Below are 72,089 nucleotides of genomic sequence, written 5' to 3'. Positions count from 1 at the left end.
CCCCCCAGGACCTTCCCATGTAAATGACTGTCCCTGACTCCTCCCCTCTGTGAGTATTATACCCGCCCCCCAGGACCTTCCCATGTAAATGACTGTCCCTGACTCCTCCCCTTTGTGAGTATTATACCCGCCCCCAAGACATTCCCATGTAAATGACTGTCCCTGACTCCTCCCCTTTGTGAGTATTATACCCGCCCCCCAGGACCTTCCCATGTAAATGACTCCTCCCCTTTGGGCGTGACCTTACCTTTAGCCCCCTTGCTACTGTCCCCTTATTCCCCATAGCTGGAGGGTGATATTTATTTATTTTAAAGTCTTTATTTTGCTTTAATACAGAATAAATTCATTATCAGCCCCCCGATACTGTACATAATAATAATAAGGGGCGGAAAGCAGAGAACGTTAAGGGTAAATTGTTCTATTTACCCCAATGTGCAACATGACTTGGTACTGACCCCCCCCCCCCCAATTACAGCCCTGGGCCCAACCAATCCCAGCTAAGCCTTATTATGCATGTGTGTGTGTATATATATATATAACTGCTAATAGATAGATACTGTATATAGAGCAACACAGACCTGCTGCTGCCTGCACTGGTTTCCCGGCCGTGGGGCAGCGGTTCAGTGTAGCCCCTCCCCGTGTGGGCGGGGCCACGCACATATTTAAACAGAGGGCAGGGTTTCCCTCCCACACAGGCACACACACAAACATACGGGTCGGAGCTGCTCGGGTTTATTATTCTGTGGGGTTACTAAGGGAGTGGCTCATAGCAACCGGACCGGCTCATGTAGAGGCTCTGTGCCCATGTACCTACCCTGTGCGCCCCATTGCCCCATACCCCGACACCCCTTATGCGCTTCCACCCCGGTGCCCCATAGCGGGCCCTTATTGCCCCTCACTGCCCCGCCGTACCGCCCAACAGGCCCGCTGTTCCCGGGACAGTCCCGATCGCTGTTTGAAAGTCCCGCAGTGCCGTTATCTTCTCGCTCCGCGCCTCCTTCCGCACCGCGACTGCGTCACTCCTCTCATCTCCCGAGAGCGGGGCGTCACACGCACAGCAACGTCACGGCGTAGCACGTACCAACGGCACCTCGGCTTCTCCCGTGCTACTGACGTCAGCTACCGTACTGCCAGTAAGCAAAATGGCGCTGGGCGGTACTATGGCTTTAATGTCCCGCTCCCTCACCAATCGGGCTGATTGGGCCTCCTGTCAAATTAAGCACTGAGCAGGGGGGCTGGGAACTATCTGTGAGGGAGCAGGGGGGCTGGGAACTATCTGTGAGGGAGCAGGAGGGCTGGGAACTATCTGTGAGGGAGCAGGGGGGCTGGGAACTATCTGTGAGGGAGCAGGGGGGCTGGGAACTATCTGTGAGGGAGCAGGAGGGCTGGGAACTATCTGTGAGGGAGCAGGGGGGCTGGGAACTATCTGTGAGGGAGCAGGAGGGCTGGGACTATCTGTGAGGGAGCAGGGGGGCTGGGAACTATCTGTGAGGGAGCAGGAGGGCTGGGAACTATCTGTGAGGGAGCAGGAGGGCTGGGAACTATCTGTGAGGGAGCAGGAGGGCTGGGAACTATCTGTGAGGGAGCAGGAGGGCTGGGAACTATCTGTGAGGGAGCAGGAGGGCTGGGAACTATCTGTGAGGGAGCAGGGGGGCCGGGAACTATCTGTGAGGGAGCAGGAGGGCTGGGAACTATCTGTGAGGGAGCAGGGGGGCCGGGAACTAGCAGGGGGACTGGGAACTATCTGTGAGGGAGCAGGAGGGCTGGGAACTATCTGTGAGGGAGCAGGAGGGCTGGGAACTATCTGTGAGGGAGCAGGAGGGCCGGGAACTATCTGTGAGGGAGCAGGAGGGCCGGGAACTATCTGTGAGGGAGCAGGGGGGCCGGGAACTATCTGTGAGGGAGCAGGAGGGCCGGGAACTATCTGTGAGGGAGCAGGGGGGCTGGGAACTATCTGTGAGGGAGCAGGGGGACTGGGAACTATCTGTGAGGGAGCAGGGGGGCTGGGAACTATCTGTGAGGGAGCAGGGGGGCTGGGAACTATCTGTGAGGGAGCAGGGGGGCTGGGAACTATCTGTGAGGGAGCAGGGGGGCTGGGAACTATCTGTGAGGGAGCAGGAGGGCTGGGAACTATCTGTGAGGGAGCAGGAGGGCTGGGAACTATCTGTGAGGGAGCAGGAGGGCTGGGAACTATCTGTGAGGGAGCAGGAGGGCTGGGAACGATCTGTGAGGGAGCAGGAGGGCTGGGAACTATCTGTGAGGGAGCAGGGGGACTGGGAACTATCTGTGAGGGAGCAGGAGAGCTGGGAACTATCTGTGAGGGAGCAGGAGGGCTGGGAACTATCTGTGAGGGAGCAGGAGGGCTGGGAACTATCTGTGAGGGAGCAGGAGGGCTGGGAACTATCTGTGAGGGAGCAGGAGGGCTGGGAACTATCTGTGAGGGAGCAGGGGGGCCGGGAACTATCTGTGAGGGAGCAGGGGGGCCGGGAACTATCTGTGAGGGAGCAGGGGGGCTGGGAACTATCTGTGAGGGAGCAGGGGGGCTGGGAACTATCTGTGAGGGAGCAGGAGGGCTGGGAACTATCTGTGAGGGAGCAGGAGGGCTGGGAACTATCTGTGAGGGAGCAGGGGGGCCGGGAACTATCTGTGAGGGAGCAGGAGGGCTGGGAACTATCTGTGAGGGAGCAGGGGGGGCTGGGAACTATCTGTGAGGGAGCAGGGGGACTGGGAACTATCTGTGAGGGAGCAGGGGGACTGGGAACTATCTGTGAGGGAGCAGGAGGGCCGGGAACTATCTGTGAGGGAGCAGGAGGGCCGGGAACTATCTGTGAGGGAGCAGGAGGGCCGGGAACTATCTGTGAGGGAGCAGGGGGGCCGGGAACTATCTGTGAGGGAGCAGGAGGGCCGGGAACTATCTGTGAGGGAGCAGGGGGGCTGGGAACTATCTGTGAGGGAGCAGGGGGACTGGGAACTATCTGTGAGGGAGCAGGGGGGCTGGGAACTATCTGTGAGGGAGCAGGGGGCTGGGAACTATCTGTGAGGGAGCAGGAGGGCTGGGAACTATCTGTGAGGGAGCAGGAGGGCTGGGAACTATCTGTGAGGGAGCAGGAGGGCTGGGAACTATCTGTGAGGGAGCAGGAGGGCTGGGAACTATCTGTGAGGGAGCAGGAGGGCTGGGAACGATCTGTGAGGGAGCAGGAGGGCTGGGAACTATCTGTGAGGGAGCAGGGGGACTGGGAACTATCTGTGAGGGAGCAGGAGAGCTGGGAACTATCTGTGAGGGAGCAGGAGGGCTGGGAACTATCTGTGAGGGAGCAGGGGGGCTGGGAACTATCTGTGAGGGAGCAGGAGGGCTGGGAACTATCTGTGAGGGAGCAGGAGGGCTGGGAACTATCTGTGAGGGAGCAGGAGGGCTGGGAACTATCTGTGAGGGAGCAGGGGGGCCGGGAACTATCTGTGAGGGAGCAGGGGGGCTGGGAACTATCTGTGAGGGAGCAGGAGGGCCGGGAACTATCTGTGAGGGAGCAGGGGGGCCGGGAACTATCTGTGAGGGAGCAGGGGGGCCGGGAACTATCTGTGAGGGAGCAGGGGGGCTGGGAACTATCTGTGAGGGAGCAGGGGGACTGGGAACTATCTGTGAGGGAGCAGGGGGGCTGGGAACTATCTGTGAGGGAGCAGGGGGGCTGGGAACTATCTGTGAGGGAGCAGGGGGGCTGGGAAGGGACGGAGAGAAAGGATCAGAATCAGACCTGTGAGCCTCCTGCCTGTGAGTTATAACATCTATTCTCTGAAACTCCCCAGGTTGGTGATCCCTGCAGTAAGGCCGAGAGCATTGCCCACCCTTCCAAAGTACTGTATGCATTACTGAAGTACCGATCTGTGTAGCTGGAATCTCTGGACTGCGGAGGGAAGAACCTGCAGTTTAAAGTTACACAGGCAGCAAAAGGATTCCCTAAAGCTGATGTTTTAGAAAACTGGATCCCTGCACTCCCACTGTCTAGATCAGGTACCTTGATGGCAGGCGCAGAGAGATTCTGCAGCATTTGATCCTATTACATTGTTTTAGGTTAAAAGGCCAATCATCTGGGAAACTTTTATTCAGGACAGTAGCAACCAACAATGAAAAGGGGTGTGTTTGTGGGTGTGGTCACAAAGTGGGCACGCCCACTGTTTTGTCCCTCTTTCTAAAATGTTGGGAGGTATGTTACAGCCCCCCTGGCATTGGCCATAACCCACAGATTGCCAGGCCAGTTCTGGGCCCAATATAGAAAAGCAGTTGGACCACAAGTGTAGAAAGTAAATATGAGATTTCCCAGTTATATTGACACATTATTGGGAGGGGCTGGGCATGACCCGGCTGTCTTGGTACATATCGGTACTAACGACAAAATGAACGGTAGGTGGGGGACTTTAAAGAGTGAGTTCAGGGATCTAGGCTCTAAGTTTAGGCAAAGGTCCTCCAATGTCATTTTTTCGGAAATTTTGCCAGTGCCACGTGCAAGTTTAGGGAGACAGCGGGAGCTTAGGGAGCTAAATGCGTGGCTAAAGTCTTGGTGTAGGAAGGAAGGGTTTGGGTTCCTAGAGCACTGGGCTGACTTTTCCTTGGGGTACAATCTATACAGCCCTGACGGATTGCACCTCAATGGAAGGGGGTCTACTGTGCTAGGGGAGAGAATGGTTAAGAGGTTGGAGGAGTGTTTAAACTAGACAAGGGGGGGGTGGGTGAGCTAGAGTTCTATGGGAATATTAGTATAGACGGGGTAGGGGGACTAGCAAAGGGTTGTGGGGGAGGAGTGAGGGGGGCATATAGTTTATCAGATAAGGAGCTTCCGTTACAAGGGAAACAGTCTCATATTTGCCTTAGCTCTAATTCTCCCTTAGCTAATGTAACATCAGAGGGAGAAGTAATAATCTCCGCTGCATGCTGGCTAATGCGCGTAGCTTGTCGGGTAAATTAGGGGAGCTGCAGGCTATTGCATGTATTGAAAATTATGATTTAATAGGTATCACTGAGACCTGGTGGGATGATAAATGCGACTGGGCTGTGAATTTAAATGGTTATACACTTTTTAGGAGGGACAGAGAGATTAAAAAGGGTGGAGGGGTTTGTCTTTACGTAAAGTCAGACTTAAAGCCATGTAATAAAGACATTACCAATGAAAACGTCGAATCTCTTTGGGTAGAAATTTCTGTAGGGCTGAAGGTCACAAAGAAAATGATCATTGGTGTATGTTATAAACCACCCCGTATAGATGAGGGGGATGAGGCCCAGCTATTGTTGCAAATGGTGGAGGCTTCACAACCGGGTCAAGTTGTTATTATGGGGGACATTAATTATCCGGCACTGACTGGAGTAATGGGGGGGCTAAGTCAGAAACAGCTAGTAGGTTTGTAAATATGCTAAATGGCAACTTTTTATTTCAGGTGGTTTAAGAACCTACTAGGAATGACTCTATTTTGGACCTGGTGATTTCTAATAATACTGAACTTATCTCTAACATTTGTGTGTGGGGGGGGGCATTTGGGGAACAGTGATCCCAACATGGTCTCCTTTGAGATAATGCTGCAGAGACAGCTCTATAAGGGAGTAACTAAAACGTGCAGACTTTGCCAGTATAAGGGCATCTCTGCAATGTGTCAGCTGGGAAAGGCTTTTCATGGGGTTAGACACAGAAGGAAAATGGAACATCTTTATTACATTGCTTTGTAGGTATACACAACAGTATATTCCCCTTGTAAGCAAGGAGAGGCATCGCAAAGCAAAACCTTTATGGCTGAATAAAAGAGTTAGGGTCGAGGTTGGTAAGAAAAAACGTGCTTTTAAAGCATTCAAGTTAGCTGGGGCAGCTGGGGCTTTCATCAGGTACAGGGGGGCAAATAAAGCAGCAAAAAAGCTATCAAGCAGCTAAAATAGAGATGGAAAGGGATATTGCAGCTAGGAGTAAAAAGAATCCAAAATTATTTTTTAATTATGTGAATAGTAAAAAAATGAAGCAAGAAGGGGTGGGAACTTTATTATCACGGGGGGGTACGTTGGTTGATGAGAACGGGGAAAAAGCAGAAATTTTGAACTCTTATTTTTCATCTGTCTATACATCTGAGGAGCCGGCTAATGAAGGCTTCCCTTGTAATATGCCCAGTTCTAGTAATTTAGCTACTGACGCGTGGGTCACTCGGGGGGGAATTCAATAGCGACTGGAACATGTAAAGGGAAACAAAGGTCCAGGGCCGGATGGGATTCATCCCAGGGTATTAAATGAGCTGAGCGCTGTGATTGCCAAGCCTCTTCACTTAATTTTTCAGGATTCGTTGAGGTTTGGCATGGTGCCGAGAGACTGGCGGATTGCTAATGTGGTGCCATTATTTAAAAAGGGATCCCGTTCTCAGCCTGAAAACTATAGGCCTGTTAGTCTGACATCAGTAGTAGGAAAGCTTCTGAAAGGGGTAATAAGGGATAGGGTACTTGAATACATTGCAGTTCACAATACTATTAGTTTGTGCCACATGGGTTTATGCGTAACAGATCTTGCCAGACTAATTTAGTCGCCTTTTATGAGGAGGTGAGTAGGAACCTTGATGCTGGAATGGCAGTGGATGGGATCTACTTGGACTTTGCAAAAGCGTTTGATACAGTACCTCACAGAAGGTTAAAGGAGAATGCAAGTCAAAATGTAAAAAGCATATTGACCAATAGCCCTAATATTGTTTAGTAAAAACGCCACACTTTTGGCTCACCTAATCAAATATTTACTCAGTCACACTTACTTCACATTATCTAGAACAGGCAGCCATCTCTAAAAAGGTATTCTCCCTTCCTTTCCCTCCTTGCTTCATACTGCACATGTGTTTCATTCCCTCCCCCCTCCCCTCTGCCAGATCCGCTTCTGATTGGCTGGTGGGCATGTGTAGCTCAGAACAGGAGACAGGATCAAGTTACACACATGCTCAGAGAATAGGAAGGCTGCCGCTGGCAGCCTACAGGAAGGACAGAGAGATTTCAGTGATGTCACTGTAGTCTTCACACTGCTGTAGGCTGCCAGCACCATATCTCAGAGAAGCAAGCAGGGATCTGGGAATTTAGATATGCAGTAAGTACTTAAAAAGGATGCCTTTAGACTTACTTTTAATTTATATTAACCTTTCATTGTCCTTTAATGATCAAATTAAGGAATATTGGCCTAGAACATAATATTTGTAATTGGATAGAGAACTGGCTGAAGGATAGAGTACAAAGAGTGGTTTTAAATGGAACATTTTCTAATTGGGCCAGTGTGGTTAGTGGGTACCGCAGGGGTCAGTCCTTGGGCCTTTGCTTTTTAACTTGTTTATTAATGCCCTGGAGGGGGGCATAGACAGTACTGTTTCTATTTTTGCTGATGACACTAAATTGGGCAAAACTATAAGTTCCATGCAGGATGCTGCCGCTTTGCAGAGCGATTTGACAAAATTAGATAACTGGGCAGCAAACTGGGAAATGAGGTTCAATGTTGATAAGTGCAAAGTTATGCACTTTGGTAGGAATAATATAAACGCAAACTATCTACTGAATGGGAGTGTGTTGGGGGATCCTTAATGGAGAAGGATCTAGGGGTTTTTGTTGATAACAAGTTGTCTAATTCCAGGCAGTGTCATTCTGTGGCTACTAAAGCAAATAAAGTGCTGTCTTGTATAGACAGGGCATTGACTCAAGGGATGAGAACATAATTTTGCCCCTTTATAGGTCCCTGGTAAGGCCTCACCTTGAGTATGGGGGGCAGTAACAGTGAGTATGGGGGGGTTAGTAACAGTGAGTATGGGGGGCAGTTTTGGGCTCCAGTCCTTAAGAAGGATATTAATGAGCTGGAGAGAGTGCAGAGACTGCAACTAAACTGGTTAAGGGGATGGAAGGGTTAAACTATGAGGTGAGACTGTCAGGGTTGGGGTTGTTTTCTCTGGAAAAGAGGCGCTTGCGAGGGGACATGATTACTCTGTACAAGTACATTAGAGGGGATTATAGGCAGTTGGGGGATGTTCTTTTTTCCCATAAAAACAATCAGCGCACCAGAGGTCCCCCCTATAGATTAGAGGAAAGGAGCTTCCATTTGAAGCAGCGTAGGGGGTTCCTCACGGTGAGGGCAGTGAGGTTATGGAATGCCCTTCCTAGTGATGGGGTAATGGCAGATTCTGTTAATGCCTTTAAGAGGGGCCTGGATGAGTTCTTGATCAATCAGAATATCCAAGGCTATTGTGATACTAATATCTACAGTTAGTACTAGTGGTTGTATATATAGTGTATGTATGTGAGTGTATAGATTAGTAGGTGTGGGTTAAGTGTGCTGGGTTTACTTGGATGGGTTGAACTTGATGGACACAGGTCTTTTTTCAACCCTATGTAACTATATAAATGATTCCCTTTTCTCTGTAATAATAAAACAGTACCTGTACTTGATCCCAACTAAGATATAATGACCCCTTATTGGGGCAGAACAGCCCTATTGGGTTTATTTAATGGTTAAATGATTCCCTTTTCTCTGTAATAATAAAACAGTTCCTGTACTTGATCCCAACTAAGATATAATTACCCCTTATTGGGGCAGAACAGCCCTATTGGGTTTATTTCATGGTTAAATGATTCCCTTTTCTCTGTAATAATAAAACAGTACCTGTACTTGATCCCAACTAAGATATAATGACCCCTTATTGGGGCAGAACAGCCCTATTGGGTTTATTTCATGGTTAAATGAATCCCTTTTCTCTGTTATAATAAAACAGTACCTGTACTTGATCCCAACTAAGATATAATGACCCCTTATTGGGGCAGAACAGCCCTATTGGGTTTATTTCATGGTTAAATGAATCCCTTTTCTCTGTTATAATAAAACAGTTCCTGTACTTGATCCCAACTAAGATATAATTACCCCTTATTGGGGCAGAACAGCCCTATTGGGTTTATTTCATGGTTAAATGATTCCCTTTTCTCTGTAATAATAAAACTGTACCTGTACTTGATCCCAACTAAGATATAATTACCCCTTATTGGGGCAGAACAGCCCTATTGGGTTTATTTCATGGTTAAATGAATCCCTTTTCCCTGTTATAATAAAACAGTACCTGTACTTGATCCCAACTAAGATATAATTACCCCTTATTGGGGCAGAACAGCCCTATTGGGTTTATTTAATGGTTAAATGATTCCCTTTTCTCTGTAATAATAAAACAGTACCTGTACTTGATCCCAACTAAGATATAATTACCCCTTATTGGGGGAAGAACAGCCCTATTGGGTTTATTTCATGGTTAAATGATTCCCTTTTCTCTGTAATAATAAAACTGTACCTGTACTTGATCCCAACTAAGATATAATTACCCCTTATTGGGGCAGAACAGCCCTATTGGGTTTATTTCATGGTTAAATGACTCCCTTTTCTCTGTAATAATAAAACAGTACCTGTACTTGATCCCAACTAAGATATAATTACCCCTTATTGGGGCAGAACAGCCCTATTGGGTTTATTTAATGGTTAAATGATTCCCTTTTCTCTGTAATAATAAAACAGTACCTGTACTTGATCCCAACTAAGATATAATTACCCCTTATTGGGGGCAGAACAGCCCTATTGGGTTTATTTAATAATTATTTATGAAAGCTTAGGTTGTCGAAAAAAAAACAATGTATAGTTTTCCTGGGTAAACTAAAAGTCCCCCCCCAAGGAAAGGCCCCTAAATGGAAAGAGCGCAAAATGTTCACAAACTGTCTGGCAATACACGTTCCGCTTTGACCAAAATGGCTGGCAGTAACAGGGTTAAACAGCCCCCCTAGTTATATAGGGCTTGGGGCAAGCAGCAGGCTGTACCCCTGAGTGTTTCAGTCAGTCGGTTAGGATACACCAACCGCCAATATGCAGAAGACAAGATTACGAAAAAACATACTACAAGTGGGAGGAGGAAGGATAGCGAATCGGTAAGGTGCCTGCCTCACACCGATGGGCCCCACCGATGGGCCCTGAGTTCGATTCCCGCCTGGGAGCCTTGCTTCCATCAAATTGCACCAATGAGTCTCAGTGCTGATACCTACCCACTGGGCCCCCTTACCTTGTGACCCTGGACAGAGTCACTTAACCTCATAATGTCCCGGCAATGATGGCGTCTAGAAATGGCAAAACATTGCTGTCCTTTTAATTACTGGCTACATTCACATTTCCCCACAAATCCTCTTTTTTTTTGCATTTCAAGGGCGGCTCATGATTTATGATGCCGGCTATTAAATTGTCCCTGTCACAGTGTCTATGGCAGCTGGAAGCAACTGTCCCAGGGAAAATCCCTTTCTTATCACTGGCAATAAGAAGCCAATTGATAGGGGAGCTGAGCTACAGCGCAGGGGCAATGGGGCTTCCGAGCCAATCAGCAAGGGCATTTTAGTGTCATTTCTGGAAATCTGATAAGGATACATGGAAATAATCATAGAACAGAAGAATCTACACTGGGGAGCTGATAGGAGAGTAATGGAGATATAATTACCCCTTATTGGGGGCAGAACAGCCCTATTGGGTTTATTTAATGGTTAAATAATTCCCTTTTCTCTGTAATAATAAAACAGTACCCGTACTTGATCCCAACTAAGATATAATTACCCCTTATTGGGGCAGAACAGCCCTATTGGTTTATTTAATAGTTAAATGATTCCCTTTTCTCTGTAATAATAAAACAATACCTGTACTTGATCCCAACTAAGATATAATTACCCCTTATTGGGGGAAGAACAGCCCTATTGGGTTTATTTCATGGTTAAATGATTCCCTTTTCTCTGTAATAATAAAACTGTACCTGTACTTGATCCCAACTAAGATATAATTACCCCTTATTGGGGCAGAACAGCCCTATTGGGTTTATTTCATGGTTAAATGACTCCCTTTTCTCTGTAATAATAAAACAGTACCTGTACTTGATCCCAACTAAGATATAATTACCCCTTATTGGGGCAGAACAGCCCTATTGGGTTTATTTAATGGTTAAATGATTCCCTTTTCTCTGTTATAATAAAACAGTACCTGTACTTGATCCCAACTAAGATATAATTACCCCTTATTGGGGGCAGAACAGCCCTATTGGGTTTATTTAATAGTTAAATGATTCCCTTTTCTCTGTAATAATAAAACAGTACCTGTACTTGATCCCAACTAAGATATAATGACCCCTTATTGGGGCAGAACAGCCCAATTGGGTTTATTTAATAGTTAAATGATTCCCTTTTCTCTGTAATAATAAACAGTTCCTGTACTTGATCCCAACTAAGATATAATTACCCCTTATTGGGGGAAGAACAGCCCTATTGGGTTTATTTCATGGTTAAATGATTCCCTTTTCTCTGTAATAATAAAACTGTACCTGTACTTGATCCCAACTAAGATATAATTACCCCTTATTGGGGGCAGAACAGCCCTATTGGGTTTATTTCATGGTTAAATGATTCCCTTTTCTCTGTAATAATAAAACTGTACCTGTACTTGATCCCAACTAAGATATAATTACCCCTTATTGGGGCAGAACAGCCCTATTGGGTTTATTTCATGGTTAAATGAATCCCTTTTCCCTGTTATAATAAAACAGTACCTGTACTTGATCCCAACTAAGATATAATGACCCCTTATTGGGGCAGAACAGCCCTATTGGGTTTATTTAATAGTTAAATGATTCCCTTTTCTCTGTAATAATAAAACAATACCTGTACTTGATCCCAACTAAGATATAATTACCCCTTATTGGGGCAGAACAGCCCTATTGGGTTTATTTCATGGTTAAATGAATCCCTTTTCTCTGTTATAATAAAACAGTACCTGTACTTGATCCCAACTAAGATATAATGACCCCTTATTGGGGCAGAACAGCCCTATTGGGTTTATTTCATGGTTAAATGAATCCCTTTTCTCTGTTATAATAAAACAGTTCCTGTACTTGATCCCAACTAAGATATAATTACCCCTTATTGGGGCAGAACAGCCCTATTGGGTTTATTTCATGGTTAAATGATTCCCTTTTCTCTGTAATAATAAAACTGTACCTGTACTTGATCCCAACTAAGATATAATTACCCCTTATTGGGGGCAGAACAGCCCTATTGGGTTTATTTCATGGTTAAATGAATCCCTTTTCCCTGTTATAATAAAACAGTACCTGTACTTGATCCCAACTAAGATATAATGACCCCTTATTGGGGCAGAACAGCCCTATTGGGTTTATTTAATAGTTAAATGATTCCCTTTTCTCTGTAATAATAAAACAGTACCTGTACTTGATCCCAACTAAGATATAATGACCCCTTATTGGGGCAGAACAGCCCTATTGGGTTTATTTAATGGTTAAATGATTCCCTTTTCTCTGTAATAATAAAACAGTACCTGTACTTGATCCCAACTAAGATATAATTACCCCTTATTTGGGGGAAGAACAGCCCTATTGGGTTTATTTCATGGTTAAATGATTCCCTTTTCTCTGTAATAATAAAACTGTACCTGTACTTGATCCCAACTAAGATATAATTACCCCTTATTGGGGCAGAACAGCCCTATTGGGTTTATTTAATGGTTAAATGATTCCCTTTTCTCTGTAATAATAAAACAGTACCTGTACTTGATCCCAACTAAGATATAATTACCCCTTATTTGGGGGAAGAACAGCCCTATTGGGTTTATTTCATGGTTAAATTATTCCCTTTTCTCTGTAATAATAAAACTGTACCTGTACTTGATCCCAACTAAGATATAATTACCCCTTATTGGGGCAGAACAGCCCTATTGGGTTTATTTCATGGTTAAATGACTCCCTTTTCTCTGTAATAATAAAACAGTACCTGTACTTGATCCCAACTAAGATATAATTACACCTTATTGGGGGCAGAACAGCCCTATTGGGTTTATTTAATGGTTAAATGATTCCCTTTTCTCTGTAATAATAAAACAGTACCTGTAATTGATCCCAACTAAGATATAATGACCCCTTATTGGGGGCAGAACAGCCTTATTGGGTTTATTTAATAATTATTTATGAAAGCTTAGGTTGTCGAAAAAAAAACAATGTATAGTTTTCCTGGGTAAACTAAAAGTCCCCCCCCCAAGGAAAGGCCCCTAAATGGAAAGAGCGCAAAATGTTCACAAACTGTCTGGCAATACACGTTCCGCTTTGACCAAAATGGCTGGCAGTAACAGGGTTAAACAGCCCCCCTAGTTATATAGGGCTTGGGGCAAGCAGCAGGCTGTACCCCTGAGTGTTTCAGTCAGTCGGTTAGGATACACCAACCGCCAATATGCAGAAGACAAGATTACGAAAAAACATACTACAAGTGGGAGGAGGAAGGATAGCGCATCGGTAAGGTGCCTGCCTCACACCGATGGGCCCCACCGATGGGCCCTGAGTTCGATTCCCGCCTGGGAGCCTTGCTTCCATCAAATTGCACCAATGAGTCTCAGTGCTGATACCTACCCACTGGGCCCCCTTACCTTGTGACCCTGGACAGAGTCACTTAACCTCATAATGTCCCGGCAATGATGGCGTCTAGAAATGGCAAAACATTGCTGTCCTTTTACTTACTGGCTACATTCACATTTCCCCACAAATCCTCTTTTTTTTGCATTTCAAGGGCGGCTCATGATTTATGATGCCGGCTATTAAATTGTCCCTGTCACAGTGTCTATGGCAGCTGGAAGCAACTGTCACAGGGAAAATCCCTTTCTTATCACTGGCAATAAGAAGCCAATTGATAGGGGAGCTGAGCTACAGCGCAGGGGCAATGGGGCTTCCGAGCCAATCAGCAAGGGCATTTTAGTGTCATTTCTGGAAATCTGATAAGGATACATGGAAATAATCATAGAACAGAAGAATCTACACTGGGGAGCTGATAGGAGAGTAATGGAGATATAATTACCCCTTATTGGGGGCAGAACAGCCCTATTGGGCTTATTTAATGGTTAAATAATTCCCTTTTCTCTGTAATAATAAAACAGTACCCGTACTTGATCCCAACTAAGATATAATTACCCCTTATTGGGGCAGAACAGCCCTATTGGTTTATTTAATAGTTAAATGATTCCCTTTTCTCTGTAATAATAAAACAATACCTGTACTTGATCCCAACTAAGATATAATTACCCCTTATTGGGGCAGAACAGCCCTATTGGGTTTATTTCATGGTTAAATGAATCCCTTTTCTCTGTTATAATAAAACAGTACCTGTACTTGATCCCAACTAAGATATAATTACCCCTTATTGGGGGCAGAACAGCCCTATTGGGTTTATTTAATAGTTAAATGATTCCCTTTTCTCTGTAATAATAAAACAGTACCTGTACTTGATCCCAACTAAGATATAATTACCCCTTATTGGGGGCAGAACAGCCCTATTGGGTTTATTTAATAGTTAAATGATTCCCTTTTCTCTGTAATAATAAAACAGTACCTGTACTTGATCCCAACTAAGATATAATGACCCCTTATTGGGGCAGAACAGCCCAATTGGGTTTATTTAATAGTTAAATGATTCCCTTTTCTCTGTAATAATAAAACAGTTCCTGTACTTGATCCCAACTAAGATATAATTACCCCTTATTGGGGGAAGAACAGCCCTATTGGGTTTATTTAATGGTTAAATGATTCCCTTTTCTCTGTAATAATAAAACAATACCTGTACTTGATCCCAACTAAGATATAATTACCCCTTATTGGGGCAGAACAGCCCTATTGGGTTTATTTCATGGTTAAATGAATCCCTTTTCCCTGTTATAATAAAACAGTACCTGTACTTGATCCCAACTAAGATATAATGACCCCTTATTGGGGCAGAACAGCCCTATTGGGTTTATTTAATAGTTAAATGATTCCCTTTTCTCTGTTATAATAAAACAGTACCTGTACTTGATCCCAACTAAGATATAATGACCCCTTATTGGGGCAGAACAGCCCTATTGGGTTTATTTCATGGTTAAATGAATCCCTTTTCTCTGTTATAATAAAACAGTTCCTGTACTTGATCCCAACTAAGATATAATTACCCCTTATTGGGGCAGAACAGCCCTATTGGGTTTATTTCATGGTTAAATGATTCCCTTTTCTCTGTAATAATAAAACTGTACCTGTACTTGATCCCAACTAAGATATAATTACCCCTTATTGGGGCAGAACAGCCCTATTGGGTTTATTTCATGGTTAAATGAATCCCTTTTCCCTGTTATAATAAAACAGTACCTGTACTTGATCCCAACTAAGATATAATGACCCCTTATTGGGGCAGAACAGCCCTATTGGGTTTATTTAATAGTTAAATGATTCCCTTTTCTCTGTAATAATAAAACAGTACCTGTACTTGATCCCAACTAAGATATAATTACCCCTTATTGGGGCAGAACAGCCCTATTGGGTTTATTTAATGGTTAAATGATTCCCTTTTCTCTGTAATAATAAAACAGTACCTGTACTTGATCCCAACTAAGATATAATTACCCCTTATTGGGGGAAGAACAGCCCTATTGGGTTTATTTCATGGTTAAATGATTCCCTTTTCTCTGTAATAATAAAACTGTACCTGTACTGATCCCAACTAAGATATAATTACCCCTTATTGGGGCAGAACAGCCCTATTGGGTTTATTTCATGGTTAAATGACTCCCTTTTCTCTGTAATAATAAAACAGTACCTGTACTTGATCCCAACTAAGATATAATTACCCCTTATTGGGGCAGAACAGCCCTATTGGGTTTATTTAATGGTTAAATGATTCCCTTTTCTCTGTAATAATAAAACAGTACCTGTACTTGATCCCAACTAAGATATAATTACCCCTTATTGGGGGCAGAACAGCCCTATTGGGTTTATTTAATAATTATTTATGAAAGCTTAGGTTGTCGAAAAAAAAACAATGTATAGTTTTCCTGGGTAAACTAAAAGTCCCCCCCCAAGGAAAGGCCCCTAAATGGAAAGAGCGCAAAATGTTCACAAACTGTCTGGCAATACACGTTCCGCTTTGACCAAAATGGCTGGCAGTAACAGGGTTAAACAGCCCCCCTAGTTATATAGGGCTTGGGGCAAGCAGCAGGCTGTACCCCTGAGTGTTTCAGTCAGTCGGTTAGGATACACCAACCGCCAATATGCAGAAGACAAGATTACGAAAAAACATACTACAAGTGGGAGGAGGAAGGATAGCGCATCGGTAAGGTGCCTGCCTCACACCGATGGGCCCCACCGATGGGCCCTGAGTTCGATTCCCGCCTGGGAGCCTTGCTTCCATCAAATTGCACCAATGAGTCTCAGTGCTGATACCTACCCACTGGGCCCCCTTACCTTGTGACCCTGGACAGAGTCACTTAACCTCATAATGTCCCGGCAATGATGGCGTCTAGAAATGGCAAAACATTGCTGTCCTTTTAATTACTGGCTACATTCACATTTCCCCACAAATCCTCTTTTTTTTTGCATTTCAAGGGCGGCTCATGATTTATGATGCCGGCTATTAAATTGTCCCTGTCACAGTGTCTATGGCAGCTGGAAGCAACTGTCCCAGGGAAAATCCCTTTCTTATCACTGGCAATAAGAAGCCAATTGATAGGGGAGCTGAGCTACAGCGCAGGGGCAATGGGGCTTCCGAGCCAATCAGCAAGGGCATTTTAGTGTCATTTCTGGAAATCTGATAAGGATACATGGAAATAATCATAGAACAGAAGAATCTACACTGGGGAGCTGATAGGAGAGTAATGGAGATATAATTACCCCTTATTGGGGGCAGAACAGCCCTATTGGGTTTATTTAATGGTTAAATAATTCCCTTTTCTCTGTAATAATAAAACAGTACCCGTACTTGATCCCAACTAAGATATAATTACCCCTTATTGGGGCAGAACAGCCCTATTGGTTTATTTAATAGTTAAATGATTCCCTTTTCTCTGTAATAATAAAACAATACCTGTACTTGATCCCAACTAAGATATAATTACCCCTTATTGGGGCAGAACAGCCCTATTGGGTTTATTTCATGGTTAAATGAATCCCTTTTCTCTGTTATAATAAAACAGTACCTGTACTTGATCCCAACTAAGATATAATTACCCCTTATTGGGGGCAGAACAGCCCTATTGGGTTTATTTAATAGTTAAATGATTCCCTTTTCTCTGTAATAATAAAACAGTACCTGTACTTGATCCCAACTAAGATATAATGACCCCTTATTGGGGCAGAACAGCCCAATTGGGTTTATTTAATAGTTAAATGATTCCCTTTTCTCTGTAATAATAAACAGTTCCTGTACTTGATCCCAACTAAGATATAATTACCCCTTATTGGGGGAAGAACAGCCCTATTGGGTTTATTTCATGGTTAAATGATTCCCTTTTCTCTGTAATAATAAAACTGTACCTGTACTTGATCCCAACTAAGATATAATTACCCCTTATTGGGGCAGAACAGCCCTATTGGGTTTATTTCATGGTTAAATGAATCCCTTTTCCCTGTTATAATAAAACAGTACCTGTACTTGATCCCAACTAAGATATAATGACCCCTTATTGGGGGCAGAACAGCCCTATTGGGTTTATTTAATAGTTAAATGATTCCCTTTTCTCTGTAATAATAAAACAATACCTGTACTTGATCCCAACTAAGATATAATTACCCCTTATTGGGGCAGAACAGCCCTATTGGGTTTATTTCATGGTTAAATGAATCCCTTTTCTCTGTTATAATAAAACAGTACCTGTACTTGATCCCAACTAAGATATAATGACCCCTTATTGGGGCAGAACAGCCCTATTGGGTTTATTTCATGGTTAAATGAATCCCTTTTCTCTGTTATAATAAAACAGTTCCTGTACTTGATCCCAACTAAGATATAATTACCCCTTATTGGGGCAGAACAGCCCTATTGGTTTATTTCATGGTTAAATGATTCCCTTTTCTCTGTAATAATAAAACTGTACCTGTACTTGATCCCAACTAAGATATAATTACCCCTTATTGGGGCAGAACAGCCCTATTGGGTTTATTTCATGGTTAAATGAATCCCTTTTCCCTGTTATAATAAAACAGTACCTGTACTTGATCCCAACTAAGATATAATGACCCCTTATTGGGGCAGAACAGCCCTATTGGGTTTATTTAATAGTTAAATGATTCCCTTTTCTCTGTAATAATAAAACAGTACCTGTACTTGATCCCAACTAAGATATAATTACCCCTTATTGGGGCAGAACAGCCCTATTGGGTTTATTTAATGGTTAAATGATTCCCTTTTCTCTGTAATAATAAAACAGTACCTGTACTTGATCCCAACTAAGATATAATTACCCCTTATTTGGGGGAAGAACAGCCATATTGGGTTTATTTCATGGTTAAATTATTCCCTTTTCTCTGTAATAATAAAACTGTACCTGTACTTGATCCCAACTAAGATATAATTACCCCTTATTGGGGCAGAACAGCCCTATTGGGTTTATTTCATGGTTAAATGACTCCCTTTTCTCTGTAATAATAAAACAGTACCTGTACTTGATCCCAACTAAGATATAATTACCCCTTATTGGGGGCAGAACAGCCCTATTGGGTTTATTTAATGGTTAAATGATTCCCTTTTCTCTGTAATAATAAAACAGTACCTGTAATTGATCCCAACTAAGATATAATGACCCCTTATTGGGGGCAGAACAGCCCTATTGGGTTTATTTAATAATTATTTATGAAAGCTTAGGTTGTCGAAAAAAAAACAATGTATAGTTTTCCTGGGTAAACTAAAAGTCCCCCCCCCAAGGAAAGGCCCCTAAATGGAAAGAGCGCAAAATGTTCACAAACTGTCTGGCAATACACGTTCCGCTTTGACCAAAATGGCTGGCAGTAACAGGGTTAAACAGCCCTCCTAGTTATATAGGGCTTGGGGCAAGCAGCAGGCTGTACCCCTGAGTGTTTCAGTCAGTCGGTTAGGATACACCAACCGCCAATATGCAGAAGACAAGATTACGAAAAAACATACTACAAGTGGGAGGAGGAAGGATAGCGCATCGGTAAGGTGCCTGCCTCACACCGATGGGCCCCACCGATGGGCCCTGAGTTCGATTCCCGCCTGGGAGCCTTGCTTCCATCAAATTGCACCAATGAGTCTCAGTGCTGATACCTACCCACTGGGCCCCCTTACCTTGTGACCCTGGACAGAGTCACTTAACCTCATAATGTCCCAGCAATGATGGCGTCTAGAAATGGCAAAACATTGCTGTCCTTTTACTTACTGGCTACATTCACATTTCCCCACAAATCCTCTTTTTTTTGCATTTCAAGGGCGGCTCATGATTTATGATGCCGGCTATTAAATTGTCCCTGTCACAGTGTCTATGGCAGCTGGAAGCAACTGTCACAGGGAAAATCCCTTTCTTATCACTGGCAATAAGAAGCCAATTGATAGGGGAGCTGAGCTACAGCGCAGGGACAATGGGGCTTCCGAGCCAATCAGCAAGGGCATTTTAGTGTCATTTCTGGAAATCTGATAAGGATACATGGAAATAATCATAGAACAGAAGAATCTACACTGGGGAGCTGATAGGAGAGTAATGGAGATATAATTACCCCTTATTGGGGGCAGAACAGCCCTATTGGGTTTATTTAATGGTTAAATAATTCCCTTTTCTCTGTAATAATAAAACAGTACCCGTACTTGATCCCAACTAAGATATAATTACCCCTTATTGGGGGCAGAACAGCCCTATTGGTTTATTTAATAGTTAAATGATTCCCTTTTCTCTGTAATAATAAAACAATACCTGTACTTGATCCCAACTACGATATAATTACCCCTTATTGGGGCAGAACAGCCCTATTGGGTTTATTTCATGGTTAAATGAATCCCTTTTCTCTGTTATAATAAAACAGTACCTGTACTTGATCCCAACTAAGATATAATTACCCCTTATTGGGGCAGAACAGCCCTATTGGGTTTATTTAATGGTTAAATGAATCCCTTTTCTCTGTTATAATAAAACAGTACCTGTACTTGATCCCAACTAAGATATAATGACCCCTTATTGGGGGCAGAACAGCCCTATTGGTTTATTTAATAGTTAAATGATTCCCTTTTCTCTGTTATAATAAAACAGTACCTGTACTTGATCCCAACTAAGATATAATTACCCCTTATTGGGGCAGAACAGCCCTATTGGGTTTATTTAATGGTTAAATAATTCCCTTTTCTCTGTAATAATAAAACAGTACCCGTACTTGATCCCAACTAAGATATAATTACCCCTTATTGGGGGCAGAACAGCCCTATTGGTTTATTTAATAGTTAAATGATTCCCTTTTCTCTGTAATAATAAAACAATACCTGTACTTGATCCCAACTAAGATATAATTACCCCTTATTGGGGCAGAACAGCCCTATTGGGTTTTTTTCATGGTTAAATGATTCCCTTTTCTCTGTTATAATAAAACAGTACCTGTACTTGATCCCAACTAAGATATAATGACCCCTTATTGGGGGCAGAACAGCCCTATTGGGTTTATTTAATAGTTAAATGATTCCCTTTTCTCTGTAATAATAAAACAGTTCCTGTACTTGATCCCAACTAAGATATAATTACCCCTTATTGGGGCAGAACAGCCCTATTGGGTTTATTTCATGGTTAAATGATTCCCTTTTCTCTGTAATAATAAAACTGTACCTGTACTTGATCCCAACTAAGATATAATTACCCCTTATTGGGGCAGAACAGCCCTATTGGGTTTATTTAATAGTTAAATGATTCCCTTTTCTCTGTAATAATAAAACAGTTCCTGTACTTGATCCCAACTAAGATATAATTACCCCTTATTGGGGGCAGAACAGCCCTATTGGGTTTATTTCATGGTTAAATGATTCCCTTTTCTCTGTAATAATAAAACTGTACCTGTACTTGATCCCAACTAAGATATAATTACCCCTTATTGGGGCAGAACAGCCCTATTGGGTTTATTTCATGGTTAAATGATTCCCTTTTCTCTGTAATAATAAAACTGTACCTGTACTTGATCCCAACTATGATATAATTACCCCTTATTGAGGGCAGAACAGCCCTATTGGGTTTATTTAATGGTTACATGATTCCCTTTTCTCTGTAATAATAAAACAATACCTGTACTTGATCCCAACTAAGATATAATTACCCCTTATTGGGGCAGAACAGCCCTATTGGGTTTATTTCATGGTTAAATGATTCCCTTTTCTCTGTAATAATAAAACTGTACCTGTACTTGATCCCAACTATGATATAATTACCCCTTATTGGGGGCAGAACAGCCCTATTGGGTTTATTTAATGGTTAAATGATTCCCTTTTCTCTGTAATAATAAAACAATACCTGTACTTGATCCCAACTAAGATATAATTACCCCTTATTGGGGCAGAACAGCCCTATTGGGTTTATTTCATGGTTAAATGAATCCCTTTTCTCTGTTATAATAAAACAGTACCTGTACTTGATCCCAACTAAGATATAATTACCCCTTATTGGGGGCAGAACAGCCCTATTGGGTTTATTTAATGGTTAAATAATTCCCTTTTCTCTGTAATAATAAAACAGTACCTGTACTTGATCCCAACTAAGATATAATTACCCCTTATTGGGGCAGAACAGCCCTATTGGTTTATTTAATAGTTAAATGATTCCCTTTTCTCTGTAATAATAAAACAGTACCTGTACTTGATCCCAACTAAGATATAATTACCCCTTATTGGGGCAGAACAGCCCTATTGGGTTTATTTAATGGTTAAATGATTCCCTTTTCTCTGTAATAATAAAACAGTACCCGTACTTGATCCCAACTAAGATATAATTACCCCTTATTGGGGCAGAACAGCCCTATTGGTTTATTTAATAGTTAAATGATTCCCTTTTCTCTGTAATAATAAAACAATACCTGTACTTGATCCCAACTAAGATATAATTACCCCTTATTGGGGCAGAACAGCCCTATTGGGTTTATTTCATGGTTAAATGATTCCCTTTTCTCTGTAATAATAAAACAGTACCTGTACTTGATCCCAACTAAGATATAATTACCCCTTATTGGGGCAGAACAGCCCTATTGGGTTTATTTAATGGTTAAATGATTCCCTTTTCTCTGTAATAATAAACAGTTCCTGTACTTGATCCCAACTAAGATATAATTACCCCTTATTGGGGGAAGAACAGCCCTATTGGGTTTATTTAATGGTTAAATGATTCCCTTTTCTCTGTAATAATAAAACTGTACCTGTACTTGATCCCAACTAAGATATAATTACCCCTTATTGGGGCAGAACAGCCCTATTGGGTTTATTTCATGGTTAAATGATTCCCTTTTCTCTGTAATAATAAAACAGTACCTGTACTTGATCCCAACTAAGATATAATTACCCCTTATTGGGGCAGAACAGCCCTATTGGGTTTATTTCATGGTTAAATGATTCCCTTTTCTCTGTAATAATAAAACTGTACCTGTACTTGATCCCAACTAAGATATAATTACCCCTTATTGGGGCAGAACAGCCCTATTGGGTTTATTTCATGGTTAAATGATTCCCTTTTCTCTGTAATAATAAAACAGTACCTGTAATTGATCCCAACTAAGATATAATTACCCCTTATTGGGGGCAGAACAGCCCTATTGGGTTTATTTAATGGTTAAATGATTCCCTTTTCTCTGTAATAATAAAACAGTACCTGTACTTGATCCCAACTAAGATATAATGACCCCTTATTGGGGGCAGAACAGCCCTATTGGGTTTATTTAATAATTATTTATGAAAGCTTAGGTTGTCGAAAAAAAAACAATGTATAGTTTTCCTGGGTAAACTAAAAGTCCCCCCCCCAAGGAAAGGCCCCTAAATGGAAAGAGCGCAAAATGTTCACAAACTGTCTGGCAATACACGTTCCGCTTTGACCAAAATGGCTGGCAGTAACAGGGTTAAACAGCCCCCCTAGTTATATAGGGCTTGGGGCAAGCAGCAGGCTGTACCCCTGAGTGTTTCAGTCAGTCGGTTAGGATACACCAACCGCCAATATGCAGAAGACAAGATTACGAAAAAACATACTACAAGTGGGAGGAGGAAGGATAGCGAATCGGTAAGGTGCCTGCCTCACACCGATGGGCCCCACCGATGGGCCCTGAGTTCGATTCCCGCCTGGGAGCCTTGCTTCCATCAAATTGCACCAATGAGTCTCAGTGCTGATACCTACCCACTGGGCCCCCTTACCTTGTGACCCTGGACAGAGTCACTTAACCTCATAATGTCCCGGCAATGATGGCGTCTAGAAATGGCAAAACATTGCTGTCCTTTTAATTACTGGCTACATTCACATTTCCCCACAAATCCTCTTTTTTTTGCATTTCAAGGGCGGCTCATGATTTATGATGCCGGCTATTAAATTGTCCCTGTCACAGTGTCTATGGCAGCTGGAAGCAACTGTCACAGGGAAAATCCCTTTCTTATCACTGGCAATAAGAAGCCAATTGATAGGGGAGCTGAGCTACAGCGCAGGGACAATGGGGCTTCCGAGCCAATCAGCAAGGGCATTTTAGGGTCATTTCTGGAAATCTGATAAGGATACATGGAAATAATCATAGAACAGAAGAATCTACACTGGGGAGCTGATAGGAGAGTAATGGAGATATAATTACCCCTTATTGGGGGCAGAACAGCCCTATTGGGTTTATTTAATGGTTAAATAATTCCCTTTTCTCTGTAATAATAAAACAGTACCTGTACTTGATCCCAACTAAGATATAATTACCCCTTATTGGGGCAGAACAGCCCTATTGGGTTTATTTCATGGTTAAATGATTCCCTTTTCTCTGTAATAATAAAACAGTACCTGTACTTGATCCCAACTAATATATAATTACCCCTTATTGGGGCAGAACAGCCCAATTGGGTTTATTTAATAGTTAAATGATTCCCTTTTCTCTGTAATAATAAACAGTTCCTGTACTTGATCCCAACTAAGATATAATTACCCCTTATTGGGGGAAGAACAGCCCTATTGGGTTTATTTCATGGTTAAATGATTCCCTTTTCTCTGTAATAATAAAACTGTACCTGTACTTGATCCCAACTAAGATATAATTACCCCTTATTGGGGCAGAACAGCCCTATTGGGTTTATTTCATGGTTAAATGAATCCCTTTCCCTGTTATAATAAAACAGTACCTGTACTTGATCCCAACTAAGATATAATGACCCCTTATTGGGGCAGAACAGCCCTATTGGGTTTATTTAATAGTTAAATGATTCCCTTTTCTCTGTAATAATAAAACAATACCTGTACTTGATCCCAACTAAGATATAATTACCCCTTATTGGGGCAGAACAGCCCTATTGGGTTTATTTCATGGTTAAATGAATCCCTTTTCTCTGTTATAATAAAACAGTTCCTGTACTTGATCCCAACTAAGATATAATTACCCCTTATTGGGGCAGAACAGCCCTATTGGGTTTATTTCATGGTTAAATGATTCCCTTTTCTCTGTAATAATAAAACTGTACCTGTACTTGATCCCAACTAAGATATAATTACCCCTTATTGGGGCAGAACAGCCCTATTGGGTTTATTTAATAGTTAAATGATTCCCTTTTCTCTGTAATAATAAAACAGTTCCTGTACTTGATCCCAACTAAGATATAATTACCCCTTATTGGGGGCAGAACAGCCCTATTGGGTTTATTTAATAGTTAAATGATTCCCTTTTCTCTGTAATAATAAAACAGTACCTGTACTTGATCCCAACTAAGATATAATGACCCCTTATTGGGGGCAGAACAGCCCTATTGGGTTTATTTAATGGTTAAATGATTCCCTTTTCTCTGTAATAATAAAACAGTACCTGTACTTGATCCCAACTAAGATATAATGACCCCTTATTGGGGGCAGAACAGCCCTATTGGGTTTATTTAATAGTTAAATGATTCCCTTTTCTCTGTAATAATAAAACAGTTCCTGTACTTGATCCCAACTAAGATATAATTACCCCTTATTGGGGGCAGAACAGCCCTATTGGGTTTATTTAATAGTTAAATGATTCCCTTTTCTCTGTAATAATAAAACAGTACCTGTACTTGATCCCAACTAAGATATAATTACCCCTTATTGGGGCAGAACAGCCCTATTGGGTTTATTTCATGGTTAAATGATTCCCTTTTCTCTGTAATAATAAAACTGTACCTGTACTTGATCCCAACTAAGATATAATTACCCCTTATTGGGGCAGAACAGCCCTATTGGGTTTATTTCATGGTTAAATGAATCCCTTTTCCCTGTTATAATAAAACAGTACCTGTACTTGATCCCAACTAAGATATAATGACCCCTTATTGGGGGCAGAACAGCCCTATTGGGTTTATTTAATAATTATTTATGAAAGCTTAGGTTGTCGAAAAAAAAACAATGTATAGTTTTCCTGGGTAAACTAAAAGTCCCCCCCCAAGGAAAGGCCCCTAAATGGAAAGAGCGCAAAATGTTCACAAACTGTCTGGCAATACACGTTCCGCTTTGACCAAAATGGCTGGCAGTAACAGGGTTAAACAGCCCCCTAGTTGTATAGGGCTTGGGGCAAGCAGCAGGCTGTACCCCTGAGTGTTTCAGTCAGTCGGTTAGGATACACCAACCGCCAATATGCAGAAGACAAGATTACGAAAAAACATACTACAAGTGGGAGGAGGAAGGATAGCGAATCGGTAAGGTGCCTGCCTCACACCGATGGGCCCCACCGATGGGCCCTGAGTTCGATTCCCGCCTGGGAGCCTTGCTTCCATCAAATTGCACCAATGAGTCTCAGTGCTGATACCTACCCACTGGGCCCCCTTACCTTGTGACCCTGGACAGAGTCACTTAACCTCATAATGTCCCGGCAATGATGGCGTCTAGAAATGGCAAAACATTGCTGTCCTTTTACTTACTGGCTACATTCACATTTCCCCACAAATCCTCTTTTTTTTGCATTTCAAGGGCGGCTCATGATTTATGATGCCGGCTATTAAATTGTCCCTGTCACAGTGTCTATGGCAGCTGGAAGCAACTGTCACAGGGAAAATCCCTTTCTTATCACTGGCAATAAGAAGCCAATTGATAGGGGAGCTGAGCTACAGCGCAGGGACAATGGGGCTTCCGAGCCAATCAGCAAGGGCATTTTAGTGTCATTTCTGGAAATCTGATAAGGATACATGGAAATAATCATAGAACAGAAGAATCTACACTGGGGAGCTGATAGGAGAGTAATGGAGATATAATTACCCCTTATTGGGGGCAGAACAGCCCTATTGGGTTTATTTAATGGTTAAATAATTCCCTTTTCTCTGTAATAATAAAACAGTACCCGTACTTGATCCCAACTAAGATATAATTACCCCTTATTGGGGGCAGAACAGCCCTATTGGTTTATTTAATAGTTAAATGATTCCCTTTTCTCTGTAATAATAAAACAATACCTGTACTTGATCCCAACTAAGATATAATTACCCCTTATTGGGGCAGAACAGCCCTATTGGGTTTATTTCATGGTTAAATGAATCCCTTTTCTCTGTTATAATAAAACAGTACCTGTACTTGATCCCAACTAAGATATAATGACCCCTTATTGGGGGCAGAACAGCCCTATTGGGTTTATTTAATAGTTAAATGATTCCCTTTTCTCTGTAATAATAAAACAGTTCCTGTACTTGATCCCAACTAAGATATAATTACCCCTTATTGGGGCAGAACAGCCCTATTGGGTTTATTTCATGGTTAAATGATTCCCTTTTCTCTGTAATAATAAAACTGTACCTGTACTTGATCCCAACTAAGATATAATTACCCCTTATTGGGGCAGAACAGCCCTATTGGGTTTATTTAATAGTTAAATGATTCCCTTTTCTCTGTAATAATAAAACAGTTCCTGTACTTGATCCCAACTAAGATATAATTACCCCTTATTGGGGGCAGAACAGCCCTATTGGGTTTATTTCATGGTTAAATGATTCCCTTTTCTCTGTAATAATAAAACTGTACCTGTACTTGATCCCAACTAAGATATAATTACCCCTTATTGGGGGCAGAACAGCCCTATTGGGTTTATTTCATGGTTAAATGATTCCCTTTTCTCTGTAATAATAAAACTGTACCTGTACTTGATCCCAACTATGATATAATTACCCCTTATTGAGGGCAGAACAGCCCTATTGGGTTTATTTAATGGTTAAATGATTCCCTTTTCTCTGTAATAATAAAACAATACCTGTACTTGATCCCAACTAAGATATAATTACCCCTTATTGGGGCAGAACAGCCCTATTGGGTTTATTTCATGGTTAAATGATTCCCTTTTCTCTGTAATAATAAAACTGTACCTGTACTTGATCCCAACTATGATATAATTACCCCTTATTGGGGGCAGAACAGCCCTATTGGGTTTATTTAATGGTTAAATGATTCCCTTTTCTCTGTAATAATAAAACAATACCTGTACTTGATCCCAACTAAGATATAATTACCCCTTATTGGGGGCAGAACAGCCCTATTGGGTTTATTTCATGGTTAAATGAATCCCTTTTCTCTGTTATAATAAAACAGTACCTGTACTTGATCCCAACTAAGATATAATTACCCCTTATTGGGGGCAGAACAGCCCTATTGGGTTTATTTCATGGTTAAATGATTCCCTTTTCTCTGTAATAATAAAACAGTACCTGTACTTGATCCCAACTAAGATATAATGACCCCTTATTGGGGCAGAACAGCCCTATTGGGTTTATTTCATGGTTAAATGAATCCCTTTTCTCTGTTATAATAAAACAGTACCTGTACTTGATCCCAACTAAGATATAATTACCCCTTATTGGGGGCAGAACAGCCCTATTGGGTTTATTTAATAGTTAAATGATTCCCTTTTCTCTGTAATAATAAAACAGTACCTGTACTTGATCCCAACTAAGATATAATGACCCCTTATTGGGGCAGAACAGCCCTATTGGGTTTATTTAATAGTTAAATGATTCCCTTTTCTCTGTAATAATAAAACTGTACCTGTACTTGATCCCAACTAAGATATAATTACCCCTTATTGGGGCAGAACAGCCCTATTGGGTTTATTTCATGGTTAAATGAATCCCTTTTCCCTGTTATAATAAAACAGTACCTGTACTTGATCCCAACTAAGATATAATGACCCCTTATTGGGGCAGAACAGCCCTATTGGGTTTATTTAATAGTTAAATGATTCCCTTTTCTCTGTAATAATAAAACAATACCTGTACTTGATCCCAACTAAGATATAATTACCCCTTATTGGGGCAGAACAGCCCTATTGGGTTTATTTCATGGTTAAATGAATCCCTTTTCCCTGTTATAATAAAACAGTACCTGTACTTGATCCCAACTAAGATATAATGACCCCTTATTGGGGCAGAACAGCCCTATTGGGTTTATTTAATAGTTAAATGATTCCCTTTTCTCTGTAATAATAAAACAGTTCCTGTACTTGATCCCAACTAAGATATAATTACCCCTTATTGGGGGCAGAACAGCCCTATTGGGTTTATTTAATGGTTAAATGATTCCCTTTTCTCTGTAATAATAAAACAGTACCTGTACTTGATCCCAACTAAGATATAATTACCCCTTATTGGGGGCAAAACAGCCCTATTGGGTTTATTTAATGGTTAAATGATTCCCTTTTCTCTGTAATAATAAAACAGTACCTGTAATTGATCCCAACTAAGATATAATTACCCCTTATTGGGGGCAGAACAGCCCTATTGGGTTTATTTAATGGTTAAATGATTCCCTTTTCTCTGTAATAATAAAACAGTACCTGTACTTGATCCCAACTAAGATATAATTACCCCTTATTGGGGGCAGAACAGCCCTATTGGGTTTATTTAATAATTATTTATGAAAGCTTAGGTTGTCGAAAAAAAAACAATGTATAGTTTTCCTGGGTAAACTAAAAGTCCCCCCCCAAGGAAAGGCCCCTAAATGGAAAGAGCGCAAAATGTTCACAAACTGTCTGGCAATACACGTTCCGCTTTGACCAAAATGGCTGGCAGTAACAGGGTTAAACAGCCCCCCTAGTTATATAGGGCTTGGGGCAAGCAGCAGGCTGTACCCCTGAGTGTTTCAGTCAGTCGGTTAGGATACACCAACCGCCAATATGCAGAAGACAAGATTACGAAAAAACATACTACAAGTGGGAGGAGGAAGGATAGCGAATCGGTAAGGTGCCTGCCTCACACCGATGGGCCCCACCGATGGGCCCTGAGTTCGATTCCCGCCTGGGAGCCTTGCTTCCATCAAATTGCACCAATGAGTCTCAGTGCTGATACCTACCCACTGGGCCCCCTTACCTTGTGACCCTGGACAGAGTCACTTAACCTCATAATGTCCCGGCAATGATGGCGTCTAGAAATGGCAAAACATTGCTGTCCTTTTACTTACTGGCTACATTCACATTTCCCCACAAATCCTCTTTTTTTTGCATTTCAAGGGCGGCTCATGATTTATGATGCCGGCTATTAAATTGTCCCTGTCACAGTGTCTATGGCAGCTGGAAGCAACTGTCACAGGGAAAATCCCTTTCTCATCACTGGCAATAAGAAGCCAATTGATAGGGGAGCTGAGCTACAGCGCAGGGGCAATGGGGCTTCCGAGCCAATCAGCAAGGGCATTTTAGTGTCATTTCTGGAAATCTGATAAGGATACATGGAAATAATCATAGAACAGAAGAATCTACACTGGGGAGCTGATAGGAGAGTAATGGAGATATAATTACCCCTTATTGGGGGCAGAACAGCCCTATTGGGTTTATTTAATGGTTAAATAATTCCCTTTTCTCTGTAATAATAAAACAGTACCTGTACTTGATCCCAACTAAGATATAATTACCCCTTATTGGGGCAGAACAGCCCTATTGGTTTATTTAATAGTTAAATGATTCCCTTTTCTCTGTAATAATAAAACAATACCTGTACTTGATCCCAACTAAGATATAATTACCCCTTATTGGGGCAGAACAGCCCAATTGGGTTTATTTAATAGTTAAATGATTCCCTTTTCTCTGTAATAATAAACAGTTCCTGTACTTGATCCCAACTAAGATATAATTACCCCTTATTGGGGCAGAACAGCCCTATTGGGTTTATTTCATGGTTAAATGAATCCCTTTTCTCTGTTATAATAAAACAATACCTGTACTTGATCCCAACTAAGATATAATTACCCCTTATTGGGGGCAGAACAGCCCTATTGGGTTTATTTAATAGTTAAATGATTCCCTTTTCTCTGTAATAATAAAACAGTACCTGTACTTGATCCCAACTAAGATATAATGACCCCTTATTGGGGCAGAACAGCCCTATTGGGTTTATTTAATAGTTAAATGATTCCCTTTTCTCTGTAATAATAAACAGTTCCTGTACTTGATCCCAACTAAGATATAATTACCCCTTATTGGGGGAAGAACAGCCCTATTGGGTTTATTTCATGGTTAAATGATTCCCTTTTCTCTGTAATAATAAAACAGTACCTGTACTTGATCCCAACTAAGATATAATTACCCCTTATTGGGGCAGAACAGCCCTATTGGGTTTATTTAATAGTTAAATGATTCCCTTTTCTCTGTAATAATAAAACAGTTCCTGTACTTGATCCCAACTAAGATATAATTACCCCTTATTGGGGGCAGAACAGCCCTATTGGGTTTATTTAATGGTTAAATGATTCCCTTTTCTCTGTAATAATAAAACAGTTCCTGTACTTGATCCCAACTAAGATATAATGACCCCTTATTGGGGGCAGAACAGCCCTATTGGGTTTATTTAATAATTATTTATGAAAGCTTAGGTTGTCGAAAAAAAAACAATGTATAGTTTTCCTGGGTAAACTAAAAGTCCCCCCCCAAGGAAAGGCCCCTAAATGGAAAGAGCGCAAAATGTTCACAAACTTTCTGGCAATACACGTTCCGCTTTGACCAAAATGGCTGGCAGTAACAGGGTTAAACAGCCCCCCTAGTTATATAGGGCTTGGGGCAAGCAGCAGGCTGTACCCCTGAGTGTTTCAGTCAGTCGGTTAGGATACACCAACCGCCAATATGCAGAAGACAAGATTACGAAAAAACATACTACAAGTGGGAGGAGGAAGGATAGCGAATCGGTAAGGTGCCTGCCTCACACCGATGGGCCCCACCGATGGGCCCTGAGTTCGATTCCCGCCTGGGAGCCTTGCTTCCATCAAATTGCACCAATGAGTCTCAGTGCTGATACCTACCCACTGGGCCCCCTTACCTTGTGACCCTGGACAGAGTCACTTAACCTCATAATGTCCCGGCAATGATGGCGTCTAGAAATGGCAAAACATTGCTGTCCTTTTAATTACTGGCTACATTCACATTTCCCCACAAATCCTCTTTTTTTTGCATTTCAAGGGCGGCTCATGATTTATGATGCCGGCTATTAAATTGTCCCTGGCACAGTGTCTATGGCAGCTGGAAGCAACTGTCACAGGGAAAATCCCTTTCTTATCACTGGCAATAAGAAGCCAATTGATAGGGGAGCTGAGCTACAGCGCAGGGGCAATGGGGCTTCCGAGCCAATCAGCAAGGGCATTTTAGTGTCATTTCTGGAAATCTGATAAGGATACATGGAAATAATCATAGAACAGAAGAATCTACACTGGGGAGCTGATAGGAGAGTAATGGGGATATTTTCTGAGCAGTATAAGAGTGCCCAGCTGGTATATAATACAGGAGATATCCTCTGAGCGCTGTTACCCCCCGCTGGTATATGGTACAGGAGATTCACCCTACTTCTATGCATTATCAGTAACCCTTCAGCCAGTATAGAGACACACACCGATTGGGCACAGGTAAGTGGGCGTGGTTAAAAGTGCAAAGAACGCCCCAGCGGAATGGGAATCAGACGTATATTGTTGGCTTTCCTCACTGGATTTCGCCCATGTTGCCCGGATTGGTCCCGGTAAGCCAGATGGGTTCCTGCTGCGCTTCCCCATCGGAGCCTACAGAGGTATCTGAGGGGCAGAGACCGTAGGAAAGCAGCGCTGTCATTGGCAGATACGCTTCATGGCAAGAATAGTGAAAACTACATTTCCCAACGGACATTGCGCGTTGGCCGGAAGCGGCGACGGCCCACGGGGATTGGCTGGGCAGTTACAGCTAATGGCGGAGCCGGATATTCCGGTGCAGAAGCCATAGTGACACTTTTTTCTTATGGGAGAAACTATTTTATGGTTTCCCCCCACAAAAGCCTCTGCTCCCATTTTATTTTATTATCAACTACTGGTTAGTTATTATTTTGTCTGCTCACTGGGCCTCATACTTATACTGGGCTGGGGCCATTCATGTTACTGTGGGGCAATTACCAACTGGGCCAGCCTTTCCCCATTACTGCCCCCCCCTTATATATTTATATATAGTGCCCCCCCCCTTAACTGCCCCCCCCAGTGTAACCAATCCCAACTGGGCCAGCCTTTCCCCATAACTGAGCCCATTCCCTTTATCAGCTTAGTCGCTCTTCCCTGTACTTTCTCTATTTCATTACTGCCCCCCCCCTTATATATTTATATATAGTGACCCCCCCCCCCTTAACTGCCCCTTCCCCAGTGTAACCAATCCCAACTGGGCCAGCCTTTCCCCATAACTGAGCCCATTCCCTTTATCAGCTTAGTCGCTCTTCCCTGTACTTTCTCTATTTCATTACTGCCCCCCCTTATATATTTATATATAGTGCCCCCCCCTTAACTGCCCCTTCCCCAGTGTAACCAATCCCAACTGGGCCAGCCTTTCCCCATAACTGAGCCCATTCCCTTTATCAGCTTAGTCGCTCTTCCCTGTACTTTCTCTATTTCATTACTGCCCCCCCCTTATATATTTATATATAGTGACCCCCCCCCCTTAACTGCCCCCCCCAGTGTAACCAATCCCAACTGGGCCAGCCTTTCCCCATAACTGAGCCCATTCCCTTTATCAGCTTAGTGTTGGGGGCTGCTACAGGGCAGTGGGGGCCGGTGCCTGTTCGTCTCTATGGGAGAGTGCAGCATGGTGATTGGCTAAAGCAGTTGGGTCCTGGGGATGCAGAATGGCTTAGAATCCTGTCAGTTCCCCTTTAAATTGAGAAAGAAATGGCCTTTGCCTCATTTAGTAATTCCCATGTGACCTACAAACGAGCGGTACTTTATGGGTCCATAGGGCACAAATCGCCGGAGTAATGATTGACTGGCACATTCTATTGTCTGTTTCCCCATATAAAAGTTCTATTTCAGTCCATTACGATGGGTCAGTAATTCTGTTTAGTCCATAAACCAATAGGGTTACCCAAGTGCACAATGGGATGGGCTACTGGGAGGAGCTGAAAATCAGAACTGGCTGGGAAATTCTGCTGGATGGTCCGCAAGGTTCCCAGAAGTGCCGGGGGCACTTTCCATAGGAAATCAAGCTGCTGTATATAGGGGGCATGGGGGCACCTAAATGGGGGGGGGGCAATTATATGTCACCTTGGTCTTGGTGATTAGTGGGCCGGCCCGAAACCTGTGGGTCGACCCGAACTTCACTACGATTGATAGAGCTGAGAACAAAGAGACACTTGGAAAACTGCAATTTAATAAAAGCTCCAGGAAACCAGACCCCTCTCCTATCAATAGGTCGGGGCATATATTGGGGTGCAGGGGTAATACTGGGGTATCCCACAATCCTGTAACACATTGGGGTGAGTGATTGGTGCAGAGGGAGCGCCTTGGTGCCCATTTGGTACAGTCCCGGCATTCTCACACCCAGATGTCAGAACTGCAGTCCCCCCCGGGGTACCGGAGCTCGTGGGCAAGGACTGGACCGCCGGGTTCCTTTCCAAAATCCACCAGGAAGTTGGGGTTCAGCTTGAGGCCCCCCTTCTCTGTGTCCACATCAATCTGCAACATGACTGACCCTTCCCTGGGGAAGCAGAGGGAGACGGGGTGAAAAGGGGTGTCACACACAGGCCCCCCCAAGGGGCAGGGCACTCACACACAGGCCCCCCCAAGGGGCAGGGCACTCACACACAGGCCCCCCAAGGGGTGAGGCACTCACACACAGACCCCCCCAAGGGGTGAGGCACTCACACACAGGCCCCCCCAAGGGGCAGGGCACTCACACACAGGCCCCCCAAGGGGTGAGGCACTCACACACAGACCCCCCCAAGGGGTGAGGCACTCACACACAGGCCCCCCCAAGGGGCAGGGCACTCACACACAGGCCCCCCCAAGGGGCAGGGCACTCACACACAGGCCCCCCCAAGGGGCAGGGCACTCACACACAGGCCCCCCCAAGGGGCAGGGCACTCACACACAGGCCCCCCCAAGGGGTGAGGCACTCACACACAGGCCCGCCCAAGGGGCAGGGCACTCACACACAGACCCCCCCAAGGGGTGAGGCACTCACACACAGACCCCCCCAAGGGGTGAGGCACTCACACACAGACCCCCCCAAGGGGTGAGGCACTCACACACAGGCCCCCCAAGGGGCAGGGCACTCACACACAGGCCCCCCCCAAGGGGCAGGGCACTCACACACAGGCCCCCCCCAAGGGGCAGGGCACTCACACACAGGCCCCCCAAGGGGCAGGGCACTCACACACAGGCCCCCCAAGGGGCAGGGCACTCACTCAATAACCCCCATGGGGTGCGGCACTCACTCACAGGCCCCTCCCCTGAGATACACAGATACCCCCTTCCTCTTACTTGATCATGTCAGGGTAGAACTGTTTGTCCCACTTGCTGTATAATGAGTTGGTCACATACAGTCTCTTCCCATCCAGGCTGAGCTGAATCATCTGTGGCCCCCCAGGTACCTTCTTCCCCTACAGCATAAGCACAACTGGGGGTTAAACTGCACCCAAGGATTTAGCAGGCAGAGAGACAGCCAGGGGCAGAGACAGGGGGATATGGGATAGGGACACCGTGTAGCAGGCAGAGAGACAGCCAGGAGCAGAGACAGGGGGATATGGGATAGGGACACCGTGTAGCAGGCAGAGAGACAGCCAGGAGCAGAGACAGGGGGGATATGGGATAGGGACACCGTGTAGCAGGCAGAGAGACAGCCAGGAGCATAGACAGGGGAGGACTGTGGGAAGGGAACACCAGAGAGACAGTTAAGAGCAGAGAGAGAGTGGGCAGGGTTATGGGAAAGAGACACCATGTAATAGGCAGAGACAGCCAGGAGCAGAGATGGGGGGAATATGGGATAGGGTCTCCAGCAGGCAAAGGAGCTGAGAGAGAGAGAGACAGCCAGGAGCAAAGAGAGAGGGGGAAGGATTATGGGAAAGAGACACCATGTAGTAGGCAGAAACAGGGAGGGTTATGGGAAAGGGACACCACATTGTAGGCAGTGAGAGAGGGCAGGATTATAGGAAAGAGACAGCAGGTAGAAGACAGAGACAGCCAGGAACCAGGGATAAAGATGAGAGGAAAATAAAGGGGCAGGGGTTGTGGGTGGTGTAAGAGGTAGAATCCCCCCCCCCCCCCCCGTTGCCCCGGTAACACTCGGGGACTCACCTTGACAATGACAGGGTCAGGCTGGCACTCCAGATCCTTATCTTCCAGTACAGTGACGGGGCCCCCTCTCAGGATGCTGCCCCCCAGAAAGATCTACGGGGGGAAAGGGCAGAGGGTGAGACGGATGGAGAGCCCTGTGTGTGTGTGGGCCCTTCCCTCAACAACAGCTAGGTGGCGCCATGTTTATTACAGTAACAGTGCTGCAGAGCAGCTTTGCAATTGGTCCTTATACTCCTTCCTCTGTGTTTCATCAAAGTCAGACTTTCAGTGCTACCTACTACAGTCACTGACCTGGTTGCTAATGTCAGTGGGACCCCAGCAACCAGAGAGCAATGTAAATACCAACATGCAGTGAAATGATTAAATGTAGGAATTAGTTACCCACCTGCCCCACCAGTTTGGGGTTCCTGGGGTCGGTGATGTCATACTGCCGGATGTCCCCGTGCAGCCAGTTACTGAAGTACAGGAACCGATCGTCCAATGAGATGAGGATATCTGTTATAAGCCCTGGAGATAGGGGGCGAGAGAGAGCGACGTGAGCCCAGCCCCTAATTCTAACTGCCCCCCTCCCATGGAATGGCTGTTACAGGGACCCCAGAGGGGAGCTAGGAAACCTCCCAAAGCCTGAGGGGAAAAGGTTTAACAACCAATCAGATACTGGCTTTAATTACTCTAACTGCATTAAAGCAGTGAAAGCTAACTGCTGATTGGTTGCTATGGGTCAGTAATCTTGGGCACTTCCGCAACCACCTCTGTTGTACACAATACCCCACAGCCCCCCTGCACCCACCTGGCATTTCGGGCAGCGCCCACCCTTCCACCTTCTTACTGGGCACCTTGATCACCTTCTCTGCGGCCCATTTGCCGTCCTGGGGCAGGAAAGAGCAGTGAGGAAATGGTTAAGCATGGGGGGAATGTCAGCTGGTCGGACCTGTGGCCCTAATGAATATTGGGGCTACTGATGGGGCAAGGTCGGTGCTGCCATGGTGATTGAGCCCCTCTCACCTTCTCCTTGTAGAAGCGGAAGACGGTGCTGCTCAGGGCGCAGCCCACCAACCCTTGGGCGGCGTCGGGGTCGTGCAGGAAGCGGATCTCCAGCGGTATCAGCCCGTCCTCCCCCAGGTCTATGGTCTGTATCCGCCTGTGTTCTGTCCAATCCCAGACGTTCAGAGAGTGCCCATACATCCCTGGGGGGAGAAAGCAACATTTGGGGCTGTCAGGGACCTTGAAACCCCCATTGGTCGATACAGAGTTGGGGGCGCCGCGTCTCACCGGCCTGGACTTCCTCCATCTTGAAACCCAGAGCGAAGGCTTTAGGGGCCCCCCATTCGGTGCTGATCATGACGTTGTGCCGCGGTTGGTACCAGAAGTCGTAGCCGAACGGAGCCGCTTCCCCTTCCGCTTCCCAGTTCCCCTTCACTTCAAACGTCTCCCCGTCCAATAGAACGAAGCCCCCTGCGGCGCCGGAAACAGAGAGTTGGTAAGTGACCCGTTACATCTGCGGGGGGGGGGTATTATATGTATATATATATATAGAGAGAGACTGCTCCAGGAGCTGCCATAATGCTGGGTACTCTCAGCTGCAATGCCCTGTGCTAACCACTAGGTGGAACTGTTCTGCCACCAATGTACTGCAGCTGAGGCTGTACTCTAGATCTAGCTGCCAGTGGCATTCTGGGAGTTGTAGTTTTGCAACACCTGGAGAGATGAAGTTGTCCCCCAATGTTCCACAACCTGACTGCCCCCCCCTTTAGGATGGAACATGATACTGCAGCCCATGTCACATGATCACATCCAATATATTATATATGCAGGGGTGGGGCATCGAATCGGATACTCCCATGCAGAGCTGGGATGGGAGGGACTTACCTTTTCCATTGCCATAGGGGTCCCCTATGGAGCTGATCATGATCTCCCCACAGCCCAGGCAGTGAGAGGTGTGCAGGTTGGCCAGGCCGCACTTCCAAAACACTTCGTATGGCTCCACAGTCTGCAGCAAAGAGGGAGAAGGAGGCTGAGCCTGGGAGCTTGCACTTAGCACCCTGTCTGGCTATATAGATAGATTCATGGGACTTATGGAAGGATCAGCAAATAGTAGCACTGTAGCACCATCTTGTGGTTGGGGGTGGGACTGCAATGTCCAACTTTTATTTCTAATACAGCAGGCAAGGGGGTAATAAAGTACCCTGTGTATAACATAGGGGTAATAATGCACAGGGGCCCCAGCCCTTACTGGCAGCACTGTATGTTGGGATAATAATGGACCTGGGCTTGGAGATGCCGGGGGGGGCTAATACCGTACCTTGTGGATCCGGGGGGCCCGGGGGTCGGTGCCAACGTCCACCACGTAGATGCGGGAGGAGATGAGACAGGGCAGGATGAGTTTGTTGCGCACTTTGCTGGCGTCGCCGTAGCAACTGCTGCAGGTGTTCCAGCCGGAATGGTGCAACTCGTCGTTTGTGTTGGGCATCGGGAGTCGGTGAATGACCTGCAGCGGTGAGCAGTGCACCTTTAGCCGCCTCCTATTCCTGGGCCTGCCCTAAACTACAACTCCCAGAATCCTGCCTGAGACTCCTAGTGCTGCTGCAGCCTATAATGCCTCCTACAACTCCCAGACTCCTGCCTGAGAATCCTAGGGCTGCTGCAGCCTATAATGCCTCCTACAACTCCCAGAATCCTGCCTGAGACTCCTAGGGCTGCTGCGGCCTATAATGCCTCCTACAACTCCCAGAATCCTGCCTGAGAGACTCCTAGTGCTGCTGCAGCCTATAATGCCTCCTACAACTCCCAGAATCCTGCCTGAGACTCCTAGGGCTGCTGCAGCCTATAATGCCTCTTACAACTCCCAGAATCCTGCCTGAGACTCTTAGGGCTGCTGCAGCCTATAATGCCTCCTACAACTCCCAGACTCCTGCCTGAGACTCCTAGGGCTGCTGCAGCCTATAATGCCTCCTACAACTCCCAGAATCCTGCCTGAGACTCCTAGTGCTGCTGCAGCCTATAATGCCTCCTACAACTCCCAGAATCCTGCCTGAGACTCCTAGTGCTGCTGCAGCCTATAATGCCTCCTACAACTCCCAGAATCCTGCCTGAGACTCCTAGGGCTGCTGCAGCCTATAATAACTCCTACAACTCCCAGAATCCTTCCTGAGACTCCTAGGGCTGCTGCAGCCTATAATGCCTCCTACAACTCCCAGAATCCTGCCTGAGAGACTCCTAGTGCTGCTGCAGCCTATAATGCCTCCTACAACTCCCAGAATCCTGCCTGAGAGACTCCTAGTGCTGCTGCAGCCTATAATGCCTCTTACAACTCCCAGAATCCTGCCTGAGACTCTTAGGGCTGCTGCAGCCTATAATGCCTCCTACAACTCCCAGAATCCTGCCTGAGACTCCTAGTGCTGCTGCAGCCTATAATGCCTCCTACAACTCCCAGAATCCTGCCTGAGACTCCTAGTGCTGCTGCAGCCTATAATGCCTCCTACAACTCCCAGAATCCTGCCTGAGACTCCTAGTGCTGCTGCAGCCTATAATGCCTCCTACAACTCCCAGAATCCTGCCTGAGACTCCTAGGGCTGCTGCAGCCTATAATAACTCCTACAACTCCCAGAATCCTTCCTGAGACTCCTAGGGCTGCTGCAGCCTATAATGCCTCCTACAACTCCCAGAATCCTGCCTGAGACTCCTAGTGCTGCTGCAGCCTATAATGCCTCTTACAACTCCCAGAATCCTGCCTGAGACTCTTAGGGCTGCTGCAGCCTATAATGCCTCCTACAACTCCCAGAATCCTGCCTGAGACTCCTGGGGCTGCTGCAGCCTATAATGCCTCCTACAACTCCCAGAATCCTGCCTGAGACTCCTAGGGCTGCTGCAGCCTATAATGCCTCCTACAACTCCCAGAATCCTGCCTGAGACTCCTAGGGCTGCTGCAGCCTATAATAACTCCTTATGCCCCTCAGCTTGTTCATGACTACAACTCCCAGAATCCTGCCTGAGACTCCTGGGGCTGCTGCAGTCTATAATGCCTCCTACAACTCCCAGAATCCTGCCTGAGACTCCTAGGGCTGCTGCAGCCTATAATAACTCCTTATGCCCCTCAGCTTGTTCATGACTACAACTCCCAGAATCCTGTGTAAGACTCCTAGGGCTGCTGCAGCCTATAATGCCTCCTACAACTCCCAGAATCCTTCCTGAGACTCCTAGGGCTGCTGCAGCCTATAATGCCTCCTACAACTCCCAGAATCCTGCCTGAGAGACTCCTAGTGCTGCTGCAGCCTATAATGCCTCTTACAACTCCCAGAATCCTGCCTGAGACTCTTAGGGCTGCTGCAGCCTATAATGCCTCCTACAACTCCCAGAATCCTGCCTGAGACTCCTAGTGCTGCTGCAGCCTATAATGCCTCCTACAACTCCCAGAATCCTGCCTGAGACTCCTAGTGCTGCTGCAGCCTATAATGCCTCCTACAACTCCCAGAATCCTGCCTGAGACTCCTAGGGCTGCTGCAGCCTATAATAACTCCTACAACTCCCAGAATCCTTCCTGAGACTCCTAGGGCTGCTGCAGCCTATAATGCCTCCTACAACTCCCAGAATCCTGCCTGAGAGACTCCTAGTGCTGCTGCAGCCTATAATGCCTCTTACAACTCCCAGAATCCTGCCTGAGACTCTTAGGGCTGCTGCAGCCTATAATGCCTCCTACAACTCCCAGAATCCTGCCTGAGACTCCTAGGTTTGCTGCAGCCTATAATGCCTCCTACAACTCCCAGAATCCTGCCTGAGACTCCTGGGGCTGCTGCAGCCTATAATGCCTCCTACAACTCCCAGAATCCTGCCTGAGACTCCTAGGGCTGCTGCAGCCTATAATGCCTCCTACAACTCCCAGAATCCTGCCTGAGACTCCTAGGGCTGCTGCAGCCTATAATAACTCCTTATGCCCCTCAGCTTGTTCATGACTACAACTCCCAGAATCCTGCCTGAGAGACTCCTAGGGCTGCTGCAGCCTATAATGCCTCCTACAACTCCCAGAATCCTGCCTGAGACTCCTAGGGCTGCTGCATCCTATAATAACTCCTTATGCCCCTCAGCTTGTTCATGACTACAACTCCCAGAATCCTGCCTGAGACTCCTAGGGCTGCTGCATCCTATAATAACTCCTTATGCCCCTCAGCTTGTTCATGACTACAACTCCCAGAATCCTGTGTAAGACTCCTAGGGCTGCTGCAGCCTATAATGCCTCCTACAACTCCCAGAATCCTGCCTGAGACTCCTAGGGCTGCTGCAGCCTATAATGCCTCCTACAACTCCCAGAATCCTGCCTGAGAGACTCCTAGGGCTGCTGCAGCCTATAATGCCTCCTACAACTCCCAGAATCCTGTGTAAGACTCCTAGGGCTGCTGCAGCCTATAATGCCTCCTTACGCCCCTCAGCTTGTTCATGACTACAACTCCCAGAATCCTGCCTGAGAGTTACTGCCTCAGCAATGCCCCTAAGGACATACCTGCCCCCCGGTGTTACCTGGGAGTACTTTGGGGACTTGGGATTCACATCGACGGTAGCCAGGTAGTCCGGCTTGTTGATCCCGGTGTTGCGGTAGATACAGGGCAAGTAGAGAATCTCCTCCCTGGGGCCTGTGGGGGGCAGAACATAGTTATATAAATGTGCCCCCTCTGATTAACTCTGATCTGATTGGCTAAACAAGTGGCCAGATGGGTCTGGGCCACTCCCAGCACCCAGTGCACCCACCTTTCATGGCATCCAGGGGGGTCTTGTACCCAGGGCCACATGATCCGCACTTGGCTGAAAGCAAAAAGAGCAGATTTGGTTCATTTGTTCCAAACCCAACCCTGCCGGACTGCGAGACCCCCAGGCACTGGGCTAAGGGGAGTCTAGGGGGCAGGAGAGTAGGGCCTCTGGTGGTGACAGGCAGTAAGTGCAGATAGGGGGAGTCTGTGAGTGACAAGGTACAGGTATATATATATGGGCTGAGTACTGCGGGGGGTTCTGCCGGGTACGGCTGGCCAGAAGGGTGGAGCACCCATAGAAGGGAAAGGCTTGTGGGTGGCACGGTGCCCAGTCGGCTGTTGGAAACTGCTGGGATTTCATCAGAGCGACACCCAGAGCTGAGGGGGAAGGAAGGGAGATAGTGGGCCCAGTATGGGGGGTTCTCTCCAGAACAAGTGTCCCCCAAACTCCTGCACCCAAATCTCCAGCCCCCCCCATAGTATAACGTTGTACATTACAGAGATATAATGCCAACTTGTATGTGGCACTGTTATACCCACCTTATAGCAACTGTGCCACTTTATGGCTCATAACAGCCTCATGGGGCAATAAAGTGGCACCAACACCTCCCTGCCCGGCACCAACGCTAGAGCTGTATCTGATCCCCCCCATTGTAAGCAGCAGTCCTGCCCTGCTTTATGGCTGAGATTCTAGCTATCTGTATAACAGAGCATTCTGTCACAGTGGCACAGATCCTATCTGATCCCCCCCCCCCATTGTAAGCAGCAGTCCTGCCCTGCTTTATGGCTGAGATTCTAGCTATCTGTATAACAGAGCATTCTGTCACAGTGGCACAGATCCTATCCCCCCCCCCATTGTAAGCAGCAGTCCTGCCCTGCTTTATGGCTGAGATTCTAGCTATCTGTATAACAGAGCATTCTGTCACAGTGGCACAGATCCTATCTGATCCCCCCATTGTAAGCAGCAGTCCTGCCCTGCTTTATGGCTGAGATTCTAGCTATCTGTATAACAGAGCATTCTGTCACAGTGGCACAGATCCTATCTGATCCCCCCCCCCCATTGTAAGCAGCAGTCCTGCCCTGCTTTATGGCTGAGATTCTAGCTATCTGTATAACAGAGCATTCTGTCACAGTGGCACAGATCCTATCTGATCCCCCCATTGTAAGCAGCAGTCCTGCCCTGCTTTATGGCTGAGATTCTAGCTATCTGTATAACAGAGCATTCTGTCACAGTGGCACAGATCCTATCTGATCCCCCCCATTGTAAGCAGCAGTCCTGCCCTGCTTTATGGCTGAGATTCTAGCTATCTGTATAACAGAGCATTCTGTCACAGTGGCACAGATCCTATCTGATCCCCCCATTGTAAGCAGCAGTCCTGCCCTGCTTTATGGCTGAGATTCTAGCTATCTGTATAACAGAGCATTCTGTCACAGTGGCACAGATCCTATCTGATCCCCCATTGTAAGCAGCAGTCCTGCCCTGCTTTATGGCTGAGATTCTAGCTATCTGTATAACAGAGCATTCTGTCACAGTGGCACAGATCCTATCTGATCCCCATTGTAAGCAGCAGTCCTGCCCTGCTTTATGGCTGAGATTCTAGCTATCTGTATAACAGAGCATTCTGTCACAGTGGCACAGATCCTATCTGATCCCCCCCATTGTAAGCAGCAGTCCTGCCCTGCTTTATGGCTGAGATTCTAGCTATCTGTATAACAGAGCATTCTGTCACAGTGGCACAGATCCTATCTGATCCCCCCATTGTAAGCAGCAGTCCTGCCCTGCTTTATGGCTGAGATTCTAGCTATCTGTATAACAGAGCATTCTGTCACAGTGGCACAGATCCTATCTGATCCCCCCATTGTAAGCAGCAGTCCTGCCCTGCTTTATGGCTGAGATTCTAGCTATCTGTATAACAGAGCATTCTGTCACAGTGGCACAGATCCTATCTGATCCCCCCACATTGTAAGCAGCAGTCCTGCCCTGCTTTATGGCTGAGATTCTAGCTATCTGTATAACAGAGCATTCTGTCACAGTGGCACAGACCCTATCTGCTCTTGCCCTACTGTTTTTGTAGGGGGCCCAGCCCTGTCTAATTACGCCACTGACTATGGATTGCCGGCTATGGATCAGGTCCTGTGAATATTTCACCTCACTGAACCAACTGGTTCCACTGCTGCTGAAAACACTCACAGGCCCCGGGTTCTGAGAGAAGTTTTTGGCTGAGAATTTTTGATTATTTCCTTATAGGACTTGGGAGGGTCCAGCCCGGCGGGAGAGAGAATAGGGGGAAATGCTTTAGATTGCCCCGATAGAGGGTCAAGAACTGAACCTGGGGAGGGGGGTCAGTGTCTGAAAGGGTGTGGGCCAAACCATTACACTCCCATGGAAAGGGGAGTCATGGAGAGATCAGAATGTTTTATGATGTTGTATGAATGGTCTGCCCCAGAATATATTCCCTGACCCTCTATACATCCGGATAGAGACAGAAAATCCCCCAGAAGAGGCTGTGGGGGGGGGGGGGGTAACATAAAGGGAAACTGCCATCCGTCTGTTTCACTTCCTAAGCCACATTTATCATGTCTGGGCACTACAAGGGGCGCAGAATCCAATGGTAAGGTCTCCGAAGGGTTAAATCAACCCACTGGGAAGCAACAGATGAGCTTGCAATCAGGCAAAGGGGGGCCGGGGGGGCACGTATTTATCATGCTGCTGTGCAGAGACACATTTACACATCATAATGTAGACAGTAATATTCTGAGACAATTTGCAATTGGTCTTCATTTTTTATTATTGGTAGTTTCTTAATCCGCAGCTCTCTAGTTTGGAATTTCAGCAGCTGTCTGGTCGCTAGGGTCCCATATACCTTGGTAACCAGGGAGTAGTTAGAGTGACTGATGTGACTGATATGAATAGGAGAGCGGCTGGCTAGAAACATAATGAATAAAAAGTAAAGGTCCCCATACACGGGCCGATAGTAGCTGCCGATATGGGTCCATTGGACCAATTTGGCAGCTTATCGGCCCGTGTAGGGGCAGAAACAAGGGGCCTGCCCGACCGATATCTGGCCTGAAATTGGGCAGATATCGATTGGCCACGTTAGAAAATTCAGTCGGATCGGGGACCGCATCGACTCGTTGATACGGTCCCCAAACCGACTGCCCCATTACCGCCAATATAATTCTATTGTTTGGCCCCAGGGCACGCTCCCCGATATCGCCCACAGGTAGATGGGGAAAACGGGTGAAGATCTCAACGTGTATGGGGACCTTAACAATAACAATAAAACTGGAGCCTCACAGAGCAATAGGTTTTGGCTGCCGGGGTCAGTGACCCCCATTTTGAAAGAGTCAGAGGAAGGCAAATAATTCAAAAACTATAAGAAATAAATAATGAAGACCAATTGAAAAGTTGCTTAGAATAGGCCATTCTATAACATGCTAACAGATGAACTACCCACTGAATGAAGGGATATTTGGACATTGTTTATAAAGATAAAAAGGAAACTCAGTGTTCTCCTGTGCACTGTACGGTGCGACTGCTGAGTCACGGCCGGTTGCAGTTAGTTTGGGCAGGGTGCCAGGCGTGCAGACAGTTGCTGGGAGTTGGCATTTAGGGGTGTTAGAGTCACAGTCACAAAATATTCAGCAGCCTTCCTACATGCTTACGGGGGCTGACCGGTGAGAAAGGGGCCCCGGGGCCCCGGCACGGCAGGAAGTCTAACCCTCATCTCGGGAGGGTGGGGAACATCCTGCTTAGGCCCCTGGAACTGAGGAATTGAGGGGTTAATATTCCCCAAAGGCCTGTGGATGCACGGACTCCCTGCCGCTGGAATGCAGAGGCCCTGGGGTGCGGGGAGTTTATACAGAAATCGGAGTTATTTTGTTTATAGAAGCAATAAAGTTGCAATGACAGGAGGGCCACCCCCACTAGTCATGGGATGGGGCCCCTCTCAGTCAGGATCCTGGTGCTGATTGTGCATCATGCAGTGGGGCACTGTGTATAAGGCAGGCCCTGGGGCCCCACAGCTAACACTGACACCTGCAGGCCAGGGTGGGAATATAATAACGGACGTACCTGAAAGCAGCCAATCAGCAGTGAGCATTGATTGGGCCGCTGACATTGGCGCTTTGTGCCCAAATGGACTAGTGCAAGTCACACAAGGCCATCTTTGCTGTGCTGCAGTTGTGCTTGGTGAATGAGCCCTCTGCTGTGCCCGGGTACAGGTGGGTACCTGTGGGATTAGGCCAGGGTATGGTTCCTAGGAGTGGCACAATACACATATATGTGTAACTGCAGTTCACTGGGGTGCGTACGGCATCCCATATGTGCCCTCCTCATCCTCACTGAGTAATGCCAGCCACCACGAAGTGATGCCATACGGGAAACTACGCAATACTGGCGCAACTGCCAAACTATAAGGGGCGGGGCTAAACGAGCCAGTGTAATGACATGCCATGCCATCTGCCTCTGCTCCACCCATCAAATTCACTTATATGGGTACATCTATTGGCACCTTTAGCCTCTATGCCCAACTCGGTGCTACTATCTGACTGTGCCAAGCTGCAGTATAACAGTCTCTACCCCCCTGCTTTATACCCCAGCTTGTACCCCTACTGCTAGATACACCAGCCTGTACCTCAAGCTTGTACCCCTACTGCTAGATACACCAGCCTGTACCTCAATTTACTATTATATACCGCGGCACGTAACCCTCTGTGCATATAAAGTTATATACCCCGGCACGTAACCCTCTGTGCATATAAAGTTATATACCCGGCACGTAACCCTCTGTGCATATAAAGTTATATACCCCGGCACGTAACCCTCTGTGCATATAAAGTTATATACCCGGCACGTAACCCTCTGTGCATATAAAGTTATATACCCGGCACGTAACCCTCTGTGCATATAAAGTTATATACCCGGCACGTAACCCTCTGTGCATATAAAGTTATATACCCGGCACGTAACCCTCTGTGCATATAAAGTTATATACCCCGGCACGTAACCCTCTGTGCATATAAAGTTATATACCCGGCACGTAACCCTCTGTGCATATAAAGTTATATACCCCATATAAAGTTATATACCCGGCACGTAACCCTCTGTGCATATAAAGTTATATACCCCATATAAAGTTATATACCCGGCACGTAACCCTCTGTGCATATAAAGTTATATACCCCATATAAAGTTATATACCCGGCACGTAACCCTCTGTGCATATAAAGTTATATACCCCATATAAAGTTATATACCCGGCACGTAACCCTCTGTGCATATAAAGTTATATACCCCATATAAAGTTATATACCCGGCACGTAACCCTCTGTGCATATAAAGTTATATACCCGGCACGTAACCCTCTGTGCATATAAAGTTATATACCCCGGCACATAACCCTCTGTGCATATAAAGTTATATACCCGGCACGTAACCCTCTGTGCATATAAAGTTATATACCCGGCACATAACCCTCTGTGCATATAAAGTTATATACCCGGCACGTAACCCTCTGTGCATATAAAGTTATATACCCCGGCACGTAACCCTCTGTGCATATAAAGTTATATACCCGGCACGTAACCCTCTGTGCATATAAAGTTATATACCCCGGCACGTAACCCTCTGTGCATATAAAGTTATATACCCGGCACGTAACCCTCTGTGCATATAAAGTTATATACCCGGCACATAACCCTCTGTGCATATAAAGTTATATACCCGGCACGTAACCCTCTGTGCATATAAAGTTATATACCCCGGCACGTAACCCTCTGTGCATATAAAGTTATATACCCCGGCACGTAACCCTCTGTGCATATAAAGTTATATACCCGGCACGTAACCCTCTGTGCATATAAAGTTATATACCCGGCACGTAACCCTCTGTGCTTATAAAGTTATATACCCCGGCACGTAACCCTCTGTGCATATAAAGTTATATACCCGGCACGTAACCCTCTGTGCATATAAAGTTATATACCCGGCACGTAACCCTCTGTGCATATAAAGTTATATACCCGGCACGTAACCCTCTGTGCTTATAAAGTTATATACCCCGGCACGTAACCCTCTGTGCATATAAAGTTATATACCCGGCACGTAACCCTCTGTGCATATAAAGTTATATACCCCGGCACGTAACCCTCTGTGCATATAAAGTTATATACCCGGCACGTAACCCTCTGTGCATATAAAGTTATATACCCCGGCACGTAACCCTCTGTGCATATAAAGTTATATACCCCGGCAGATATTCTACCCCGCTAGAAAGCATTTACCCTGTAGGGCCCCCTGTACCCTGTGCTAGAAGAAGAAGAAGGCATCAAGTCTCACCCATTCCTGCTTCTGTCTGTCTCTCACTCAGTTGCGCTGTGAGTCTCTGGAGAGATTGCAAGCCCTACTGGGCAAATGTTTAAATTCACTATCAAAGGGGTGGGGCAGGAGAGGTAGAGGGGAGGGGCCGGTCAGTGGGAGGGGACAGGGGGAATGGGAACTTGTAGGAATGTAGCAGACTCAGTAGCACGGTGCAAGAGTGGAGCTATTATTCCCTGTCCCCCCACTGCCCCTCAGCTCCCCCTTTGGCCGCACCCCATAACCCCCAGTGTGACAGCCCGGAGCTCCCTATTGGTGGCACAGTCCGGTGTAAACAACATTCGGCAGCTCGGTCCCACCCCCTGCACCTTGCCCTGATAACCCAGCTTGTAACATGGGCCCAGCAAGGAAATATGTCTGTTACTCAATACTATCTGTTCCGCAATCTGGGAGCCTCTCATCTAACTGCCCAGACTGGTTTGGCACTGCCAGTGTAGCTGCCATAATCACAGTGATGAGTAACCTGCTACTGCAGCACACATGTCCACCAACTCTGCCCAAAGGGCAGTATCACTCATGTATTATAAGGGATAATGTACCCCCTACTGTAAATGATAAGGATATTAGCAGTCACTGAGGGGTTCTGTGCCCCCCATATAAAGGCACAAGGCTGCAGGCTGAGTTATACAGGGAACTCTGAGTATCACTCATGTATTATAAGGGATAATGTACCCCCTACTGTAAATGATAAGGATATTATCAGTCACTGAGGGGTTCTGTGCCCCCCATATAAAGGCACAAGGCTGCAGGCTGAGTTATACAGGGAACTCTGAGTATCACTCATGTATTATAAGGGATAATGTACCCCCTACTGTAAATGATAAGGATATTAGCAGTCACTGAGGGGTTCTGTGCCCCCCATATAAAGGCACAAGGCTGCAGGCTGAGTTATACAGGGAACTCTGAGTATCACTCATGTATTATAAGGGATAATGTACCCCCTACTGTAAATGATAAGGATATTAGCAGTCACTGAGGGGTTCTGTGCCCCCCATATAAAGGCACAAGGCTGCAGGCTGAGTTATACAGGGAACTCTGAGTATCACTCATGTATTATAAGGGATAATGTACCCCCTACTGTAAATGATAAGGATATTAGCAGTCACTGAGGGGTTCTGTGCCCCCCATATAAAGGCACAAGGCTGCAGGCTGAGTTATACAGGGAACTCTGAGTATCACTCATGTATTATAAGGGATAATGTACCCCCTACTGTAAATGATAAGGATATTATTGCCCTTTTGTAGAATACCTGCCATACAATGGAGCACAGCTTCTTCCCTGAGTTGGGCCACGAGACATACACAACTGTAGGAGAAAGCCTGTAGCAATAAGAAACCATGGGTGCATTGAAGCCAGGGGTGGTGCTGCCATGGGGTGGGGGGGGGGGGGGGCAAATGTGTCTGTGAAAAGAATATGGCCCTGAGTCCCATGATGCACCTAGCCATTACAGAGCCATAAACTTGTACCTGTGAGGGAAAGCTGGTACTGACTGTGGCCCTAAAGGCAGACAGATCAATAAAGCTGCCAGGTAACTTGCCCTCTGATGGGCACAGGTCATTCTTTCCCCTGCTGCAGACTCTCTGGTAACAAAGCTCCCCTGTACTTCAGATCCTAATACCCTGAGTATAAACAAGTGTAGCCACCATTAGCATCCTGCATAAAACAATATAACAAATAACATATTGAATATCTCTAAGCAAACACACATAATGGATTTAGTTCACTCTAACAGCCACAATAGGGCGATGACTCTTGGCACCTCACACTCAAGATGGCGCCATCGCCAGCCACAGTGCCAGTCACAAGATGGCGGCTTTCCTCCGCGTACTTTATATTCATCTGCCGCAAGATGGTGCCACGACCGGAAGCGACTCTAATAGCCAACCAAGTCACGCCTCTGACAACCCCAATGTGGCGGCTAAAGTAGCGGCGGAAGTAGCTCTCTTATTTCCTGTCTGAGGCCCAGCACTGTCATTGTACGACGCCATCATGTTGGGAAGCGGGATGAAGCTGTGGCCCGGGGGGCCGGCTCCTGGAGAGCTGCATTCCTTCCCCGGGGCGGCTCCGGTCAGACATACCCTGTAAGCATGGCTGGGGCAGTGGGGGCTACGTGTTGGGGGGCGGGGGGGCCGCCTGAGGAGGGGGGTATGTGGGTACAGCATCTCCTGGTTACTGGGGGGGGGGTATTGGCTGAGGAGGGGGGTATGTGGGATACAGCATTCTCCTGGTTACTGGGGGGGGGGTATTGGCTGAGGAGGGGGGTATGTGGTACAGCATCTCCTGGTTACTGGGGGGGGGGGGTATTGGCTGAGGAGGGGGGTATGTGGGTACAGCATCTCTGGTTACTGGGGGGGGGTATTGGCTGAGGAGGGGGGTATGTGGGTACAGCATCTCCTGGTTACTGGGGGGGGGGGTATTGGCTGAGGAGGGGGTATGTGGATACAGCATCTCCTGGTTACTGGGGGGGGGGGTATTGGCTGAGGAGGGGGTATGTGGATACAGCATCTCCTGGTTACTGGGGGGGGGGGGGGTATTGGCTGAGGAGGGGGGTATGTGGATACAGCATCTCCTGGTTACTGGGGGGGGGTATTGGCGAGGAGGGGGGTATGTGGGTACAGCATCTCCTGGTACTGGGGGGGGGGTATTGGCTGAGGAGGGGGGTATGTGGAACAGCATCTCCTGGTTACTGGGGGGGGGGGGTATTGGCTGAGGAGGGGGGTATGTGGATACAGCATCTCCTGGTTACTGGGGGGGGTATTTGGCTGAGGAGGGGGGTATGTGGTTACAGCATCTCCTGGTTACTGGGGGGGGGTATTGCTGAGGAGGGGGGTATTGTGGGTACAGCATCTCCTGGTTACTGGGGGGGGGGTATTGGCTGAGGAGAGGGGTATGTGGGTACAGCATCTCCTGGTACTGGGGGGGGGGTATGGCTGAGGAGGGGGTATGTGGGTACAGCAATCTCCTGGTTTACTGGGGGGGGGGGGGTATTGGCTGAGGCAGGGGGGTATGTGGGTACAGCATCTCCTGGTACTGGGGGGGGGGTATTGGCTGAGGAGGGGGGTATGTGTGGATACAGCATCTCCTGGTTACTGTGCGGGGGGGGTATTGGCTGAGGAGGGGGGTATGTGGGTACAGCATCTCCTGGTTACTGGGGGGGGGTATTGGCTTGAGGAGGGGGGTATGGGGTACAGCATCTCCTGGTTACTGGGGGGGGGTATTGGCTGAGGAGGGGGGTATGTGGGTACAGCATCTCCTGCGTTACTGGGGGGGGGGTATTGGCTGAGGAGGGGGTATTGTGGGTACAGCATCTCCTGGTTACTGCGGGGGGGGGGGGGTTATTGGCTGAGGGAGGGGGGGTATGTGGGGGTACAGCATCTCCTGGTTACTGGGGGGGGGGGGGGTATTGGCTGAGGGTAACTGGGGGTTTCATTCCCCTCTGGCTAAAGGCTGTTCATGGGAAGGAGGGGTCATTAGTGTAATTGTACGTTTCTAGCGGTTATTCTTGGCCTTGGCTGCTGTTGTACTACATTTCCCAGCAGAGCTGTGCCCGGTGCTACAGAGGGTTATTCGGGGGCCCCAGTGTAAGAGCCACAGAGGCTTCTGCCTGTTACTCGGGCCCCTTGGAACCCACAGAGACTGGGAGCCAACAGGATGGAGTCTGGGCAGCTTTCACTTTCATTTCTGCTGCTCTGAGGAGCCTTCCTGGCGCTGAGCCTTATGGGAATCCTGCCAGCGCTGAGCCTTATGGGAATGGCACTGGCGCTGAGCCTTATGGGAATGGCACTGGCGCTGAGCCTTATGGGAATGGCACTGAGCCTTATGGGAATGGCACTGAGCCTTGTGGGAATGGCGCTGAGCCTTATGGGAATGGCACTGGCGCTGAGCCTTATGGGAATGGCACTGGCGCTGAGCCTTATGGGAATGGCGCTGAGCCTTATGGGAATCCTGCCAGCGCTGAGCCTTATGGGAATGGCGCTGAGCCTTATGGGAATGGCGCTGAGCCTTATGGGAATGGCGCTGAGCCTTATGGGAATGGCGCTGAGCCTTATGGGAATGGCACTGGCGCTGAGCCTTATGGGAATGGCACTGAGCCTTATGGGAATCCTGCCAGCGCTGAGCCTTATGGGAATGGCACTGGCGCTGAGCCTTATGGGAATGGCACTGGCGCTGAGCCTTATGGGAATGGCACTGGCGCTGAGCCTTATGGGAATGGCACTGGCGCTGAGCCTTATGGGAATGGCACTGGCGCTGAGGCTTGTGGGAATGGCACTGGCGCTGAGGCTTGTGGGAATGGCGCTGAGCCTTGTGGGAATGGCGCCGAGGCTTGTGGGAATGGCGCCGAGGCTTGTGGGAATGGCGCCGAGCTGAGCCTTGTGGGAATGGCGCCGAGCTGAGCCTTGTGGGAATGGCGCCGAGCTGAGCCTTGTGGGAATGGCGCCGAGCCTTGTGGGAATGGCGCCGAGCTGAGCCTTGTGGGAATGGCGCCGAGCCTTGTGGGAATGGCGCCGAGCTGAGCCTTGTGGGAATGGCACCGAGCTGAGCCTTGTGGGAATGGCGCCGAGCTGAGCCTTGTGGGAATGGCGCCGAGCCTTGTGGGAATGGCGCCGAGCCTTGTGGGAATGGCGCCGAGCCTTGTGGGAATGGCGCCGAGCTGAGCCTTGTGGGAATGGCGCCGAGCTGAGCCTTGTGGGAATGGCACTGGCGCCGAGCCTTGTGGGAATGGCGCCGAGGCTTGTGGGAATGGCGCCGAGGCTTGTGGGAATGGCGCCGGGCTGTGGAATGGGCCGAGGCTTGTGATGGGCCGAAGGTTGGCGCCGAGGCTTGTGGGAATGGCGCCGAGGCTTGTGGGAATGGCGCCGAGCCTTGTGGGAATGGCGCCGAGGCTTGTGGGAATGGCGCCGAGGCTTGTGGGAATGGCGCCGAGCCTTGTGGCAATGGCGCCGAGCCTTGTGGCAATGGCGCCGAGCCTTGTGGGAATGGCGCCGAGCCTTGTGGGAATGGCGCCGAGCCTTGTGGGAATGGCGCCGAGCCTTGTGGGAATGGCGCCGAGCCTTGTGGGAATGGCGCCGAGCCTTGTGGGAATGGCGCCGAGCCTTGTGGGAATGGCGCCGAGCCTTGTGGGAATGGCGCCGAGCTGAGCCTTGTGGGAATGGCGCCGAGCTGAGCCTTGTGGGAATGGCGCCGAGCTGAGCCTTGTGGGAATGGCGCCGAGCCTTGTGGGAATGGCGCCGAGCTGAGCCTTGTGGGAATGGCGCCGAGCTTAGCCTTGTGGGAATGGCACTGGCGCCGAGCCTTGTGGGAATGGCGCCGAGCCTTGTGGGAATGGCGCCGAGCCTTGTGGGAATGGCGCCGAGCCTTGTGGGAATGGCGCCGAGCTGAGCCTTGTGGGAATGGCACTGGCGCTGAGCCTTGTGGGAATGGCGCCGAGCCTTGTGGGAGTGGCGCCGAGCCTTGTGGGAGTGGCGCCGAGCCTTGTGGGAATGGCGCCGAGGCTTGTGGGAATGGCGCCGAGCCTTGTGGGAATGGCGCCGAGCCTTGTGGGAATGGCGCCGAGCCTTGTGGGAATGGCGCCGAGCCTTGTGGGAATGGCGCCGAGCCTTGTGGGAATGGCGCCGAGCCTTGTGGGAATGCCCCTGGCACTAACTGTACTCTCTTCCCTGCAGGAACCCTATGGTGACGGGAACCTCTGTGCTGGGGGTGAAATTTGATGGGGGAGTGATTATCGCGGCGGACATGCTGGGTTCCTACGGGTCGCTGGCCAGGTTCCGGAACATCTCCAGGATCATGAAAGTGAATGAGTCGACCATCCTGGGGGCTTCCGGCGACTACGCCGATTATCAGTACCTCAAACAGGTCATCGACCAGATGGTGTAAGTTCCCCTTGTATTGGGCTGTACCATCTTATGCACGGGGGCCGCACTTCCTACACTATGGGGCTGTACCATCACATACATGGGGGGGGGGGGGGGGGGGGGCTGTGCTTCCTACACTGTGGGGCTGTAACCATCACATACATGGGGGGGGGCGGGGGCTGTGCTTCCTACACTATGGGGCTGTACCATCTTATACACTGTGGGGCTGTACCTCTTATGCACGGGGGGCTGTGCTTCCTACACTGTGGGGCTGTACCATCACATAGACACAGCTATTAACCCCTATTGCTCTGTGTGGCAGGATTGACGAGGAGCTGGTGGGGGACGGGCACAATTACAGCCCCAAGGCCGTTCATTCGTGGCTCACCCGCGTCATGTACAACCGGAGGAGCAAGATGAACCCCCTGTGGAACACCGTGGTCATCGGGGGCTTCTACAATGGAGAGAGGTGAGTGGGAGTCACACAGCCCCCTGTAACCTACAGGCATCGTCTGTATAGCCCCGGCCACCCCCCCGCACCCTGTGTATAGCCCCGGCCACCCCCCCGCACCCTGTGTATAGCCCCGGCCACCCCCCCGCACCCTGTGTATAGCCCCGGCCACCCCCCCGCACCCTGTGTATAGCCCCCGGCCACCCCCCCCCCCCGCACCCTGTGTATAGCCCCGGCCACCACCCCCGCACCCTGTGTTATAGCCCCGGCCACCCCCCCGCACCCTGTTGTATAGCCCCGGCCACCCCCCCCGCACCCTGTGTATATCCCCGGCCACCCCCCCGCACCCTTGTGTATATCCCCGCCACCCCCCCCGCCACCCTGTGTATAGCCCCGGCCACCCCCCCCGCACCCTGTGTATAGCCCCGGCCACCCCCCCCCGCACCCTGTGTATAGCCCCGGCCACCCCCCCGCACCCTGTGTATAGCCCCGGCCACCCCCCCGCACCCTGTGTATAGCCCCGGCCACCCCCTCCGCACCCTGTGTATTAGTCCCGGCCCCCCCGCACCCTGTGTATAGCCCCGGCCACCCCCCCCCCCCCGCACCCTGTGTATAGCCCCGCCCCCCCCGCACCCTGTGTATAGCCCCGGCCCCTCCGAACCCTGTGTATAGCCCCGGCCCCCCCGCGACAAGGCTGCAGGCTGAGTTATACAGGGAACTCTGAGTATCACTCATGTATTATAAGGGATAATGTACCCCCTACTGTAAATGATAAGGATATTAGCAGTCACTGAGGGGTTCTGTGCCCCCCATATAAAGGCACAAGGCTGGCAGGCTGAGTTATACAGGGAACTCTGAGTATCACTCATGTATTATAAGGGATAATGTACCCCCTACTGTAAATGATAAGGATATTAGCAGTCACTGAGGGGTTCTGTGCCCCCCATATAAAGGCACAAGGCTGCAGGCTGAGTTATACAGGGAACTCTGAGTATCACTCATGTATTATAAGGGATTATGTACCCCCTACTGTAAATGATAAGGATATTAGCAGTCACTGAGGGGTTCTGTGCCCCCCATATAAAGGCACAAGGCTGCAGGCTGAGTTATACAGGGAACTCTGAGTATCACTCATGTATTATAAGGGATAATGTACCCCCTACTGTAAATGATAAGGATATTAGCAGTCACTGAGGGGTTCTGTGCCCCCCATATAAAGGCACAAGGCTGCAGGCTGAGTTATACAGGGAACTCTGAGTATCACTCATGTATTATAAGGGATAATGTACCCCCTACTGTAAATGATAAGGATATTAGCAGTCACTGAGGGGTTCTGGGAACATATAAGGGATAATTTGATTACAGTTTGTAGGAAACTCTTCTGTTCGGCGCCAGATATTTAGGGAGAAGGGGAGTCTCTTTACAGAGCATTAGACATGAGCAGCACTGAGTTGTAGCAGGGAAAGGGTTAAATAGTAGGGGGTTGAGCTTACGACCGATTGGCTGGTTGCTGTCGGATGTGCCCGGAGGTTCAGGGATCACTGAGGGGCATTAAGTCTTCGCTGTTAGATACAGGTTGCCGGGAGTTGATTGGCTTTGCCCAGTGCCCCGTTGCCATAGTAACAGAGATGAGGCTGAATGGGTAGAACGTGAGTTAATTAGTGCTTATCATGTTATTACTTCTGCCCCTAGGGATAGAATTGGCGCTGCCCCTTCGGTGCCACCCCGGCCCATTGTGCCAAGCGCCTTCTCTCTACTGTGAACAAACAGAGGGACTGGCCCCGCGCCGTCTCCCGATAGCGCCCATTGTGTTATCACTGCCGCTGACTGATAACCGCTTCCTCCCACAGTTTCCTTGGATACGTCGACAAACTGGGCGTGGCCTTCGAAGCACCAACGATTGCTACGGGCTTTGGCGCGTACCTGGCACAGGTAGGGGACCCTGAGATTATCCTGAGACTTACGGTCTAATACGCAGATTAAAGGGCAAGTAACATGCCAACCCTATGGGTGTCTGTGTGGCGTCTGGGCAGCCAATGGTTTTGTAGATAGAGGGGGCAACATGGCTGCTGTAGGAAGCAGGTAATACAGCAGCTCCCTGTGCCAGATACATTTAAAGATGAATATGTGGCTTTACTTGCCCTTTAAATACACCCTGTGCTATTTCTGTAGCCGCTGCTGAGGGAAGTGACTGAGAGGAAAGCGACGCTGAGCAAGGAGGAGGCGCGGGCGCTCATAGAGCGATGCATGAAGGTCCTGTACTACCGAGACGCCCGATCCTACAACCGGGTAAGTCACGCGCTGTGAGCGGCGTAGGGATATCCCCAGCACCGGGCCTACATGCAGGTAGTAACCCCTTGTGTTCTGCAGTTTGAGATCGCCACGGTAACTGAAAGCGGAGTCGAGGTCGAGGGGCCTTTGTCGTCAGAAACCAACTGGGAAATTGCTCACCTCATCAGGTAATGCCTTTATTATTATTATTGGGGCGCCCCCTGGTGTTGGGGGGCACAGAGACTAACGGCGCCTCTCACTTCTCTCTTGCAGCGGCTTCGAGTGACCCCGGGCACGCGTTTCGCTCCATCATCACTTTCTTATTGGTTTTTTTTTTCCTCTCGCTTCTTTAACGACATTGGCTGTTTTGTAAATGAATATTAAATAATGGGAGATGATTGGCTCCTTCCGTCAACTTCCTGTCTGTCTGTAATTTCATTGGTTACTGGGGGACGGGACTGGCGCCACTTCCTTTCCATTTGAAAAAAACAAAACTTCTCAGTGGACGCTTGGTCAAGTTGGGATTGGTTACACTGGGGAAGGGGCAGTTAAGTGGGGGGGTCACTATATATAAATATATAAGGGGGGGCAGTAATGAAATAGAGAAAGTACAGGGAAGAGCAACTAAGCTGATAAAGGGAATGGGCTCAGTTATGGGGAAAGGCTGGCCCAGTTGGGATTGGTTACACTGGGGAAGGGGCAGTTAAGGGGGGGGTCACTATATATAAATATATAAGGGGGGGCAGTAATGAAATAGAGAAAGTACAGGGAAGAGCAACTAAGCTGATAAAGGGAATGGGCTCAGTTATGGGGAAAGCTGGCCCAGTTGGGATTGGTTACACTGGGGGGGGGGGGCAGTTAAGTGGGGGGGTCACTATATATAAATATATAAGGGGGGGCAGTAATGAAATAGAGAAAGTACAGGGAAGAGCAACTAAGCTGATAAAGGGAATGGGCTCAGTTATGGGGAAGGCTGGCCCAAGTTGGGATTGGTTACACTGGGGAAGGGGCAGTTAAGTGGGGGGGTCACTATATATAAATATATAAGGGGGGGGCAGTAATGAAATAGAGAAAGTACAGGGAAGAGCGACTAAGCTGATAAAGGGAATGGGCTCAGTTATGGGGAAAGGCTGGCCCAGTTGGGATTGGTTACACTGGGGAAGGGGCAGTTAGGGGGGGGCACTATATATAAATATATAAGGGGGGGCAGTAATGAAATAGAGAAAGTACAGGGAAGAGCGACTAAGCTGATAAAGGGAATGGGCTCAGTTATGGGGAAAGGCTGGCCCAGTTGGGATTGGTTACACTGGGGAAGGGGGCAGTTAAGCGGGGGGGGCACTATATATAAATATATAAGGGGGGCAGTAATGAAATAGAGAAAGTACAGGAAGAGCGACTAAGCTGATAAAGGGAATGGGCTCAGTTATGGGGAAAGGCTGGCCCAGTTGGGATTGGTTACACTGGGGAACGGGGCAGTTAAGGGGGGGGGTCACTATATATAAAATATAAGGGGGGGCAGTAATGAAATAGAGAAAGTACAGGGAAGAGCGACTAAGCTGATAAAGGGAATGGGCTCAGTATGGGGAAAGGCTGGCCCAGTTGGGATTGGTTACACTGGGGGGGGCAGTTAAGGGGGGGGGTCACTATATATTAAATATATTAAGGGGGGGCAGTAATGAAATAGAGAAAGTACAGGGAAGAGCGACTAAGCTGATAAAGGGAATGGGCTCAGTTATGGGAAAGGCTGGCCCAGTTGGGATTGGTTACCACTGGGGGGGGGGCCAGTTAAGGGGGGGGGTCACTATATATAAATATATAAGGGGGGCAGTAATGAAATAGAGAAAGTACAGGGAAGAGTGACTAAGCTGATAAAGGGAATGGGCTCAGTTATGGGGAAAGGCTGGCCCAGTTGGATTGGTTACACTGGGGAAGGGGCAGGTAAGGGGGGGTCACTATATATAAATATATAAGGGGGGGCAGTAATGAAATAGAGAAAGTACAGGGAAGAGCGACTAAGCTGATAAAGGGAATGGGCTCAGTTATGGGGAAAGGCTGGCCCAGTTGGGATTGGTTACACTGGGGGGGGGGGGCAGTTAAGGGGGGGGTCACTATATATAAATATATAAGGGGGGGCAGTAATGAAATAGAGAAAGTACAGGGAAGAGCGACTAAGCTGATAAAGGGAATGGGCTCAGTTATGGGGAAAGGCTGGCCCAGTTGGGATTGGTTACACTGGGGGGGGGGGGGGGCAGTTAAGGGGGGTCACTATATATAAATATATAAGGGGGGGGCAGTAATGAAATAGAGAAAGTACAGGGAAGAGCGACTAAGCTGATAAAGGGAATGGGCTTCAGTTATGGGGAAAGGCTGGCCCAGTTGGGATTGGTTACACTGGGGAAGGGGCAGTAAGGGGGGGTCACTATATATAAATATATAAGGGGGGGGCAGTAATGAAATAGAGAAAGTACAGGGAAGAGCGACTAAGCTGATAAAGGGAATGGGCTCAGTTATGGGGAAAGGCTGGCCCCAGTTGGGATTGGTTACACTGGGGGGGGGCAGTTAAGGGGGGGTCACTATATATAAATATATAAGGGGGGGGGCAGTAATGAAATAGAGAAAGTACAGGGAAGAGCGACTAAGCTGATAAAGGGAATGGGCTCAGTTATGGGGAAAGGCTGGCCCAGTTGGGATTGGTTACACTGGGGGGGGCAGTTAAGGGGGGGGTCACTATATATAAATATATAAGGGGGGGGCAGTAATGAAATAGAGAAAGTACAGGGAAGAGCGACTAAGCTGATAAAGGGAATGGGCTCAGTTATGGGGAAAGGCTGGCCCAGTTGGGATTGGTTACACTGGGGGGGGGGGCAGTTAAGGGGGGGGGGTCACTATATATAAATATATAAGGGGGGGGCAGTAATGAAATAGAGAAAGTACAGGGAAGAGCGACTAAGCTGATAAAGGGAATGGGCTCAGTTATGGGAAAGGCTGGCCCAGTTGGGATTGGTTACACTGGGGGGGGGGGGGCAGTTAAGGGGGGGTCACTATATATAAATATATAAGGGGGGGGGCAGTAATGAAATAGAGAAAGTACAGGGAAGAGCGACTAAGCTGATAAAGGGAATGGGCTCAGTTATGGGGAAAGGCTGGCCCCAGTTGGGATTGGTTACAACTGGGGGGGGGGGGGGGGGGGCAGTTAAGGGGGGGGGGGTCACTATATATAAATATATAAGGGGGGGCAGTAATGAAATAGAGAAAGTACAGGGAAGAGCGACTAAGCTGATAAAGGGAATGGGCTCAGTTATGGGGAAAGGCTGGCCCAGTTGGGATTGGTTACACTGGGGGAAGGGGCAGTTAAGGGGGGGTCACTATATATAAATATATAAGGGGGGGCAGTAATGAAATAGAGAAAGTACAGGGGAAGAGCGGACTAAGCTGATAAAGGGAATGGGCTCAGTTATGGGGAAAGGCTGGCCCAGTTGGGATTGGGTCTACACTGGGGGAAGGGGCAGTTAAGGGGGGGTCACTATATATAAATATATAAGGGGGGGCAGTAATGAAATAGAGAAAGTACCAGGGAAGAGCGACTAAGCTGATAAAGGGAATGCGGCTCAGTTATGGGGAAAGGCTGGCCCAGTTGGGATTGGTTACACTGGGGGGGGGGGGGGGGCAGTTAAGGGGGGGGGGTCACTATATATAAATATATAAGGGGGGGGCAGTAATGAAATAGAGAAAGTACAGGGAAGAGCGACTAAGCTGATAAAGGAATGGGCTCAGTTTATGGGGAAAGGCTGGCCCAGTTGGGATTGGTTACACTGGGGGGGGGGCAGTTAAGGGGGGGGGGTCACTATATATAAATATATAAGGGGGGCAGTAATGAAATAGAGAAAGTACAGGGAAGAGTGGACTAAGCTGATAAAGGGAATGGGCTCAGTTATGGGGAAAGGCTGGCCCAGTTGGGATTGGTTACACTGGGGAAGGGGCAGTTAAGGGGGGGGTCACTATATATAAATATATAAGGGGGGGGCAGTAATGAAATAGAGAAAGTACAGGGAAGAGCGACTAAGCTGATAAAGGAATGGGCTCAGTTTATGGGGAAAGGCTGGCCCAGTTGGATTGGTTACACTGGGGGGGGGCAGTTAAGGGGGGGGGGTCACTATATATAAATATATAAGGGGGGCAGTAATGAAATAGAGAAAGTACAGGGAAGAGTGGACTAAGCTGATAAAGGGAATGGGCTCAGTTATGGGGAAAGGCTGGCCCAGTTGGGATTGGTTACACTGGGGAAGGGGCAGTTAAGGGGGGGGTCACTATATATAAATATATAAGGGGGGGCAGTAATGAAATAGAGAAAGTACAGGGAAGAGCGACTAAGCTGATTAAAGGGAATGGGCTCAGTTATGGGGAAAGGCTGGCCCAGTTGGATTGGTTACCACTGGGGGGGGGGCAGTTAAGGGGGGGTCACTATATATTAAATATATAAGGGGGCAGTAATGAAATAGAGAAAGTACAGGGAAGAGTGACTAAGCTGATAAAGGGAATGGGCTCAGTTATGGGGAAAGGCTGGGCCCAGTTGGGATTGGTTACACTGGGAAGGGGCAGTTAAGGGGGGGTCACTATATATAAATATATAAGGGGGGCAGTAATGAAATAGAGAAAGTACAGGGAAGAGCGACTAAGCTGATAAAGGGAATGGGCTCAGTTATGGGGAAAGGCTGGCCCAGTTGGGATTGGTTACACTGGGGGGGGGGGCAGTTAAGGGGGGTCACTATATATAAATATATAAGGGGGGGCAGTAATGAAATAGAGAAAGTACAGGGAAGAGCGACTAAGCTGATAAAGGGAATGGGCTCAGTTATGGGGAAAGGCTGGCCCAGTTGGGATTGGTTACACTGGGGAAGGGGCAGTTAAGGGGGGTCACTATATATAAATACAGTGGAGGAAATAATGATGTTGACCCCTCACTGATTTTGTAAGTTTGTCCCAATGACAAAGAAATGGAAAAGTCTCCAGAACAGTATCATTTCAATGGTAGGTGTAACCAGTGGGCAGATAGCACATCAAAAGGAAAATGGAAAAAATAACTTGAAATAAAAGATAGCAACTGATTTGCATTTCATTGAGTGAAATAAGTTTTTGAACCCTCTAACAAAAAAAGACTTAATACTTAGTGGAAAAGCCCTTGTTTGCAAGCACAGAGGCCAAACGTTTCTTGTAATTGATGAGCAAGTTGCGCACATTTTAGGAGGAATGTTGGTCCCACTCCTCTTTGCAGATCATCTCTAAATCCCTAAGGTTTCTGTCTCTGTGCAACTCTGAGCTTGAGCTCCCTCCATAGGTTTTCTATTGGATTAAGGTCCGGAGACTGACTAGGCCACTCCATGACCTTAATGTGCTTCTTCTTGAGGCCACTCCTTTGTTGCCTTTGCTGTATGTTTGGGTCATTGTCGTGCTGGAACACCCATTCCACGAGCCATTTTCAGTTTCCTGGCAGAGGGAAGGAGGTTGTCGTTCAGGATTTCACGATACATGGCTCCGTCCATTTTCCCGTTAATGCGAATAAGTTGTCCTGTGCCCTTAGCAGAAAAACACCCCCAAAGCAAAATGTTTCCACCCCCATGCTTGACGGTGGGGACGGTGTTTTGGGGGTCATAGGCAGCATTTTTCTCCTCCAAACACATCGAGTTGAGTTAATGCCAAAGAGCTCTATTTTGGTCTCATCAGACCACAGCACCTTCTCCCAGTCACTCACAGAATCATTCAGGTGTTCATTGGCAAACTTCAGGCCTGCACATGTGCCTTCTTGAGCAGGGGGACCTTGCGAGCCCTGCAGGATTTTAATCCATTGCGGTGTAATGTGTTTCCCAATGGTTTTCTTTGGTGACTGTGGGTCCCTGCTAATTTGAGGTCAGTAACTAACTCCTCCCGTGTAGTTCTAGGGTGCTTTTTCACCTTTCTCAGAATCATTGACACCCCACGAGGTGAGATCTTGCGTGGAGCCCCAGAGCGAGGTCGATTGATGGTCATTTTGTGCTCCTTCCATTTTCCAACAATCGCACCAACAGTTGTCACCTTCTCTCCCAGCTTCTTGCTAATGGTTTTGTAGCCCATTCCAGCCTTGTGCAGGTCTACAATTTTGTCTCTGACATCCTTGGACAGCTCTTTGGTCTTTCCCATGTTGGAGAGTTTGGAGTCTGCTTGATTGATTGATTCTGTGGACAGGTGTCTTTTATACAGGTGACTAGTTAAGACAGGTGCCTTAATGAGGTTGACTAATTGAGTAGAAGGTGTCTAACCACTCTGTGGGAGCCAGAACTCTTAATGGTTGGTAGGGGGTTCAAAAACTTATTTCACTCAATGAAATGCAAATCAGTTGCTAATCTTTTATTTAAAGTTATTTTTCGATTTTCCTTTTGATGTGCTATCTGCCACTGTTACACCTACCATTGAAATGATACTGTTCTGAGACTTTTCATTTCTTTGTCATTGGACAAACTTACAAAATCAGTGAGGGGTCAAATAATTATTTCCTCCACTGTATATAAGGGGGGGGCAGTAATGAAATAGAGAAAGTACAGGGAAGAGCGACTAAGCTGATAAAGGGAATGGGCTCAGTTATGGGGAAAGGCTGGCCCAGTTGGGATTGGTTACACTGGGGGGGGGGGGGCAGTTAAGGGGGGGTCTCACTATATATAAATATATAAGGGGGGGGCAGTAATGAAATAGAGAAAGTACAGGGAAAGAGCGACTAAGCTGATAAAGGGAATGGGCTCAGTTATGGGGAAAGGCTGGCCCAGGTTGGGGATTGGGTTACACTGGGGAAGGGGCAGTTAAGGGGGGGTCACTATATATAAATATATAAGGGGGGGCAGTAATGAAATAGAGAAAGTACAGGGAAGAGCGACTAAGCTGATAAAGGGAATGGGCTCAGTTATGGGGAAAGGCTGGCCCAGTTGGGATTGGTTACACTGGGGAAGGGGCAGTTAAGGGGGGGTCACTATATATAAATATATAAGGGGGGGCAGTAATGAAATAGAGAAAGTACAGGGAAGAGCGACTAAGCTGATAAAGGGAATGGGCTCAGTTATGGGGAAAGGCTGGCCCAGTTGGGATTGGTTACACTGGGGGGGGGGGCAGTTAAGGGGGGGTCACTATATATAAATATATAAGGGGGGGCAGTAATGAAATAGAGAAAGTACAGGGGAAGAGCGACTAAGCTGATAAAGGGAATGGCTCAGTTATGGGGAAAGGCTGGCCCAGTTGGGATTGGTTACACTGGGGGGGGGGGGGGGGGGGGGGGGCAGTTAAGGGGGGGGGGTCACTATATATAAATATATAAGGGGGGGCAGTAATGAAATAGAGAAAGTACAGGGAAGAGCGACTAAGCTGATAAAGGGAATGGGCTCAGTTATGGGGAAAGGCTGGGGGGGGGGGTCAGAAAAAGCAGTCAGGCAGTTCAAGAACCTACTAGGGATTCATCTCTTTTGGACCTGGTAATAACTAATAATTCTGAACAAATCACTAGCATTTGGGCGGGACCCTTATTATCACAGGTGGGTTCATTGGTTGATGAGAACAGGGAAAAAGCAGAAATTCTGAACTGTTATTTCCATCTGTCTGTACATCTGAGGGAGCAGCTAATGAAGGTTCTGTATTTAATGGGCCCAGTTCTAGTGATGTACTGATACAGGGGTCACTCGGGGGGGGGGTCCATCAGAGACTTGAACATGTAAAGGGAAACAAAGGTCCAGGGCCGGATGGGATTCATCCCAGGGTATTAAGTGAGCTGAGCGCTGTGATTGCCAAGCCTCTTCCCTTAATTTCCCAGGATTCATTGGGGCCTGGCATGGTGCCGAGAGACTGGCGGATTGCTAATGTGGTGCCGTTATTCACATAGGGATCCCGTTCTCAGCCTGAAAACTATAGGCCTGTTAGTCTGACATCAGGGGTAGGAAGGGGCAATAAGGGATAGGGTACTTGTATACATTGCAAATCACAATAGTTTGTGCCAAAATGGCTTTATGTGTAACAGATCTCGCCTTTAATGAGGAGGTGAGTAGGAACCTTGATGCTGGGATGGCAGTGGATGGGATCTACTTGGACTTTGCTAAATATTGAGGAATATTGGCCTAGAACATAATATCTGTAATTGGATATGGAATGGGGGGAATGGTACATTTCTAATTGGGCCGGTACCGCAGGGGGTTTGTCCTTGGTCCTTTACTATTTAACTTGTTTACAGGGGTGATTCTATGCCCTAATGCCTACCTTTCCTGCCCCAGAGGGGGCAGAAGCACAACTGTACTCTCTGCACTTTTAGTTTAATAACCAGAAATTCCGCTTAAAGTTACCGGGCGCGACCAGCACTCACCCAAGATGACTGGGAGGAGGCAACAGACTCCATGTATAACTGTCTCCTATCACCTAAAGATTAATACAGTATAAACCCTTTCATCACCTGTATATCACAGAGGGGCCGTACCCCAACAGACCGCTGCCCGACGTGTGCAACAAGCCCTGCTAACTTCTTTCATATGATCTGGTCATGTCCCCGTATCGCTAAGTTCTGCTCAGCAGTCACTAAACCTGCTTACTAGGGGTCCTAGACAACATAATTGCCCAAGATGGCTCCTGGATACGCTACAGAATACGCAATGCGTTGGATGGGCGCCACCCACCATTACAGCCTGGAAGAACCTAGTGAATGCGTTTGCCCCTCTGTATAAACTCACATACGGAATTAGGGGCGCACCTGACTAATGTGACAAAGTCTGGGGCCCTTGGTGTGACCCAGCGTCCTCCCACCTTGTTCTGCCCCACCCTGAGTACGTAGTTCGGTAGGGTGATGGACCCAAGATGGTGGAACTACTGCCAGATACACACACTCTGTAACGCCATACCTACCCACTCAATGTTGGTAACAAATCTTAAAGGTAGACCTGGAAATAAAGGCTAATGCGTCTTCCTCATTGCCTTGTTAAATGTGTTATTTCTCTAGCGGCCCTCCTGTCAGTGCAGAACGTGTGGGGTTTGTCTGGGATCACCCCTGGAGGCAGGACAGAGAATTGAACTTAGTGGCTCCTGGTCCCTCCCACTGTATATATAGGCTCCACCCTCTCTCCTCAGTTCTTTGTCCTGCCTCGGAGGTGTAGGACAGTTTTTTCCTATTCCAATTTTTTTTTTTTATTTCTTCTCCTATATTCTGGATTTATTAATCACATAGGACACGCAGAGCTGTCCCAGAGTGGCACTTCCCAAGGGGAATCAGGCAGAACAGGCACGCAGAGCTGCCATAAATCAGGCCTGAGCGATTCCCTACTGCAGTGCTGTCCAACTGACCCCCCTCTGTGTGGCCCCCCACCTGTCTGGCTGCTTTGATGGCTTACCTTTGAGTAAGCATTAAATGGTATCAGTACTGAGATTAACTGCCCCCCTGCATGGTTCTCACCTCAGATTCAGGCTGTAATCACCCTGTATTGTTTTTTTTTTTTTTTTTTTTAACAATTCTTTTATTGAGCATTCCAAAGCATTACACAGTATTATGTTACATGTGTTATTATGGTTACATATTACAGTATTTGAGTTACATGTAAAACATAGAAATAAAGAAAAGCATAGTGGTTGTATTGCTAATGCCATTATTTAACATTAAAATAAATTTTTTTTAATTGATTAACCGTGATGGTGTCTTATTCCTTACAGTTTCTTTGTTTTGTCTTTATTTAGGGGGAGATAGAGATCCGTGTGTGTTTGGTTTTGTCCTATATATATATATATAGCTTATAGGGGTTTAGTTCACTGGTGGGTCTAGATCTAACCAGGGTTCCCATACCTTGTAGAATTTGTCTGGGCAGCCTCTTCTCATGTAAGTGAGTTTATACAGTGGAATGGCCTTTTCTATCAATTGTTCCCAAGAATGTATAGATGGGGCTCCGCTGGATTTCCAGTGGATTGCAATTGTTTTTTTTGCATACATACATAATATTGACAACAGTGTTCTTTGTGCCCTTCTTGGTGATATTTCCTCTACTTGATTAAGCAGTGTAATTTTGGGGTCCATTGGGAGTGTTATGTCTGTTTTTTCTTTTATCCGCTGTATTACCTTCCCCCAGAAATTTTTGACTCTAGGGCATTCCCAGGTCATATGTATAAAATTTGCTGGTGCTTGTTGACACCTTGGGCAATTCTGGGATATGGTGGGGTTCATGCTGTGTAACCGCTGGGGAGTGAGGTAAGTTCTGTGTAGGTAGTTTAATTGAGTCATCTTCTCCTTACTGCTGATGACCCCTTCAAAGGCAGAGTCTAAAATATCCTCCCATTGTTCTGTTGTTATCTGAGGGATATCAGTCTGCCATTTCGTGTGCAGTCTGGTCAGGGATGTGCTACCAACTTGTAGTAGTTGTGCATAGAAGTTTGAGAGGGGCTTTTTCAGAATTTCCATGTGGGTTCTTACTTCTGTTTGTCTTGGGGTTGTATCGATTGGCGCACGGCCAAATTGGGCTTCCGCAGCGTGTCTTAATTGTAGGTACCTAAAGAGCATCCTGTTAGGGAGAGAGTATTTTTCTTTCAATTGTTGGTAGGTAAGTATCGTACCATTTTCCATAACGTCAGCCAGGTATTTTATATTGTATTGTGCCCATATTTGTGGGTCTGGTATTGTTTTGAAGTGCTTTAGGTATGGGTTGTACCATAGCGGCGTGTATACCGAGTAATATTGCTGGGGTTTGGGATAAAAGCTATTTGCAGTTTGCCATGCTCTCACGGTTGCTTTCATGAGTGGAGAGACCTTTTTTGTGTATCTTGTGCCACGGTATAGGAGGTTTTTTAGTTCCTCCAGCGAGCCTATTACCTGGGCCTCCAGAATAGTTGCCGCATTGGTTAAGGTGGGCACTGTCCAGTTTCTAGCTGTTGTGAGTTGTGCTGCCAGATAATATAACCATAGATTTGGAGCCGCTAGTCCACCTTGATTTGTGGGGAGTTGCAGGGTTGTGAGGGCTATTCTCGGGGGTGAGTGGTTCCAGTACAGAGTAGTCATTAAGCTTTTGAGTTTGGCAAAGATGGATTTGTGTAGTACAGTTGGGGCTTGTCTGAAAATGTAGGTAAGTTTGGGAAGGATTACCATCTTAAATAGGTTTATACGTCCAATTAACGTCAGAGGTAGGTTTGCCCATAGTTCAGTTTTCTTTTCTATTAGCTTAAGAATTGGGTGTATGTTGAGTTCCTCAAATTTATTAAGGTTGGCGTGTATCCAAATTCCTAAGTATTTGAAGGACTCTACCCATTGTAGTCCTTTAGTCTGAGAGGGGGCATCTGGTGGTCGGGGATCTATTGGGAAGAGCACTGATTTTTCAGAATAGTTTGTATGGGAGTTGATTACCTGTAGTACCATTTCTAGTGCGTGCTCTGAGTTGGGTAGATAAATGAGGGTGTCATCTGCGTACATTGAGATGATTTCTCTATTGGAGCCCAGTTTTAGACCTTCTATGCCGTTTTTTGCTTTAATTCGGCAGGCCATGGGTTCCATCGCAAGTGCAAATAAAAGTGGGGAAAGGGGGCAACCCTGTCTAGTGCCCCTGCTTATATTGAGGGGAGTGGATAGCTTAGTGTTAGTTCTTACTTTGGCTGTTGGAAGATGATATAGCGCTTTTACCCAATTAATGTATGTTGGATGTATTCGGACCCGTTTCATTGTAGCCCATAGGTACTCCCATTCCACTGAGTCAAAGGCCTTCATATTATCTAGGGAGGCTACCATTCTATTTCCAGAGTTATCGTGTCTTATTGATATATTTGTGTACAACCTTCTGATATTAATGTCCGTTGTACGTCCAGGCATAAATCCTGTTTGGTCTGGGGAAATTACCTGAGAAAGATTTTGAGCAATTCTGGTGGCTAATATCTTTGCTAGGATTTTAGCATCTGCGTTGATAAGCGAGATTGGCCTATAGGAGGAGCAGTCTAGAGGGTCCTTGCCCGGTTTTAAGATCAAGACAATGAGAGTCTCCTTCATTGAGTTGGGTAGGGGTTTCCCTTCCTTTACACCATTGTATAGTTTCGCTAATAGTGGTGCAAGAAGTTTAGTGTGTTGTTTGTACCACTCCATCGGTATGCCATCTGTGCCTGGAGTTTTACCGGTGGGGGATGCTCCAATGGCCGCTTCTACTTCGGCTATTGTTATTTCTGTAGCTAGGTGTTGGGAGGTTTGTGTATCTAGTTTGGGAATATCTATTTCTTTTAGGAAGTCTTGTATTTCTGTAGGTGAGACTTGTAGTTTAGAGGTATATAGATCCGAGTAAAATTCTGTGAATCTTTTATTTATTTCCTCTGGGGATGTGGTTATTTCCCCACTAGCCAGCTTAATTGCCGGGATAAGCATAGTAGTGGATTTATCTATGGATAGGAGTGCTAATAGTTTCCCATTCTTGTCTCCGTGTTCAAAGATTCCTGCCTTTTGGTATAACATGTGTTTTTTTGTGAGTTCTATTTGGGCTAGGTTGAGGTCTCTTTGGCTCTCTGCCCATGCTTGCTGGGTTTGTGTACCTGTGTGTGCTATGTAGGCTGCACCTTTTGGGATTTTGTTATTATTTCAGCTCTTAAATTATTTTCCAGAGCCTTGATATTACTTATAAAGACTCCTCTAATGTATGCTTTGAAAGCATCCCAGGTAACATCTGGAGGTACCTCATCCTTATTTGTTACGAGAAATGTTTCTATGCTGTCGTGTATAGTTTCACTTAGTTGGGTATGGGATGCCCAGTAGGGGCTGAGTCTCCATATCCGATCTGCTGGGGTTGGGGAAATAAGTATAGTGGTTACTATGGGGGAGTGATCTGATATGCCTCTGGGGAGTATTTCAACCTTTTGTACTTTTTTGTTCATTTCGTCACAACCCAAGGCCAAGTCAATTCTAGACATATTATTGGAGCCAGGTGAATAGCATGTGTATTGCTTGACTCCTGGGTTGCGTACCCTCCAGAGATCTGTTAGTTGAAATACAGAAAGCCATTTGTTAAATGATGGTGTATTGACCCTGGGGGGGTTTAGTTTATCTATTTCTGCATCCGTCACTGCATTAAAGTCTCCCATTACTAGTATCGGTGCCATTGGGAGAGTTAGGGTTTTGTTCATCACTTCCCTTAAGGGTTCCTCAGCGAAGGGGGGTGGGATGTATACATTTATTATGGTTAGTTTTTTCCCCTGTATTGCACCTTGTATTATGATATATTTCCCATTTCTATCAGAGATAATGGTCTCTGCCACGAACGGGCAGGTTTTACATATTAATATGGAAACACCTCTAGAGTAGCTTGAGTACAGGGAGTGATATGTCGCACCTACCCAGGGCTTTTTTAGCGCTAAGATCTTGCTTCCCACTAAGTGCGTTTCCTGTAGCATTATGATTTGTGGTTTATTTCTACGGATAAAGTCTAAAACCAGTCTCCTTTTAATTGCATTGCCTAGGCCCCTTACGTTCCATGATAGGACTTTAAGTGTGGCCATACCTTTGGTAGTTGTATTGTTTGTAGGGTAGGTTACTACTATCTAGGAGGGGTTTGTGGTACTCCCGCCTTGCCATGTGTGTGTTATTGTTAGTAAGTGCACCATCTAAACTTAAAACATATATACATAACATAACATTCCCTTCCCTCACCCACCCCACCCACTCAATAAACTGCAGTAGAGTGGGTTTGCACCCGTAACAGGTAAACTTATCAAACTTGTTGGGGGTTGGTGTCTCCATTGAGTCCGAGTTTGGATTGTCTTCGCCGTGCTCCGCATGAGTCTTCCGATTTTTCTGGGGGAATTGGTTTCCTTACCGCCCCCTCTGCCGTGTGTCGTCTGTTGCTTCGGTTGTTTTTCTTCTTTTTTTTTTCTTCCCTTTCTCCTGGTATCTTAGGTTGTGGAGGTTGTAGTTCAGTTTGTTAAGTCCGGGTGTCTTGTTTTAGCGTTTGTCCATAGAACCATTTCAGGTTGTTGAAAAGTGTGGGTGTGTTGAAGTTGTTCATTCCCGACGAGGTGAGTTGTGGGGTCTTTCCTCCAGCCAGCTTATTACCTCCTCTGGAGAGGTGAAGAAATGCGCCCTTCCGTTATCTGTAATTCTTAGTCGTGCGGGGAATAGCATAGCATATGGGATTTGTTTCAGTCTCAGTTGTTTTTTTGCTTCTGTGTATTTGGCTCTCTGTTTCCTTACTTCGGATGAAAAGTCCGGATATATTGATACCCTTTGATTTTCGAATGTTAATTCACCCGCTTTCCTTGCTTCCGCCAGTGCTATGTCTCTGTCTCTGTAGTTTAGCAAGCGTGCTATGAGGGGTCTTGGAGGGGCACCTGGTGGAGGTGGTCTGCCCGGGACCCTGTGTGCTCTCTCTACTGTAAAGGCTGGTGAGAAAGCTGCATGCCCAAAGGATGTTGTAAGCCATTGTTCTATGAATTTTTCTGCTGTGTTACCTTCAGCCCTTTCTGGTAAGCCCAGTATGCGGATGTTATTTCTCCGTAGTCTGTTCTCTAGATCGTCAGCTTTAGATTCTAGTATGGCTATTTGTTTCTCTGTTGCTGTGAGTCTGGCTGGGAGAGGTGCTGTGGAGTCCTCCAGGTCACTAATTCTCCTTTCTGTTTCACCAGTTCTTTCTCTGAGGTTTTGTACATCATGTTTTAGTATTGCAAAGTCTGTTTTTAGCTCGTCTATTTTGCCCACTAGGGCTGTATGGTTTGTTGTTATAGCACCTAGAACTTCTGCTAGTGTTGGTTCATTGGGAGGTGCTGAGCTTGTTTGTAATGTTGTAGAGGGACTGCAGCTTGCTGCATCTTGTCTCTTTTTTATAGAAGTGTGGGGTGTGGAAGACATAGCTCCTGAGGAGCGTTGAGGCAGGGGGTCTCTCACATATTGAGCCAACTTTTTTGCGGCCGTTTCCCTTGCTGGTGTGGGATCTGGGGAGTCCGCGCGGTCTGAGCTGGGGCCGGCGCCATTTTGTGCAAGCATGGCGCGTGAGCGGGTTACTTGTCTTGTAGCGTGTCCGCGGCGGCTTTTTCGTACCATCTAAGGCTGCGGGACCGATCGGGTGCTGTGTAAGGTCCTGGGTGTGCAGGCAGAGGTGGGTATGCGGTGTGTAACTGCAGTATTATTTTACCCCCATACGGAGCTCAGCTTGCGTGCGCCCTACTCCGTTCCCATGCAGGCCACGCCCCCCCCTCTGCATTGTTTAAACATGTAATCCCCTGTGTTGTTTAAACATGTAATCCCCTGTGTTGTTTAAACATGTAATCCCCTGTGTTGTTTAAACATGTAATCCCCTGTGTTGTTTAAACATGTAATCCCCTGTGTTGTTTAAACATGTAATCCCCTGTGTTGTTTAAACATGTAATCCCCTGTGTTGTTTAAACATGTAATCCCCTGTGTTGTTTAAACATGTAATCCCCTGTGTTGTTTAAACATGTAATCCCCTGTGTTGTTTAAACATGTAATCCCTCTGTGTTGTTTAAACATGTAATCCCCTGTGTTGTTTAAACATGTAATCCCCTGTGTTGTTTAAACATGTAATCCCCTGTGTTGTTTAAACATGTAATCCCCTGTGTTGTTTAAACATGTAATCCCCTGTGTTGTTTAAACATGTAATCCCCTGTGTTGTTTAAACATGTAATCCCCTGTGTTGTTTAAACATGTAATCCCCTGTGTTGTTTAAACATGTAATCCCCCTGTGTTGTTTAAACATGTAATCCCCTGTGTTGTTCCCACCTTTTAATCTCTGCATTGTTCCCCCCTGCAGTGTTCACACCTCAGGCTCAGGCTGTAATCACCCCCATTGTTCTCTTCTTCACACCTCAGACATTGTATGTACTGCCTGGCCTATGCTGCCTGTGTATAGACAGCATAGGGTAGG

General features: G+C 46.9%; 3 protein-coding genes and 1 long non-coding RNA gene across 8 annotated transcripts in view; 2 read left to right on the top strand and 2 right to left on the bottom strand.

The window, feature by feature from the left end:
* rfx5 (regulatory factor X5) overlaps positions 1-1,045 on the bottom strand; it is a 21,387-nt gene extending 20,342 nt beyond the window's left edge. For 2 of the 5 annotated variants that reach the window (XM_031890298.1, XM_031890297.1), the window contains exon 1: positions 913-1,041. The gene's annotated coding sequence lies outside the window, so the exon portion shown is untranslated. Of the gene's footprint in view, positions 1-912 lie in introns of all 5 variants that reach the window. The other 3 variants (NM_001083343.1, XM_031890296.1, XM_031890299.1) reach the window with 3 other exon arrangements.
* On the top strand, positions 663-4,323 carry LOC116406918. The gene is made up of 2 exons (XR_004219881.1): positions 663-1,133; positions 3,802-4,323. It is a non-coding gene; the product is annotated as an uncharacterized LOC116406918 (long non-coding RNA).
* Positions 4,324-33,577: 29,254 nt separating this feature from the next.
* On the bottom strand, positions 33,578-47,641 carry selenbp1 (selenium binding protein 1). The gene is made up of 12 exons (NM_001016750.3): positions 47,601-47,641; positions 41,262-41,315; positions 41,034-41,146; positions 37,825-38,010; positions 37,392-37,512; positions 36,795-36,977; positions 36,528-36,709; positions 36,313-36,391; positions 35,908-36,029; positions 35,523-35,615; positions 34,710-34,828; positions 33,578-33,924 (listed from the first exon to the last, which is right to left on the bottom strand). Exons 1-12 carry the CDS (start codon positions 47,602-47,604, stop codon positions 33,762-33,764), a joined length of 1,419 nt encoding a protein of 472 aa, NP_001016750.1. The 5' UTR covers positions 47,605-47,641; the 3' UTR covers positions 33,578-33,761.
* Positions 47,642-49,608: 1,967 nt separating this feature from the next.
* Positions 49,609-56,629, top strand: psmb4 (proteasome subunit beta 4). Its single transcript, NM_001011182.2, is given in 7 exon segments — positions 49,609-49,721; positions 53,304-53,510; positions 53,815-53,961; positions 55,794-55,875; positions 56,116-56,232; positions 56,314-56,402; positions 56,488-56,629. Coding segments are annotated over 7 exon segments (747 nt in total). The 5' UTR covers positions 49,609-49,629; the 3' UTR covers positions 56,501-56,629.
* Positions 56,630-72,089: the final 15,460 nt, after the last annotated feature.

This window comes from Xenopus tropicalis, chromosome 8, assembly GCF_000004195.4.
Source record: "Xenopus tropicalis strain Nigerian chromosome 8, UCB_Xtro_10.0, whole genome shotgun sequence".
In the NCBI taxonomy this organism is placed as follows: Eukaryota; Metazoa; Chordata; class Amphibia; order Anura; family Pipidae; genus Xenopus; species Xenopus tropicalis.
This window is presented reverse-complemented; position numbering and strand designations above follow the sequence as displayed.

Excerpts from the sequence above, each read along its gene's own strand:
- selenbp1 (NM_001016750.3), bottom strand. Across the intron at positions 36,710-36,794 it reads GATGGAGGAAGTCCAGGCCG|GGATGTATGGGCACTCTCTG; the intron begins GTGAGACGCGGC and ends TTCTCCCCCCAG. Across the intron at positions 36,030-36,312 it reads GGCGCTGCCCGAAATGCCAG|GGCTTATAACAGATATCCTC; the intron begins GTGGGTGCAGGG and ends CCCTATCTCCAG.